The 60,948-nt window shown below is 37.3% G+C and overlaps 1 long non-coding RNA gene across 1 annotated transcript; it reads right to left on the bottom strand.

Annotated features, from left to right (window-relative positions):
* Window positions 1–38,164: 38,164 nt before the first annotated feature.
* On the bottom strand, window positions 38,165–44,022 carry LOC113840126 (uncharacterized). The gene is made up of 3 exons (XR_003492861.3): window positions 43,936–44,022; window positions 43,262–43,349; window positions 38,165–38,470 (listed from the first exon to the last, which is right to left on the bottom strand). It is a non-coding gene; the product is annotated as an uncharacterized lncRNA (long non-coding RNA).
* Window positions 44,023–60,948: the final 16,926 nt, after the last annotated feature.

Genomic DNA, 60,948 nt, shown 5'->3' on the forward strand with positions numbered 1-60,948 from the left:
TACCTTCATAAAGCCACTTTGATTTGTATTGACTAAAGTTTGCTGCTAATTCACATACATCATTGTTTACTTCACAGGGCTTTTAACATGGTATTTGATTTATAGAAATTGTGATTCAATTTCTACAAAGAAATGGTAGGAGAAGACCTCCCCCAGGTTCTTTCTTTAGCTCAGAAATGCTGAAAGTCAAAGGAAGCTTATCATTGCAATACAAAAAATGCTCAATAAATGTTCTTGTGCAGTACATATTTTACTTGCTTAGTAACGGGTAATAGCAATGTAGATCTGTCAGATAAGGGACAATCAATTATCTAAGCATGTCACTAATGTGACTGCAGAAAAACCATTGATTTATATCTCACCAGAAAGTGCCTCTGAAGTGCATTGCTCCTGCTCAACTCTGCACTTCTAATTACAGAACTTGTAAAATATATATATTTTTTTTAACTTTTTTTTTTTTTTTCATTAAGAAACTATAATCTGTGATCCTCTTCAGGAAACAGTTAAAGCACATTGGTAAACCCACATAAATAGCATACCAACCCCCGTACAAATAATTGCAGCATTTACATTTGGTATGAGTTTAGAATGTTTGTTTGATGCTGCACCAAATACAGGCTTAAAAATGCATTTCGTAGCTCATTAAGCAGCTACAAACTGATGGTTTTAAATAAAAGTTTATTCCAATATACTAAGAGGAAATACTCAATTACATTTTATGTCTTAACAAAATTTTCCTGAGTTGTACTCTTTCAGATTTTTCCTGGTTTGGAACCAGATCCAACTAATTATTATGCATATATATAATTAGGCAACAGAAATAGTTCTGTTGATTGAAACATGATCAAAAATATATAGTTTTATTCCCAGAAGTTTGAATGGCTTTGTTTTGGGTGATCACTTGAGCCTCACAAAGGGTGGCAATTTCTCCTCAGAATTGCCTCTGGTAGTCCACTATGCTGGTGGAACACTAGGAAGGGAGGAAGGAAGGACAGGAGGAAGGAAGGGAGAAAGGGAGGGAGGAAGGGAGGGAGAAGAGAGATTTGAGTCATGCTCCTGTCGGATCTGAGGACGTTTTGAGTACGGCACATATCTAGTGTATTATATATTATTATATATTATTATATATAATATTATATATTATTATATCTAGTACACTAGTGTATTCCCTATCCATCACTTTTAGTGAAGAAAGACCATTGGATATCAAAGCCATAGGGCAACCTTTTCCAGAATTTGCAAGAAGCATAAATTTTGCAGAGGGGAGATGAGATTAATTTGGGGCTGAGACTGAAGACATGGTTTATTGAAATGGTTCTGTCATGAAAGAACACAAACCTGAGGTTTAGAAAAGTAGCAGAGCAGTTACTTTGTAAGGATTATATTTTATGTATTAAGCTGTTGATAAACAGATTTTTATTTATTTTATTTTATTTTATTTTATTTTATTTTATTTTATTTTATTTTATTTTATTTTATTTTATTTTATTTTTTTTTTTTTTTTCAATTGTATGCCTACAAGATAATTCATATTTTCAGGGGAGATAAACTTAGAAGGCTTAGACACACTATAGGGCTCGTCAGTATCTCACAGTTAATTAAAGGAGTGAGTGGAAAGCATCAAGGCTTGTTCCCCTCTGCATGAATAATTCACAGCCTGTATCCATTATTAAAGCCAGTTACTTCACCACAATGATTTCCAGACTGTGATTCCTTGGTCTCAGAAATAAGAGACAAATTGCAACAAGGCCTGCAGCTATATTAATAAATTGAAATTAACATTTATTTGCTCATCTAATTAGAAGTGTAGTTTTTTCCAAATGGTGTAGTAATGCATTACCTTGACAGTCAATACCTGCTGCAAGATATAATTTACACTTTTTTTTTTTTTTTTCTTAATCTGTTTCACTGAAAGAAAGTTTTCCTCTTGATTTTATTCCCTTTTAAAGTATTCGCTTCTAACCATTCTAACCATTTTGCAGTCCAGGTCTATGGTAGATTTCAACTGCTAAAGCAGGTGAAATCTCTCTGTTAGCAGTGCCTGTAAATAGTCATAAACTTATAAACAAAGTATGTATGCATAAAACATTACTTTCACCAACTCCCTGTTATAGATGTAATTGCATGATATGCATTTTGAAGAGCATCTGAAGAATGTGACCATTGTTTCAAAGCCTCTGTTAATCTCATAACCCAATAAAGTATTTTAAAATGAATAATTTTCTGATTTTCAAAACAGACCAGTCTGATTAAGTCCATTATCTCTAGCTGCCTACCTCATCTTGAATTCACTAACTTTATTACTATTTATTTTCAAATATATTTACTTGAATTACAGTATAAAGAAATGCAGTCAAATAAAGTTTTCCTATCATGTGGCTTTGGCTGTGAAAGTAACAGAGGTATTATAATGTCTCCTCTGTAGATACACTTTGAATTAAAAAAAAAATAAAAATCTAGATACCAACATTTCAGCTTTCGCATTTTTCAGACTCTAATAAAATAAAAGCAACTCCACCATATCACCACATCTCTGTGTCAGGTTTGCAAATTTATGCTTGTCAGCCCCGTCTGTTGTTATTACTCTAGCCAACATACAAATGGAAACAGAAGTGAGAATGTGCAGGGGTTAGTTACCACTTTTTCTCCTTCCCTGGGTACTAGGGCATTGAATTTGGTCTTGAAAAAGTTGGGAGTTGAGCTAAAGTATTAGAAACTGACAAGGTGTGTTAATACATGTATGTACAGATTTGACACAGACATTGTTACAGATATCCCCATATATTTCCAGAGATACCTAGAGAGATTAGGAGGGAAAAAAAAAAAAAAAGTGTATTTGGTATGATGATACAAATCATATGATGATATGATACAAATGATACAAAGCCAAATTATTACTCAGACAGATACCACAGTGCAAAAAGATGCTCCAGAGCAGCATTGTATTCAACACAGTTTCACCAATGCTCAGTACCACTACTGTGTATACTTTTGTATACACAAAGTTTTAATACTGGAAACCTAGACAAGGAAGATTGTTGATCAAAGAAAGAATATTTCCAAAGAGAGTACTTTGTTGATTTATTTTCTCATGTTTTTTTACAAAATTCCTGTCTTTATCAATTAGTTGTGAAATATTTTCTAGAGGTTTTTTTTCAAGGTTTTGTTTACTGTTTTCCTTTACATTCACATACTATAAAAATTAACTTACATGATCTGAATTTTATTTAATTGTAATCATTAAATGGTTTTTAGGGAATGGTTAATCCACAGATATGGAATTAGACTGCATGTCTGAGTCTGAGCCTGCAATTGTTTTTGTTTGGGGATCCAGCTACATAAAGAGATTTGAATGTGCAGCCTGCTTCCTTCTGGTATGCATTCATCCAGCATGGGAACAGTGCTTAAAGAACCATGTCAAAACTGCTTTGTAAAGAAGGGGAAAAAAGCCATAGACCAAGTGACAGAACTAAGTTTAGTGTGCTAATCATATTCGTTCTTCTTGTAACCTAAGGAGTTCCAGTGTAGAATTTAAATGAAATGAATGGTGTTTCAGACATGTGGTTAGTGATTTTATATGGTCAGTGTCATTTTTCTTCTTCTGGGAATTCAATTTGTTCCTATTATGCCAAGGTCACAGATTGGGGAATCTTAGAGAACATTACTTCTCTGCCTTTGATGCAAAGGGTCAGTGGATTAGTACAAAGGAGAATTAATCCAGTGAGCTTGCTCACCAAATGATATTTAAGTCATTTTTAATGAATGACTAGAAGTTCCTATTAGTTTCCTTGAAGAAAACAGAAGCAAGCCTACAAACAACGGCTTCATAAATGAATATTCAAGGAAAAGTATGACTTCATTGTCGGCTCTAATTGCAAGTTTTACCTTATTAGTAGAAGCTTTCTGTAGCTGAGTTTGACATACATTTGTTTGCACACTGTTATTAGTCAAGACTCAGTGAAGTCTTGTAATTAACACCTCCACATTATCTCATGCAGTGAAAGCAGAGACTAAAACAGATGACTCACTTTGTTTCAGCTTTGCTCTTGTTTTCTGATACAGAAGTACTTAAGAAGAAGTGTGAGCTCATCAGACTGCCATATGGAGTCAACAGAAAGCATAAAAGGGTTTTCAGGAAGGAGAGCATCAAAGCTCAGTAAGGCCTCAGCAAGGAGGAGTGAAGGCACAGTTAAGGCAGTTTTAGCGGTATGGTTGCACCACATCGGTCTTCATGTATGATCCTCCTTACATCTTAAAAAGACAGCTCATCTGATCGTGTGGTTTGTGTAGGAAAATCATACATTCATACAGCCTTTGTCTGCTTTCCACAGCAGTGCCCACACCAAGGAAAAAGTACTTTTTAAGGGATCAATAGCTCAACATTTGCATGTTACAAAGTCACCATGCACTATGATGTGGAAAACCCAAAAGTGGATTTTCCATGCTTATCATTCACATTATTTGGGTTTAAAACACTATTTCATCATTGTCAGGTGTGAGCTCCTTACTGAAAGTCAAATATTCTTAAGTATTATTTTGTTAATGAGCCATAGGACAAAATCAGAAGCTTGTAGTAATAAACACTTTAAACCAAGATATGATTTTAATCTAAATGTCTGGTTTCAGGAAAGTCACTTTTGTTAAATGAGGTTTACCTCATAAGACATTAGTTTGCTGAAATTCAGTACACATATATTGTTGTGTATAAAGAACCAATCTCTCTCTGAAATAATACAGACCTCAAAAAGAAAAAAAAAAAGTCAAAAAATGAGACATTTGAAAGAATATTTTATTTCACTCCCTCAGCTAACAGCTATTCCCAAATCAGTGTGGAATCCAGACATTACATTGTTATTGTTGAGAACTTGGATGAGTTAAATACTTAGATAATAACAAAAACTGTTTATTGGATGGAATGTGGCCAAGAATATTTGAAGAATTAACATGTACATTAAATTCCCCAGTTCAACAATTATGAAATAACCATCAGAAAGGCAAATGACTGAAAGAGACTGAAATCCTCAGAGCTGCCATCTTAGGTTGTGAGTACTCACAGCTCTCCTAACAGAATTGTTTGCTACAGTTTGTGTCATTACCGTTACTATTGATCTAACCACCCCACGTGTTCCTTCTTTATTATTTTGCTACTCAAGAATAACTATCTTAAGTGATTAGGTCACAAATGTTATTGTATTACTGTGATTTGCAGAATTATTAAAGATGGGTCACTTCATTACAGAGATCCCAGAGGTGCTGTATATAGTAAAGATGCATTAGTTAAGTTCAGTGGAAGCTGGCAGGTGCTTAGGCACAGCTGAGGCTATCAGTACTTTACCTCAAGCCACTGCCACTAATGTGCTTGCAGGCATAAAACACTGTGTATGTTCAGCTAAACTAAAATGTTTTAGTAAAAACTATCACTTGTCCACTGAAGGTCCTTCTGCTTTGTTTGTAATAGGTCATTGCATGGTGGAGCCTGAACTCAAATAGGATCCTGCAATGTTTTGTAACCATCAGACAGAATTTCTAATAATAGCATTGCTTCTCACTTTGGGCACTTGCCCAATGACTATAGATATCCAGAGTGAAGCACATGCTGTACACTAACCTCAAAACATTTCTAAAGGCATAGGCAGCAATTTGGAACACATTCATATTTCAGAACCACTCCTGCGAGAAATAGTACTGTACTGGTTTTAGAGCAAGTACATCATCTGTTTTATTTTCCAAGACTAAAATGAAAAAAGTAGAAAACTCATCTAAAGAGAACATACACACAAGTATTTTGTTCTGTACTTTCTGCTTGCCTATACCAGTGCACACCAGGACACCACAGTGACAGAAGAACAAGGAGAGCAGCTGCCTCAGTGGAGGACTAAAGGACAGATGTATTGGTTTCTATTTGGTTGTGATGATATTGGCTTCACTAAGAATTTACCACTGGAGTGAACAGCAGTTTTGTTCCAGTTTCTTCCATGTTTGCACTGGTAGATAGACCATTTGCTGCTCCCTGTGGAAGTGAGGACTAACCTATCAGGGAGAACAAGTCTGTCTTCCATATCATAGGTAAGGGAAGGGGTGAATTCAACTCCTCATAACTACAAATATGAGTAAAGCAGTGGTTATGATACTGCCACCATATGTACGGTCAAGAGGAATGCTGCCTATGATACCTGAAGTCCTACCATGCACTTGTGACTCTCCCCATCTCTCTGTGCTTCTGTTAAGAAGAGGATTAATGGCAGCCTATGACCACATTTGGCCTAAGGGAAAAAAAATAAAAAAAAAAATATATATATATATATATATATATATATATATATATATATATATATATATATATAGTTTTCTATTTGCAGTATCATTCTATGTATGTTAGAAGTGGAGGCCCCTTCCTTTTGTAATTGGTGCTATTAATGCACAAGTTGCTACATTAAGAGCTTTTGTTTGGTGTTTAAAAAGTCTGAATATTAATATCAGTGACAGTGATTGTAATAAACAGCTAACAGCCTTTTGGTTGGTTAACCTGCAAAGGAAGATTAATGGCTTAAAATCTGGTCATTAAGTATGGTAACAAATGTTTTTCAGTGAGGTTATTGCTACCATAAACTTTAATCAATGGTTCATAGGCAGCAGCCTCTGGTTCAGTGTTCTGACTAATGACAAATTAACTATTTCTTAGCAGTTAATAAAGACTTTTCAGCAATCTGCATACAGAACATGATTTCCTCTGTTGGTAATTAACAGTGTCCCCTGGGTGCTAACTCCATATATCCATACCAAAATCCTCATTGGCAGAGATGAAAAGCAGCATATTTAATACTATTTCACTAGAGAATATTTTTTCTCTAAGCTGACTATTTTAAACAACCAAAACAAGTTTTAAAGAATAGGAAGGCTATTTAATGAGCTATTATTTGCTGCATGTTATCAGTTATAGTGTTGATCCTTTTCCTTTTCCTCTTTTTTTGAATGAAATTTTTTACACTCAGATCTAATAAGCAGGAGTCTGGAAGTAGTTAATGATCTACAAAAGGGAAAAGGGTAGGGATGAGGGTGGGAGTTATTTGATTTTTCTAAAGGCTAACTGCAGTTGGTGTGAAAAAAAAACACTGGAAAGCACTAATAAATGTATGCCTCATAATAGTAAAAGGAAAAAGGTACACCTAACCTTTCTAAATAGCCTAAGGGCAGGGTTTTTCTTTTCAATGAAAAGGTCATCTAGAATGAATTAAAGTCACTTTCCTGCTGAGGTCCAAGCATGTGGCTTCACTTTGAAGGCTAGAATGAAGCTGTTTTCACCCACATATCTTACAGATGTAGTTTTAGAGAATGCATTGTGAAAAGCTGTGATATGTTTTTGGTCTGTCCGGGGAGACAAAAGTTGCAACTATAAGTACATGGCTTCCCAGGATTTAATTTCTAATTGCTATTAAAGACAAAATACTTTGCCAGGTGGTTATTTATCCAGTTTGTGTTCTTGTAGTTATAGTCTTCTGTTATTTAATCCTTCTCATGTTTCAATATTGCTCATCCTCATTCTACATTAAATACTTTAATCAATATCCTGGCTTGACTGAAATCATCAAGAAAGAAAGAGAGAAAGAGAGAAAGAGAGAAAGAAACAGAGAAAGAGAGAAAGAGAGAAAGAAAGAGAGAAAGAGAGAAAGAGAGAGAGAAAGAGAGAAAGAGAGAAAGAAAGAGAGAAAGAAAGAGAGAGAGAAAGAGAGAAAGAGAGAAAGAAAGAGAGAAAGAGAGAAAGAGAGAAAGAGAGAAAGAGAGAGAAAGAGAGAAAGAAAGAGAGAAAGAAAGAGAGAAAGAAAGAGAGAAAGAAAGAGAGAAAGAGAGAAAGAGAGAAAGAGAGAAAGAGAGAAAGAGAGAAAGAGAGAAAGAGAGAAAGAGAGAAAGAGAGAAAGAGAGAAAGAGAGAAAGAGAGAAAGAGAGAAAGAGAGAAAGAGAGAAAGAGAGAAAGAAAGAAAGAAAGAAAGAAAGAAAGAAAGAAAGAAAGAAAGAAAGAAAGAAAGAAAGAAAGAAAGAAAGAAAGAAAGAAAGAAAGAAAGAAAGAAAGAAAGAAAGAAAGAAAGAAAGAAAGAAAGAAAGAAAGAAAGAAAGAAAGAAAGAAAAGAAAGAAAGAAGGAAGGAAAGAAGGAAAGAAAGGAAATAGATATTTTCTACTACGAGCATGACAAGGACAGACATTGGGTCAGCAAATGTGAGACAGAAGATTTCTATACAACAAAATGAAAAGCATGCAACCAGATCAAGGAATGCACAGTTTAGATGGTAAAGATTTGTTTTTGAAAAATACTTTCTCCAAAGATCTTATCTCAAAGATAATTTCTACAAAGATTCGTACCCAGAAAATCGAATCAACCTAATCTAAATAAAATATGAATCAGCATTACTTTGCCTTTCATGTTCAAAGATATATCTAAAGCTTTCCAAAGAGCTATTGGTGACATCAAGTATAATAAGAAATCTGCAGGAGTAAGCTATCCTCAAGATTCCACCAATTTTCATCCCTTTTTTACCTTTTTTTTTTTGGTGGCATTGACTGAAATGCTCACCAATAACCTGTTTGGCATTATTTGGAATGTTGTTGAGAAAAATATTGAAGTTTTGCTTTCTAAACCAGCTTTGAAGGACTGTGAGAGGTAGACACCCTTGGTCTGAGGCAGTATGCTCTCTGAAGTGCTCAAGAAAATAATGCCAATGGCTGAGTTCAAGTTTTGAAGTTTAAGGATGGCAGAAAGGTAATTCATCCTCTCCTAAAATTTCTTATGATGGGTTATTTTCATATGTAAATCTGGATTCCTAAAATCTCTCACAGGTAATGAGTGCACCAGGTAAGAGCACTGATGGAGCCCCCACATTCACTGTTCCACCAACTCTCTTCTCCTCTCCTCTCCTCTCCTCTCCTCTCCTCTCCTCTCCTCTCCTCTCCTCTCCTCTCCTCTCCTCTCCTCTCCTCTCCTCTCCTCTCCTCTCCTCTCCTCTCCTCTCCTCTCCTCTCCTCTCCTCTCCTCTCCTCTCCTCTCCTCTCCTCTCCTCTCCTCTCCTCTCCTCTCCTCTCCTCTCCTCTCCTCTCCTCTCCTCTCCTCTCCTCTCCTCTCCTCTCCTCTCCTCTCCTCTCCTCTCCTCTCCTCTCCTCTCCTCTCCTCTCCTCTCCTCTCCTCTTCTTTTCTCACTCTCATGAGTGTGAAAAGTACTTATCAAAATAAAGATTAAATTAATTGAATATTTGGATAAAATTAAAATGCCTATATCAAAGGTTTCTTTTTTCTCTCTTTTTCTTTTTTCCTTATCTTCTTTTTTTTTGTTTTGTTTTGTTTAATTTATTCTTTCATGAGATATGTGTGCGTGTTTTTATTCCAAAACATCTCTCTGTTGTGGTTAGGTTCCACAGGAGGGTTCCAGCTTGTAAAGGTTAACCGTGCAGAAATCAAGGCTTTGTGCATTTTTGCAAAGGTCACACTCATCAGTAGTTCCGGAAGGACTGCTGGGAAGGGCTATAGTAACTACCCAATGATTGAACTGTGGCTCCAGGTTTCATTTCCTTTAAGAATACTGTTACAGTCACTGGTTGTGTCACTAAGAGATAAAGAGGCTGCTCAGTCACTTGAAATTCAATTTGTACATTACTCAAATCTACCCCACCTCTTTCCTTCACGGTGCCTGGCAGCTGCTTGCTGGCACTCTGAATTTCAAATGCCTGAGCTGCAGCAAGTAGTTTAATAAATGGGATAGGTTTTGATTAATGTAACAGGCTGAAAATAGACAATGATGCAATGCATATCTCAGCAAGAACCACAGACTCAGATCAAATCTCTGTGTGCTGAGGAAGGCTGCTGTGTCAGAGAGTTCACCCAAAGATGTATATTTACATTTCAGTAACACCTTGAAGGTTCAAAAACTACCAATATATAAGATTTAGACCTGTAATCCAGTTATGTCTCTAAGCATCTACTACAGGTGACTGCACAGTCATGAAGTTCAAGTCTAGATTAAGTATGTGACATTGACTGAGTTCCAGCAAGGGCACTGTGCACCACAGAGCTCTGGTTTTATTTAGAAGGAAATACTCTGTTATGTATGTATGTATGTATGTATTTATTTATTTATTCTTTGTTTTTAGAAATGTAAACAATCACTTGCTGTGGAGAATACAAAACGATGAGATAAGCATGTCAAGTTCAATTAACAATTCACCAGCATACAAAGAGTTGCATGCCAAAGCTGCATGACATTGTTTCACATGAACACTGCATGGTGCTTGCATTCATTCACTGTGGGTCTATGGATTTAATACTAAGAAACCTATTGCTTGTGAGTTCCTGTTCCCTCGAGCCCCAGAAACTCAGAATTGGTATTATGTTGCAATTTCTTTTCAGAAACTTGCAGAATCACTGTTTTCCACAAAAGCTTTTCATCGAGGTAACGGTCTATTATGCCTTGCAAAAAGGAAATAGCTGAAGATGTCACTGAAGATTATCAGCACTTTCTTATTCCTAAGGAAAATATAACTTGTGTATACCTACTGGGAAGATCTATGTTATGAATACTTTACACTTTTTCCTTGAGGTCTGGCAATTAGAGATGGCAGGAGGTTGAACCTGGTAGCCTTCTTCCAAAGGCAATAAGTGGATGTCAGGTCTCAGTCTTTGGACAACACTCCCTTATTGGTAAATGTTTCTGATTAACCTTTCCTTGATTCCTTTTACAGAAAGAGAGCTAGTCAAAGAACGGTTCTGTATTTCTCTACTTTTTGTGAATAAATGCTTTATGATATGAGATAGAAAACCTTGGATTTGTTTTTGTTTACGTTTTCACAATTTTGACAACTAATTATGCTCTCAGTGCTGCCTAGCAAGATCATATACAGGTTAAATTTTTGTTTCATTAGCATGTCCAGAGAGAAAACTCTCATTTACATGAATAATTCTGTGAAATTACATGAAACACCAATGAAATACTAGAATTAAAAATTAATAGAGAATGGTATGGGATCATTGTGTTCCTGTATATACATGTAGATGGTGGATGTTCATCTCACTGGTATAAGTGACTTGCATTAATCATTTGTTGTAATTAATTGATTAATCACCGTTTCTCTAAAAAAAAAAAAAAAAAAAAAAAAAAAAAAAAGATTTTAGTATTTCAGTGAATAAGTGAATATAAGAAATTTGAAAATCTTTACTGGAAATAGCATTAACTGTATACTAGCTGAATGAGTAGTGCATTAAAAATCTTGTAATATATATATTATATTTTAAATATTTTTCTGTGTTTATTTACCATTTTCTTAAAGTCAGATCTAGTATGATCCTATATTTGATATGTTTACTTTTAAGTTTGGTTTATTTTTGTTACCCATGTTTCTTCTCCCCCTAACAACTCAAACCACAACCCATACAGTCCAGAGCCAACTGTGGTGTCTTTAAAATTTACAAACTATCAAAACAACTAAATCAATAAAGTGTTAACTCTCTTATCAGTCATCTGCAATGAATAACAAACACTTTCACTCAGCAGTTTTCAAACAAGCCATGGGCTAATATTTGTTTGTAAAAACTATTCAGCACAGATGAATAAAAGATATCAGGAATCAGGATTAGTTAAATGTTCCACATACAGAAAAAAAAAAAAAAAAAAAAGTCATCATTCACAATTAATAATTAAACCAGCTCTATTATGGATGTTGAGAAAATCGATGTGATATGTTTTCTGCAGGGCTTATTACATATTTATTTTCAACAAAACTAGCTCATCAGCCTATGTTGTTTTGAGGTGAATCAAGTGATACAGACAAAAAACAGAAAAGCAAAGCACTTCCAATGAAAATATTTAGACTTGAACTCTAGCTTCAGAGCTGACAAGGGTAAAACAAAAAGTGTAACTAGAAAGACTTTTACATTATTGAGATGACTGTCCACTTCCCTGCCTCCCTCCACAGTCAGTGACAACTGTTAGACTCCTTTGGAGGCTGTTCAGAGATAGAAGCCCCCTTTCTCCTTCTTTGAAACACTCTCTGGATTTCTGTGAATTGTGTAGTGAAAAAAACTATCTATTACTAGAGACAATCCTTCTGGAAACCTCAATAAAGTATGTAAAAATAGCAATTTTTAAAAAATCCTGTTTGTATTTTAGTTTCCATATTATATATTTCTCTCCAGGTATTTCTCAGGAAATTTTCAGCTGGAGGGGGTCTTGAGGTTTCCCTCTTGAGAGAAAGCAATAACAGATCTATTTTCATCTCATTTTGATGTATCTTTATTGTTAGTGTTACTCACATTTCTTAAAGAAGTAAACCATGTTTCCTATGTTTTTGGAGAAACATGCTTTATCTATGAGTCTGTATTGGGAAGGCAAGGGGGAAAAAAAAAAAAAAGACCGTTACTATAACACACTTCTCAGAGCTCAGGAAGTAGTTGCATTCTCTTGGTTTCTAAAGAAGAATAGTAGGCATAAATAAAAAGGAAGTTGGTGAGATTATGGGAGGTAGAATAAGAGAGTAATATTCTTGTTACTTTTGGAAGGACTTTGTATCTGAAAGTGTGGACAAGTCTATTGGACAAGGAGTAATGACTTCAAACTAAAAGTTGGTAGATAAGGAAGAAATTCTTTGCTCTAAGGGTGGTGAGGCACTCTACCAGGTTGCCCAGAAAAGCTGTGGTTTCCCCATCCCTATGTGTTCAAGGTTAGGTTGGACAGGGCTTTGGACAACTGGTATGAAGAGTCCCTGCGCACTATGGAGGTGTTGGAGTTAGATGATCCTTAAGGTCCTTTCCAATCCAAACCATTCTATATGTCTATGATTCTACGGGTCTATGATTCTATAATGTAAAAAAAGGATAAGGATCTCCCGTGTGGAGATATGTTAACACCCAGGCAGTTGAAACACAGAGCTATTTTTATTTTATTTTATTAAAATCTTTCATTCTGAGTGAAATGCAAGGAATGAGGACACATACATTCTCCTCTCTGGAAATGCAGTATTTACAGGGAAAGGTAGTGTAAATCTACATGTGAATATTGTTTATAGGAATAAACATAATGGATTTAAGAGATGTTGCAATGGGAAACCTAGCATGTTCTTGCAATGATGTCCATGACTATAAAGAAAAAGAAGAAACTGAAATCACAATTTAGAAGTTGAAAGGAAAGGGAAGAGAAGTAATTGGGTCACTACCAGCAATAGCCAAGGCAGGATAAAAAAGAGGGTGAGTTCTTTAATTTTGCCATGTAAAGATTAGTTCATGGTTTTCTTGTTATTTGAAGTCACAGCTGCAAGTTCAAGGATGTGAAGACGGAAGTGGAATCCAGTCCCAAGAAACGGGAGTGGATGTCAGGCCTAGGTTTGGGTGTTTTATGCTTCACTTGTTTGTTCACACATGTTGTTTAAAACAAGCTGTCAACATCAGCTTAGGCTATCTGTTACTGTACTATTTGAGAAGGTCTCATGGTGAATTTTGTGAGGTCAAATTTTGAATGACTACACACACAAAATTAAATCAGGGAGCATAAAAGGGACCATGAATTTAATTTAGTTGCTTTTAAGGATTTTTAAATTCATTTTTCACCTTGAAATTCATACATATTGTAACATTTTATGTTTTGTAGTATGTGCTTTGAATTCAGTGAGAGATATTATATTTGCACTTCATTGTGATAAAGTATCTCATTATGCAGTATCAAAATTTCTCAAATATTCACATTTAAAAATGAGTGTATTTAATCCAGTATAACAGGCAGATGAAAAGCTCAGCTATTAATTTTATATTGCTGCTAAATTAGTATTGAATGGTTTGCTACCAGTTGAGTTCTGCATGATGCTTTTAGTGATATAAAGCAGCTCTTCGCTTCAATATTTCAAAAAGCTTTGTTGTCTTTTGAAGAACGGTTGCTGGCATAGCACTGAATGTCCAGAGGAAACACTTCTTTTGAAGCTCTCCTATTGTTTTTGTTGTTGTTTGTTTGTTTGTTTTTCCACTATAATTCTACCAAGTATATGGTCATGATAAATAAATATAAAGAATAATATACATTAGTCTCTTAGATAACAATTTTCTGCAGCATGCCCTTTCTGTACTTCCCACAAAATTTTAGTTAATATTTCCTCCCTCTAAATTTTGAGCACTCAAGAAACAATAAAACCAGAGCTTTTTTTTTTTTCCTTTCAACCACTAGAGCTGCTGTCTGCTATTAGTATGCAGAATTCATTATCTTAATCTTGTTAATATTCTGAGGAACTACTTTATATAGCAGCAGCTAAATGTTGATCTGTGAGTGTTATGTCTTAATACAAATGCCACGTGGTTCAGCTACATATATTTGTACAATGGCAATACTGTGAAAAATCTTAACTCAGTGTCAGTACATTACATAACATCAGAGTACTACAGCAGGTCAGGGTTCTGTCTATTGTCACATACCAGCTACTGTTTATTACAGAATATATCAGTTCTCTTGCATTTTTCTGTACAAATTATTTAACTGAATTTCATTCCAGATGAAAGTATATAGATTTTAATTAAAGAAAAAAAAATGTTATAGCAGCATTAAGTGAATCATCTGCAATGACTTTTAAAATTCTTGATTTATTTTCTGCAGTTGGAAGGCTGTAAGTTATAAAAATATTTTTATGAACAAGAATGAAATACAGCTGTTATATAACTAAATACAACTATAACTCTCTAAAGAGTGTGTTTATATGTGCAGGCTTTTGTTATACATGCAATTATGAAGGTATCTATGTGTATGAATATCATCAAGAAACACTTCACCACATTTCCTTCTTTAAGAATAAATAAATAAATAAATTGACAAACCTATACAGACTAAAACAAAATTCATCATAACAGAAGAAAATATTTTCCTGGAGTGATTCATAGTCACACATACTTCTCTGAGACTTTCATATATTTGGTGACATTGTGAAATGTCATTGACGAAAAGGCATTTCTGTTTAGCCTTGAGCAAACATATACATAGTAGAAGAATTGTGAATATGCAAAGCCTTTTTCTTCTTCCAGAAGGGATCTTTTTTTTTGCTATATACATAACTGAAGCTAAGCTTAGGCTAGTGAGGTTCTGCATGATAAAAACTTGGTTAGCAAACACGATGAGCGATCGAATGACTTGAATAACAAAATTCCCAGCAGTGTGTTTCACAGCTAACTGCATTTGCACTCTGCAAGGAGATCAATGCTTCACCCTCATTGATTTTCTTCAGTTGCAGAACCAGGATTATGCACAATGTGAAACTGTATTCCCAGACATATTCAATCTGATTTCCTAGTCAGTGCTAAAAAGGCATAGTGTTGTACTGAAAACATAAGGTTAGAGAAGTGTAACATATCAAATTTGTACTTCTGGTAAGGCTGCATGTTAAACAGATGCATCATTATATATTCTGGATGTGATGTAATCTATTTTACAAAAACATCAGATTAGTGTTGAAGAGAGCTTCTTTATATGTATTGCCTCAAAAAAAAAAAAAAAAAAAAAAAAAAAAAAAAAAAAAAGGCAGAGATGCCAAAGAGAGAAGCTGAAATACATATATTTAAATCTCACATCACTTTAAAACATAGGATAGTGTGTCTCTGGCAGATTTGATCTCCAGTGTAAACACATAAAAAGAAATATTTTTTCCAAAAACTTCAGAGCAGGAATGTAGTACATCAGAACTTAAATAACCTTATAATTTACAACGTATGCCAGTTTTCAAAAAGTAATAATTACAGTAAAATATATCAGTGGGAAGTGACAGCTGACAGGAGCTTCATTCTGATCTGCAATTTCCCCTTGTTTGTAGCTTCACACACAAACCATGGGAATATCAAATACAGTTCAGCTGTAGTTCAGTTTGAATTACACACAGGAATGAACTAAATTAGCTCAGTTCAAGGTTTTCCTAAGTCATTTGTTGGCAGACATGAGCAAAAATCAGAGGTGGAGGGGAAAGAAAGAGCTGTGCCATCTTGACAAAGAAAATTTCTTGCCTTCAGCTTCTGCCTGAGCTTCTGCCTTCAGCTTCTGAGCAGATATTGGTCCTGGTAGTTGCAAGCTGTCTATGAAAATGTGCATCTCTCAGAGAGATATGCTTGTCATTTATAGCATTTATACAGATACTGAGCACTGTTTGCATTTCATAATTTAAGGTTGCAGTCATTACTTGCAGTTATGCTAGACTTATGAGCTACTGTCCTGTTCCACACATATGCACACCTACACCAGGTCTCACATCATGTGCATATAACAAGTGGGTAGTCAAAGGTTAATGTTAGTGAAGCCAAAATACAAGACTTGATGTATCACAAGATTTACATTTGTTTGCTGCTTGTTTTTTGTTTGTTTGTTTGTTTGTTTTCTAACTTTCAAATATTAACATACCAATTGGTTGAGTAGAACCAGTCCTGAAGTCATTACAAAAACCAACAACCAACCAACCAACCAATAAACCCTGAGCTCTGTGAAGAGAGTAAGGTGTGACATGCATTGCTTATGAACTAGAGAGTGACAGCCAGTACACTAATATTTCTATGACGTGTTAATGATCTGAATAGATCTGATGAAAGCAAACCAGCTTTGAAGCAAAATGTTCTCTTAAACTCAGGGGAAAACATATATATATGTTTTATTCTATCATTTCATTTGTTCTAGCATACATGTATTGAGCAACCTGGTCTATTGAAAGGACTCCCTGTCTATGCAGGAGGCTTGAAATTAGATGCACTTTAAAGTCCCTTCCAACCTAAACCATTCTATGATGTACAGCAGGCTATACAAATGGTGACATTTGTATTTGTGATACATAAAGCTTGATATTTTTGTCAACATTAAATATTTGATCAGACAATCATCTACAAGACTACTTAACCTTCATGAACCAAGAGTCGCTGGCCTATATACTTAAATGCTTTTTGTTGAAAAGGCACAGATGTACTCAAGAATTTAAGTACTTTTCAAAGATGAGACCTTAGTCTTGATCCAAAATCCACTGAAACCACTGAAACGCTTTACACAGTTCTCTGTTTATTAAGTTCAGTGTATCATTCCTGTAAAAACACTTTCAAAACCTCCTGTTTCTGAGGTGATTCCATTTCCGTGTTGAAGTTAGATACTAAATAAATTCACTAAAAATTTTCTTGTTGCTGAAAAAGTTACATTTTTAGGATTTGACATGCTTGATCTAAGTGATAGCCATCTAAATAAACATTGCAAAGTAATTTGATAAAAAGTTAGTAGGAGGATGCACACTGAAATCTAACACCACTGTTTAACCTCAAAACTATGCTAATAAGGAGGGTGATAGACATGAAACTCTAAATAATGGAGCTGTTATTCTAGCCCACCAGCTTGTCTCAGAGGACTCATAAGTGGATTTGCCACACCATGACTAAATGTAGCTCTGGTCCAGTGTTTTGCATAGCCTAAAGTATCTTGTTGTATAGCCCAGCACTTACAAATTAAATGATTTATACAAAATTATATTCTTCCAGTTAGAAAGGAGGTATATGTGGGTATTATTTTGATGGTATTTATCTGTGTGCATGCAAAATAGAAAAATCCTCCAGAAATAACCTGTTTGTAAAAAAAAAGATACTTAGCAGTACAAGAATTTCAGTGTGCCTGCTAAAAATAAAAAGTATTCTTTCAAAGAGGAAAAAATATACAGGAAAAAAGTTAAATATCGTGAAATCACAAATGTATGCATGCGCACATGCATTTATCTGACCTGAAATTGATTGTAATGCATAACATACTCCAAGATTTATCTGAACCCAGTTTAAGCTAGATACATCTACAATTACACTCAACAATGACGAGTCACTGTATTTCATTTCTCTTTACAACAACCACACTCTGCCAATAAAAAAATCAAATACTTTTGGTTCCTGGGTTGAATTTTTTAAAAGTACTTGATGTTCCCCTTGAATCTGCTCTCAGTTACAGCTCACTAAAGGGTCTGGTGCAACAGTGGTTCTATAAATACAAACATGAGTTGAAAAAGCTGCTTCTGAAGCAGAATGCACAAATCTGATGTTAAGTGATTTTCACTCCACTTTATCTTGTTTATGCAGCATCTAGTCCTGAAAGTGGGTTAAAATATAAAAAATAAAAAGGAAAAAAAATCTCTTTTGTATACTGTGTCCAATTTTCTGTTGGCCTTTTACAGCAGAGAAATGTACAATTACAGTGTACTTGAAAAACACTTGAATGAACTCATCCCAGCTTACCGTATGTACAAAGTGATGCATTTTTAGATAAATTACTTTAGAATGAAGACAGACAAGCAGGAGATTGCATTGTGGTTTTATTTCTGATTACTAGCAGTTAACCTTCAATCCACTTTTTTTTCCTTTTTATTTTTATTTTTTATTTTTATTTTTATTTTTTACACCTATCAAAAAAATGCAGAGGACAAAAAGTCCTAAAGAAACCACACACCTTATTGTATTAAAAAAAAAATAAAAATCTGATGTTCAGCTTTTATCATCCTCTCATACCTGTTATTACAATGTCATTTGTGTTGGGTAGAAACCTGATCTTCTAGTCATTCATAATCATTAAAATCTTTTTGGTTTCTCTATGAAAGTAGGGCTGCATGGTCCGTGCCTGGCATAATTCCAAGCTAAGCACAGTGAAAACCCTTGTCACAACCATGAGAGAGCTGACTCCTAGCTCAGCTGCTACAGCAGGTGTCTGCTTAGTGAAAGTTTCACTGTTCTTTTTCATTTATTTTCAGATTTTTTTTTCCTATTTAAATAACAGACTGTATATGAAAGCCTATTTAGTACTCAAAAGCCACTTAGGAGTGTGGTCCCATGACATGGTTGTTAGGAACAGCATTATTCTATCCTATCCTATGTCCTGGAGGAAAATTCCTTCCTCCTCTTTTTCCTCTGTGTTTGATTCCTTACCCTCTACGTTTACTCCCATGCTTCACTGTATTAATCCTTCCTGCTGTACCAAAGCTACTTGACCAGCTACATGGTCTCTACCCTCTGTATTTACCTTATTCCTTTACCTTTAACATTTCTTGGCCGTGTTCTCAGAGGCACCACTACTACTGCATGTCCTTAACAGCTCTACACCCTGAACTTTCCTGTCCATTCTCCACATTTCCTGCACCTCATCTTTGTACTTTATTTTAGAGTTCATCTCCATGTCCTCCCAACACTAATGTCCCAAGTGTATGCTTGGCTTTGCATCCCCTTCTCAACAAACTCTCTTCAGACTCTTCTGGAGGGTCCATCAGATGTAGCAGGTGGCCATCTCTTCTAAAAGCAGTCCAGTTCTGGTGATATGATGAAATACAGTGCACATTTTACAAGGACGTACAGTGATCTTGAAAGGGACAACTTTGTGGCTTCAGTTCCACTTACTGCAGGAGGGAACACTTCATCTGAGGGCAATTGTGCTATATAGCAGTAGATGAAAAGTGGTATATGCACACTCTGAATTGTTCAGTATCTTAAATCTCTCTTTGATATTAATTACTTTCATGGTTGGAACATATTTTCTATTTCACTATTAGAATAACATGAGTGCTGTATGACAGTGTTTGTTACAAATGGCTGAGTGGGTGTCTGCATTGCATGTGGTACACAGATCACTTAAAACAGGAAAGATTCTCGAGGCCAGATAATATGACACTCATTCAGGTCATGGCTCCCAGGTAGCCCTAAGGAATAGTTGAAGCATGGTTATATTTTCTCTGACTACCCCTACCCCACAATTTCTTTAAATGAAATGTTCTTCATCTTGCGTGCTAGGGCTGGAGGCCTGACATTAAAGAGAGAGAGTATTCATTAATGATCCAGAGATTAGCTCCAAACTCTTATGTATTGTTGTGCCACACAGTTTCATTTTTTTATCTGATCAAAGTAGATGATGGAAGGAGCAGTTCTGACAGACAGCTGGTGGTCTAGAGATTTAAAGATATAAAAACAAAATTTGTACTCAAAATATGAGCACACTTGCTTCAACTGCTCATTTCATTCATATATGCAACCACCTCAATTGTACTTGCACAGCAGGTACAATTCACATGTACAGGATAAGAAAATAGGGCTCTAACAACCAAAATAATATCAGTTACCTGTATCCTGCTCTTTACATACCACACTAATTAAGAGAAGCTTCCATCTACACAAAATGCCTTTGGCTGAATCCACTTTCTTCATTCTATCTTCATTCTGTCCTTTTAGCCGCCTTCTTTTTCATGGCACTGAAAGAAAATGCTATCAGATGGTGCCAAAAATTAATGTTCATGAATTACAATCCAATTTACAACTTAAATTTGCAATCAAGGATGTACTGCTGTTACAAATGCAGTTTGAAAAGACATAGGGAGTTCTACTGGTGACTTCCAGTCCTAGGATTTATATGAGGAAGGTCTAAAGCATATGGTTATCGTAAGGATCTTTGGCGGTAGTGCCATTTAAATCAAACAACATCCTCATTAACATCCAGGAAACAGAGCTGTTCTTTAATGTTTAACAATGCACCACATACTGAATGGAAAGTTATTATGTCCCACATGAAAATGGTTTCTTTCACTTATTTATTTAGCTCAGTATGCAGCTAAACATACTAGGGTGAATGAGAGAAGACTTTAAAATTCATGTAATAACCATACATATTAAATGACAGTAAAAACCTCAAGTTCTTTTATCCCACAATTTTCAGTAGCATTAATCATTATCTTATTTAGTGTTGCAGTGTATATATATCCCAATTCTAATGAATTTGGCCTTATACTTACACCATTCCAGAATGCACCGTAGAGCCTTCACAAGCCCAATATACACTAAGAAAAGCTGGAAGTGGTGATGTTGAATATATAAATTATATTGATTAGCTTATTGTTTTCTTTCTCTCTTTTTTTTTTTTTTTTTTTTTTTTCTTCTTCTTCTTTAAATCAATATTGGTTCCAGGTGGCAGCAAATATTTGCACGGTATTTGAGTCAGTGCAGTAAATTTAACTTACAGGAATCTGTCTGCATTTCTTTACAGATGCCTGCTTGCAACTTCAGTGGTCACAGAGTAAAGATTGGAACAAAACATGAAAACACCACGTAGCCCATAATTCAAATTCCTGTAAGTGGTGGACTTTCCAATAAAATCTAGACACTTGAGAGGTATGGAAACTGCTGTGGCTCAATAAAGTTGATTGAGTGCCCTCACCCCATTTATATAGCACTGGTCAGGGGCAGGGGAAGAGGAGGGAGGAGAAGATAGAGAGGAAACATAAAAGGAAAACAAAACAAAAAAAAAAGTAAAAAGTAAAGACTTAACTGTTAGGTATCCAGATTTAATGTTGTGGACTTTTCAAGAACTCTGCAAAGCTCATCATACTGCATACAAATAAAGGCACTACTAAAAGTAGTGAACAAATAATGTACTAGACCAAAATAGAGTGGTTGATTGATTTGATATGTGACTGAAGGCTCCTCTTTTCTGCAATCAATAACATAAACCTTTTCACTTTCTTGCCTCTCCTGCAGCTCCCTAATATTGCCTCTCTGCTGGGTGTTACACTGTTCTGGGAAAAGTTGCCCATTGTATTGTTTTGAGATGACTGTTCTCTGGAACCTTGACCCTTAGAATAATTGCTACCAATTTTAGTGCTAGACTGCATGCAATGACTCTTCACAGAAAACTCATTTCATTCAAACTATTATGATCTGACTTTTAATTTTCCTTTACATGACATCAGGAATTCTGCATCTCGTATTATGACAAACTTGTATAGCAGGAGTCTATGTTTTGTGCTATGCATTGAGAGAGATAAAAATCTTGAGGGAGTGTTGCCTGAAAGCAACATTAAAGGAAAATCTTCAGCTGTACTGAAAAAAAATCCTCAACCTGTGCAGTGATTTAAGATTTGCCATTTCAGTACAGTTATTTATCTGTCTGTTAACAGAACAATGAAATTGCTGGGGATTATAGAGGAATGGAAAGGAAAGGGGCCCTTCTGGATGCTGGAAACTGCTGAAAGGCAGAACGAACTTTGAGAATGTGAATTAAAACAGAGACTTGTGTGGGCCAAGTGAAGATTTATGGGAGAAGGCAATGCAACACTCTCCTGTGATGTTTGAGCTCTTCCCAGAAACACTGTTTCTTGGGTAACCACAAAAGAGGAGAAGAAGGTTAAAAAAGAAAAAAAAAAAAAAAAGAGAGAGAGAGAGAGAGAGACAAATAATTTGAGAAGCTGGAAAGTGTCAGAAAAGGTAGATTCAGTATATGATTTGTGGGGCTGCACAATTGGATGAGCTGAGCAGTCTCCAGATCAAATTACAGCTAAGAATTTGACATGGGGCTTTTTTGGTGTTGATATTAAGGAAGCAAAATAGTTATCAGTCATGTATACCTTCACCAAGGCTTGCTATCAGAAAACAAACAAACAAACACACAAACAAATATACCTACTTTATATTTTCAATGTTGTCATCCACACCACATGAAAAATACATTATCTTGTAATAACATTATCTTTTTCTGCATAATTATTCAGATATTTGACTGTAGTGAAATTAAACAAAAAACAAGATGTTTTGAAATCCTTGCTCTCAAGGTGAGCTGGAAGAAATAATTTTGTGGCTTTGGCAAAGCTGAAATTTTAAGCTGCTTTCAGGTAAAGTTAGAAAATGGAGTGTTCCCATTTATTGGAGCTCACCTCTCAACTTCAGAAAAAGGAACATGCTGTGACATAGTGAACATTTTGATCTCTGAGGACTTTCTTCAAATTTCAGAAAATAACAGTGACCTCTTTGGATCTTTAAACTACAGCCTGGATTGAATGAAATGAACATGGAGTTGAATTTAATTTCTGATCTTTGTCCAGTCAATCTCAACATTTTAACCTTATCTCTGTAGTTGAGACATCTGAGGAAAAGTGTCTAGGGAAAGCTCCTATGTGGTGACTCTGCACTGGCAATTTTTGTGCCCTTGCAGTCATCTGGGTCTCACAGCTCAGCTCATGGCAGAATATTATTTAGAGAAGAGTTTCAATGCAGTTTTCTACATTTGCTTCTTCCATTTCCTTCATGACATCTGCAAGCCTAGCATGTTTTCCTCTATGAACTCTCCTCAGCACCACTTACCTTGTTCTTCAAGGAAATAGCATCATTAAGCTAAGTTTCTAATTTCCACATGCAGTCTCTGAACATTCCTCAGTTTTCTTGGGTATTCTAAAAGGTATTGCTATACCTTTTAGTACATGTTTCCTCAGTGGTAAGTGCAGACATTATTTGTAGATTCTTCAGCATTTATTTCCACACCTGATTGCTTTCCTGGCTTTTCTGGTCGTTACTAATCAATAATACCTCTGAAATGAGAGATGGAAAAACTAGGTTAGCTACTTAGCTTCCGGCAGGAGCTTCTTTATCTGAAGAGAGGAAGTCTCCTTGGTGTGAATCCCACAAAAATGCTTAATTCATCCCTTATTTTCCAGGATAATGTTTTATGTACTGTGAACTGTCCTGAAATGTGTTTTAAAATGACATTCACTTAGATCTGTTTGCAGCAAGCATTGTTTTCTTCCTTCAACACAAAAGTCCTCTTCTGTTATTTCCACTTCTCTTTTGAATTGGCTGCTTTTACTCTCAGGGTCTGTTGGTAGGTTATGAGAGATTGCTTGCATTTGTGTTTTTAGTTTTGCATTTCATTGAAAGTTTGGGATATTTGTAATGAAAACCTGAAAATTAAACAGCTGTGGCTTGGCAACCCTACAAATGCTGCTCATTGAACTCCCTGGGCAATTCAGAAAACATCTCTGCCGAAAAATTAAACATGGTTTATGTGACTGTGTTACAACATTTGGAAGAAAGTACTAATAGTATGAATGGTTTATATTACTTTGCATAACTGACATCACAACCTTTGTTTAACATTCAAGTAAGATTAGGCAGATAAAGAAGGAAGGCAAGAGAGGAAAACTTAAGCAAGCTATGGTTAAGGCAGTCTAAAGGTCAAAATTGTAATATTAAATAAATCTTACATGGTTTTATAAACCTTAATTTATTGTCTATGTGCAACTGACATTTTAGCTCTTGGTTTAATACCAAGCACTTCAAAGTATTCTTGTAGAAGAATAGTCGATAACCCTCTTACACAGTATAATTGGAATTCTGCATGTTAGAACATTTGGTCTCTGAAAGATTTTTGTAAATGTTAATAGCTGTCTTTTAAAATGGTGTAAGTGTGAAATGCTATGAAAAGCAAAGGTTTAAATGTCACTGTGTCTATAATTTTCATATTGTAAAAACTAAATAAGTTTTCTGGAATGAAAAACCAAAAGACCTGCTGCAAGTTTGAAGATATAAGCTAGCTCATTATTACTTTTTTGAAACTGATAAGACAGACACATTTGGTAAAACTGTATGAGTTTTAGGCTAAAATGTATACATGAACATTTAGCTGTCTGGCAGTGTTATTGATGAAAGTCTTTCTGTTTGCTGGTACCCATTATATGAGTATGAATAATTCATAGCAATAAAAAGATTTACCTGGAGAACCTTCTAGAGTCCCATCAGAAGTATTCTCCTTTTAGGGACTAGCTTGCACTCCAACTGAAAAGCTACTCACATTCCTGTGGTGGAGCATTATGATTTCCATCTACTAACAGGGGGTTGTGGTACATAAGTGGGGAGACTTGTGTTGTTTTCTGAGAAGGGAGGTTGTGCCTAACTGGAACAGAAAACATGGATGTTTTAAGATAAATCATATAGAGCTTTTCCATTCATTTGGGTGAGGAGTGCAGCTATGAATTTTAGATTACTGAGATTTGAAAAAGCAGCTTTTCATAGCCTAACCCTCTGCATTCTTTATTAATAAAGTCAATAGCACAGTAACTACAATGCCAAAAAAAAAAAAAAAAAAAAAAAAAAAGGAAAAAGAGAGAGAGAGAGAAAGAGAAATAGTTATTTATGACTTCTTTATCCTGCCCTACCTAAATATATTTCAAGAATTAAGAAGTAGCTCAAGACAGCCACAGTGTCAGCACTTTTTTGAGCTTTACCAAGGATATCAGCTTACCATTCATCCTGCCTAAATCAAAAAGACAAAAGCACTTAGGAGAGGGGAAAAAAATAATGATAAGGAGCGGGTAACATAAACAAAAAACATGCCAAGAATGCCTTATCCTCATATGTTTTTTAGGAAGCCAAAACAGTCTTTCCCTCATGTACTGTAATAGTAAGGATTTACTTCAAGCAAAACAAGATAAGATAATCTTTGTGAGCTAACGGAAAGTGTTCTTTAAAGTCTCATTGCAAAGTCTGTGATCCCTCATTCCCTAAGCTGATTTCGTTAAGCAGTAAATTTATTTACAAGGCTGTTATTAAAACAGTGTGTCAAAAATTTCCACAATTATAGCATTTATTTCCATCCAGGAAAAAATAACAGAGGCAGAGAGCACATCCTACGGCAATCAGCTACAGAATAAGGGCTAGGAACCCACCTACAGAAGGCACTCTTGCAATCTGTAGTTTATCTAGCTATTGTAGCAGCAAAACTCCAGCGGCTAGAGTTGCTGGTATTCACTAAGAGCCACTGCACCAGAGAAGAGGATGTGAAGCACTGCAATGACTTTGATCATACTGTGTGGTACTCAGGTCTGAAAAGTCTAGTGTCATGTCAGGAAAGAGTGAGAGTGCAAGAGAGCAGATAAAAAGGAAAAGAAGGATAATGTAAGTAGAGATCAGCAACACCATGAAGGGTTGGACAAAGAAGTGTGTTCCAAAACACTGGTACTAAGGGAGCATCATAAAACCTACAACTTAGATAGGAAAAATGGATGTATTGACAGTCTTGTTTGTGGTTGCTCATTGCCATGTTACAGAATCACAGAATTTCTGTTTTGGAAGAGACCTCAAGATCATCGAGTCCAACCTCTGACCTAACTCTAACAGTCCCCACTAAACCATATCCCTAAGCTCTACATCTAAACGTCTTTTAAAGACCTCCAGGGATGGTGACTCCACCACTTCCCTGGGCAGCCTGCTCCAATGTCTAACAACCCTTTTGGTAAAGAAGTTCCTCCTAACATCCAACCTAAAACTCCCCTGGCGCAACTTAAGCCCATTCCCCCTCGTCCTGTCACCAGGCACGTGGGAGAACAGACCAACCCCCACCTCGCTACATCCTCCTTTAAGGTACCTGTAGAGAACTATAAGGTCGCCCCTGAGCCTCCTTTTCTCCAGGCTGAACAAGCCCAGCTCCCTCAGCCGCTCCTCGTAGGACTTGTTCTCCAGACCCCTCACCAGCTTCGTTGCCCTTCTCTGGACTCACTCGAGCACTTCGATGTCCTTCTTGTAGTGAGGGGCCCAAAACTGAACACAGTACTCGAGGTGCGGCCTCACCAGAGCCGAGTACAGGGGGACGATCACTTCCCTAGCTCTGTTGGCCATACTGCTTCTTATGCAAGCCAGGATGCCGTTGGCCTTCTTGGCCACCTGAGCACACTGCTGGCTCATATTCAGCTGACTGTCAACCAATACTCCCAGGTCCTTCTCCGCCAGGCAGCTTTCCAACCATTCCTCTCCAAGCCTGTAGCTCTGCTTGGGGTTATGGCACCCCAGGTGCAGGACCCGGCACTTGGCCTTGTTGAACTTCATGCAGTTGACCTCAGTCCATCGGTCCAGCCTTTCCAGATCCTCCTGAAGAGCCTTCCTTCCCTTGAGCAGATCGACACACGCACCTAACTTACTGAGGGTGCCCTCAATGCCCTCATCCAGATCATCAATGAAGATATTAAAGAGGACCGGCCCCAGCACCGAGCCCTGGGGAATGCCACTAGTAACCAGACTCCAACTGGATTTGACTCCATTTACCACGACTCTTTGGGCCCGGCTATCCAGCCAGTTTCTAACCCAACGAAGCGTATGCCAGTCCAAGCCAAGAGCAGTCAGTTTCTTGAGGAGAATGTTGTGGGAAACAGTGTCAAAAGCCTTGCTGAAGTCAAGGTAGACCACATCCACAGCCTTTCCTTCATCCACCAAGTGCATCACTTTGTCATAGAAGGAGATCAGGTTCGTCAAGCAGGACCTGCCTTTAATAAACCCATGCTGACTGGGCCTGATCACCTGCTTGCCCTGCAAGTGCTGTGTGATGACTCTCAAGATAATCTGCTCCATGAGCTTCCCTGGTACTGAGGTCAAACTGACAGGACTGTAGTTTCCCGGGTCTGCCCTCCGGCCCTTCTTGTAGATGGGCGTCACGTTTGCTAGCCACCAGTCACCTGGGACCTCCCCCGATAGCCAGGACTGTTGATAAATGATGGTAAGCAGCTTGGCCAGCTCCTCTGCCAGTTCTCTCAGTACCCTTGGGTGGATCCCATCCGGCCCCATCGACTTGCACACATTCAAGTGCTGTAGCAGGTCACCAACCAGTTCTTCGTGGATAGTGAGGGCCACATCCTGCTCCCCATCCCCTTCCACCAGTTCAGGGTACTGGGTATCCAGAGAACAACCGGTATTGCCACTAAAGACTGAGGCAAAGAAGGCATTAAGCACCTCCGCCTTTTCCTCATCCTTTGTAACAAGGTTTCCCCCGGCATCCAGTAAAGGATGGAGATTCTCCTTAGTCCTCCATTTTGCACTGATGTATTTGTAAAAAGATTTTTTGTTGTCTTTAAGGGCAGTAGCCAGATTGAGCTCCAGATGAGCTTTAGCCTTTCTAATCTTGTCCCTGCACAGACTCATTACCTCCTTATAGTCCTCCTTAGTGGCCCACCCTTTTTTCCAAAGATTATAAACCCTCTTTTTTCTCCTAAGCTCAAGCTGCAACTCTCTGTTGAGCCAGGCCGGTCTTCTTCCATGCCGGCTCGTCTTTGGGCACGTGGGGACAGACCTCTCCTGCGCCATTAAGATTTCCCTCTTGAAGAGTGCCCAGCCTTCCTGGACTCCTCTGCCCTTCAGAACCTCCTCCCAAGGGACTTAACCAACCAGTGTCCTCGGCAGCACAAAGTCAGCCCTCCGGAAGTCCAATACAGCGGTTTTACTGGTCCCCTTCCTGGCCTTGCCAAGAATAGAGAACTCCACCATTTCGAACTCCACCATTTCGTGGTCACTCTGCCCAAGACAGGTTCCAACAACCACATCCTCCACCAGTCCTCCTCTGTTTGTGAAGAGAAGGTCTAGTGGGGCGCCACCCCTGGTAATGTTGCCTCTATGTAACACTAGAATCTAGATATTTATTTTTTTTCCAGATGATTCTCTGTTCTTCTCATTGCTCTAGAAGTTATATATATGCATCAAACAACAGAAGGAGGAAAGATGTTATACTTTTGCAATTAGAAGAGTGAAACTTAGTCAAACAAACTGAAGCATGGATATATTAGTCTACATTTAATGAAAGCTTTTGTTAGGTCAATAACAGAAAATCTGAGGGTTTTGTTTTTCCATCAAAAAACAAAGAGACAAAGAGATCTTGACAAATTGTGGCGGTGGGCAATCCCCAGCAGCACAAAGTGTAATAAGAGCAAGTGCTGGATTCGGCACCAGGGATGGTTCAGCCCTGGCTCCACATACAGACTGGGAGACAAGAGTCTGGTGAGTAGCCGCAGGAAAAGGCATCTGGGGGTTCTGGTTGACAGCAAGTTGACCATGAGCCATCAACATGCCCTGGCAGCCAAAAGGGCTAACTATACTCTGGGATGCATCAGTCCCAACACTGTCAGCTGGTCGGGAGAAGGGGCTGTCCCGCTTTGCTCTGTGTCGCACCTCGAGCACTATGTGCATGTTTGGACACAACATTAAAACAAACAAAAAACAAACAAACAAACAAAAAAGATATAAAGCTGTTAGAGAATGTTCAAAGGAGGGCTATGAAGCTGGTGAAGGGTCTAGAGAGGAAGACATAAAAGAAGTGGCTGAGGTCCCTTGGTTTGCTCAGCCCCGAGCAGAGCAGACTGAGGGGAGGCCTCATGGCGGCCTGCAGCTCCCTCACGAGGGAAGCACAGAGGCAGGTGCTGAGCTCTGCTCTCTGGGGACAGCGACAGGACCCGAGGGAACGGCATGGAGCTGGGACAGGGGAGGGTCAGGCTGGGGGTTAGGGAAAGGTTCTGCACCCAGAGGTGGTCTGGCACTGGGACAGGCTACCCAGGGCAGTAGTCACAACATTGAGGCTGCTGGAGTTCAAGAAGCATTTGAACAATGCTCTTAGACACAAGGTCTGGGTTTTGAGTGGTTCTTTGTGGAGCCAGGAGTTGGACTTGATGATCCTTGATGATCCTTGATGATCCTGTTGGTATCCCTTCCAATTCAGGATTTTCTGTGATTCTGTGATTCTGTGACTTTCTGTTATTATCTGTTTTGTTTGTTTGTTAGTTTGTGTTAATGGTTAAAGTGACTTAAGGAATATTTATTTCTGATTTACAGGAAAAACGGGTTAAGTACTCCTACTCTGTGCTAATATGATCATCCTAGGAATCTGCAGCATTTGAAAATATTTTGCCACACATCTTGAAAACCAAGTCACTTAACTTACGATGGTCCATTTTCTCTTTAAGAATTAATACATATATGTATGTATATATATATAATATCAGCAACATAAAAGACAGCTGCTTATGCCAATATCCTTATTTACAATAACTATGGAAATCATAATCACCTGTGCAGGCTAATGTGAACACACTGTAAATTGTAGCTGAAGTATATCATGTTACAAAACATTTGTTCATTTCACATCCCAAATGATGCATGATTTTATGATGATATTTATCAATCTTCGTATTTTATGTGTTCTTTTTGTTTGTTTGTTTTCCAATTTCCATTTTTTCAGCCAAAGGAAATCATCAAGTGACCTTGAAATCTGCACTGGCATTTTCCTAGCAGAGAAAGGAGATCTCTTTTCTCATTTGCAAAAATGAATAACAATTTGATCATTCTTAAAAACTTCTAAAAGGTTAATTATGCTCTCTCCATGAGCTCTGAATAAAAACCTGCTTTATCTCTGCCCAAATGAAACCCACAGGGCTCCCATTCCCTCTAACTCTGCCTGGAGACCAAATCCTGCAAGCTGTCAATTAACTCCTATCAGCTCATAGATCTGTGCGAGCTGCAGATGATTTTCTCATCCGAAAACTATGACAGCTCTCTCATTTGCCAGGGCTGTTGGGTGACTTTAAAACATTCGCAGCAGGAAAGTGTTATCTGGCTTTGGGCTTCGTGGAGAGAAAAGAAAGAGTGAGAAAGCGAGAGGCAGAAAGGTCCTGGGTTAGATAGAGTTCATTTTGAGCTCTAAGATTTCTGTCTGGTTGCAAAACCCCACTTGAACTTGAGTTGCATGTTTCAAACAATAATAGAAACTGAACATGGTTATGTACTACAGAGACATTTCCTTGTGTGGATTCTTTTTTAACATTACCGAATAATAACAGACAGCCAAAGAAGAGATTATACTGGCAAACTACAGAACTGGGAAAACAGTAACAACAACATAAAATATTTAGTCTATTGGTATTAGTTCGTGGTTGAAAAAAAAATAGCTTTTTAATTTGTAAATCAGAATAGTAATCTGAAAGGGAATGATTGAGAGCTCACAAAAAAGTATTATTTCACATAACTTGTGAGATAAATAATGATGTTTCCAAATGAGATAAGTGGAAGTAAAAAATTGCACTGAGCACCTAGTGATCCCTGCCCATTTTATTTTTATAGTTCAAGGTCAGCTCTTGAGAAGTCAGATACAATAACTTGTACCAAAGCCACGGGATGGCTCTGAATGTCTTAGAAGCTGAAGCTAAAGTAATTAATTTTAGGACTATTATAAATTGATGGTGTTACAGTTTACATATACATGAGACTCAGAAATCTGGGTTCAGCTCATGGCTATGCTTTGACCTTCGGAAAACTGCTCATTCTCCTTGTGTGCTGTTTCTCTGTCAGCTGTAAATCTTGAAGCCTGCTTTTCCACCCAGCCAAAGTAACATCTTAGGCTCATGACAGTATTCACTCCTAGAAAGACATGTCATTCAATTTTCAATAGGGAAAAAAAAAAAAAAAAAAAAAAAAAAAGAGAGAGAGAGAGAGAAGAAGAAGAAATTTACAGAACGCTATTGAAAATAAAAGATTGATTAATCTATTACATTCTACTGTTACATAAATTTTAGGTGCAAGCTTTGTAGGACAGGAACAATGAGACTTTATCTGGTTGGAAGTATTTACATGCCAACCAAAAAGAAAACTATTACACTTATTACTCTTTGCTTAAGAAAATAAAATTTGTCTGTTAACTTTAAAAGTTCTTTATGTAGCTCTACATTTAAGTACTCCACATGTGAGTATATTCTTCCTTCTTTCTTTCTTGTGCTTCTAGATTTGCCAAAGCTGTCACCAGGTAAATTGTTCTCAGCATTACAGTCAGTTGACTAAGCTCAGCATGGGGCAGGATGGGTTTTCTGCAGTAAGTCTGTGAGTTGTATTAGACTTTTGCTCTGAAAGTAATGGGAAAGCCCTACTGTTTTCCAGTGAGCCAGGATTTCATGTCACAGTTATTAACATTGATAAATGACAGATTCTTGGACAACTTACAACTTCAGAAAATCAGACTCAACTGAGTAGTGGAGAAGGTCAAATAATGTTTAAATAAAGGTGAACTAAAAGTTAACAACACTCAGAATAACTTTTGCAAGCACACGTACCCACAGAGCGATCTGATTATGTGGTACCTGACTTTTGGCAAGTTACATGATTCCATTTTAGCTTTATAGCTCATCGTATAACCATTCTGATTTTTTCAGCTGTAATATAATTTGAAATGTGGAATAAAATTACTTTTTTTTTTTTTTAAGACAGAAACAGGCAGAAATGTTATGTTCTAAGGCATCTCTATGAGGCTTTATTTCCTTTTCATTAAGCAATAGAACAAAACAGTTATCATGGAGTATATATTGTTTATATAGTAATACTCTGCCGCTTCTTTAAAGAGATCTAATGAAAGCTGAAAAATTGCTATGATTTAATTAAATTTTAAATATACCAAGAAGCTTTAATGAAAAGTTTTAAACATCTTAATTATGCTATCAAGATAACCTAACACAGAGAGAAATAGAAAACCTACCAGGCAGTAAGTAATCTGAATGGCTAAAATACATTTGAAATATTCAAGCATTATCTGATTTAATTGCTAAAAAGTAACTTGAGGAATAATAATCTTAAGATTGCCCTTATAAACATCTATTTGTAAATTTTCAGAAAAATAAGCACACAGCCAGAGAGCTAGGTACCTATGCATCCAGAAACTGGAGTCTAAGACTTAAAAGATTTGAGCATTTAGTAAATCCTCAGGCTTTTTATTTTTCCTCCTGTTAGTCTGTGTATCAGATCGTTTCTGGTCTTGCTTCTCCTCAGGTACTTTCCTGAAGGCCTTGTGTTTCCTTTTTCAGTATTTGGTCATCTGTCTTTCTGTCAGGGTTTCTCCAGCCACAATATATTTTCTCTTGGTTACTTTCTTTGGGGTAAAAATTGTTTATTTTTTATTCACAGTAATGAAACTTCAGAAGGATCAATGACATAATGGCTAGTTTTGTAATTAATACACTAGAATAGTGACAGGAAAAAATGGAAGAATGTGTGAAAAACATCAAATACTTCAATAAGGTTAAGTGATTGCAAAGTTTAATCTGCCAGAAGCAGATGGGTCATTGCTGTAGGTGCAGCTAATCCATCAGTGATGTGTCTAGAAACTCATATTTCTTGCTGACTTCTGCATCTAAGAATTCCCCCAATTACAAATGGACTGGTGATGCCCTGGAGCTCCTAATGTGCTGCTTTTGGGCAGGAAGGCATCAACAGCCCATGTCTGGGCAGGGCAGCCTGTGTCTCCCACACCTTCCACTCAGCGATGAGTCTTGCTGGTGGGTTGAGCTGGCATTTCTAGGTACTCTGAGGACATTTCTCCTGTTTTAAATGCAGTTGAAGTGCTTTGGCAAAGAAGTTTTGAAAAGGTTTGCCAGCCAAAAGTGATGTCAACCTACTACATTCCTTAACTTATGAAATCAGCATTTTCGTCTGCATTTACCCTGGAAGGTGGGGCAGAATTTGGAAATAAGATCTTCTATTCAAAGTTTGCTGTAACAGGAGATATAGCACATCTGCAAAGCTCTGTGCTTTACACACCCACCAGGTGCAAACAAGCACTTGTACGAGCACGTTTCAAATGTTTACCAATATTTGCCGGTTCGGTGCTCTTAACTCTGTGCCAATGCAAAACCACCCTTAATTCTGAAATTAAAAATGTTGGAGCATATTTAATGCTTTATTTTTCATTTGCATGCCATTTTTTTGAATGCAAAGTAGGAACAGAAAAACCCCTTTCAACATTTTTGCAGGTGTTCATATAACAGAATACTAGTAAGTTCACTCAACTCTTCTGCCAATGGCAAATTATTTTCACACATTTCTGTTTCTTCCTTTTTTAATGTTTATTTATTTATTTATTTGTTTTCCCTTTGGTCCAAAGGCACTCTGATTTCCAGGTGGTATTTTATGTAGTAGTCCATGTTTCTAATAAATAGCTAGATTTGTGGAACCTATTAAGGATGTAATCAGCTTGGTATTCGGATTACATTTCTATCCAGCTCCCATTATAATCAGGATAAAGATTCCCTCTGATTTCAATGAGAGTTGGATCAAACCAGGAGCACTTTTTATTTTAAAGCAGTGTTAAGTGCTGCTGTTCAATGACATTGTTTCCCAGACACCAGCAATTGTTCACTGACCCAGATGTGAACTTGTGTTTTTTCTGTCTCTGTTTATAGACATCCTTTCTCTGTCATGCTTATCTACCCTACTTACAGAGACCTATTTGACTTGCTGAGAAGTTACAGTGGTCAAAATTAGAAAGCCTGAAGAAAACTGTTTATAGCAGAGTCTGTCAAAAATACCATGAAATAGACACAAAAATAATATTTACATAGATCAGGGGCCCCTATTTTGCCATTCTTCCTTCTGTGCCGTTACTCAGCTGTAGGAAAGGAGATTAGTACTTGGAAGAGGAGCAAAAAAAAATAAAATAGCAGCTCACTTAGTAATCCCTAGACACTGGAATGGAAAGAAGCCATTCTTATAGCCGTATTTCCACCTGACAAGGCAAGGTGGTAAGTTTCACAAAATGCAGGGTCTTTAACCAAATGCCTGCCTATATTTGTGAGCAAGGCTCAATCCTGCAAGACTCAAAGTCCATTTCACCTAACAAAGGAATCCAAAGGTTTTGTTTGGTTGGTTTGGTTTTGTTTTATTATTGCTTGGTGGTAGTGTTTTTGTTTTGTTTTGTTTTGTTTTGGTTTGGTTTGGTTTGGTTTGGTTTGGTTGTTTGTTTGTTTGCCAGGCAGACAAACAAAGACTATGAAAACCAGAAAGAAAAAGCCAAAAAGAAGAAAGAGGTATATTCTTATACACAGTCCACTTCAGATGTAATGGTCATGAATATAATTAATGTTGACCTTTGTCAGCACAAAGGTCACAGAATTTCTGGAGACATGTGGGTTCTACATGAAATTGCTGTTATTCGTGTAAACATTGCTAATGTGTCACAGCAAAGCTGTGTGATGTTTCAAACTTTCAGTGTTAGTTGTGTTTGCAGCTGGGTGCTAGACCTGTAAAAAATATGATGTATACAGAGATCTTAAAGTAAAGACTTCAGTAAAATTACCTTGCATGTGCAAATGAGTGTAAGATTTCTCTTCTCTGTTACTCATGGCATGTATGCTCAAAATAGTTAGGGACAAATATCCTAAAGCTCTCCATTTTTTTTTAGTTCAGAGAAAACAACACTTTCCATTTCTTTTTTTAATGGTACAACTATTTTTAAATAATCTATGAGCTTTCTAACTAAATGAAAACTGTAAAATAAATAAATAAATAAGACAGAGCTCACTACCAAATAAGTTGTTTTCAGTCTAAGCTTGGCACAGGATGTACATTTTATAAATAATTAAATAAGAGACAATTTAAAAACAAACAAACAAACAAACACCTCACCAGTAACAAACGAAATGTTATCAACTTCAAGACCTGTCTTATTTTCAAAAGACTAGAAAAACTTACTATCATTGTGGTTCAAAGCAGAGATATGCCTTGCATTTTTGAGGTGTTTTGTGTTCAGTTGGGACTAACATTCTGTGATGCAAGATCTTCTATATCCTCCATCACTTTGTCTAGAATGACAGTGTGAATCAATCTGGGAAACAGCTTCACAAAATAAATGTGGGTGAACATTTAGAGCTTAGAGATTTTGTCAATTTTTAAACCAGACCAGTACACCTACCACTGTTATGCTTCTTGAAATGTATTGAGGAACATTTTTTGTTATTGTGTTCTATGATGATTCTATAAAACGACCAGATTTAACCAAAATGTATTTATTGAAGAGATAAATTTTAAAACGTGGCTGAGCAAACAATTAAAGTGGTGCATCTGGATATTAATCTTCAGTACAACAAGAACCTGAGTAGAGGTGTAGACAAAGATATGACACTCATACATCTGATCTGCCTTTACATTACAGCTTTTTTACAAATGTTAAATCACACTTGTATTAGTAGCTTATGTATGTGACCAACTTGCAAATATAAAAATTGCAAAATGTAAATATAAACCTGGTTATTGTCCTAGTGCTCTCACTGAGGCAGAAACCTGTGCATTAAGAAACTACAAGCTTGGAGGTAGATGAGAGCTTTTGTGTCCCACACGCATTCCATTTTCTGTATACTAGGATTAAAATATGTAAATATGAAGATAAAGGACTTCAAGAAAACATTTGAAGGGAAACACCCTTCATCCCTTGCCCTCCTCCTCCTTCTCCTCTCCCTCTTCCCCCCCCCCCCCAAAAAAAAAAAAAAAAAAAAAAGTAATTTTTTTCCCCAAAGTACAGCAGAATTATGACTTTTCAACAACCGTGTTGGTGGATTCTTTGCTGAAGCACTCAATGCTTGATAAGTAGTTACTTCACCAGTTGGCTTGGTAATGGCTGTAGATTAATATCTGACTGTTTTGGCCTGTTTTAGTGCTGAATTGATTTTACTTTTTGTGATGCTTGAACAGCTCTACTGGCTGATCAGTACAGGAGTATCCAGCTCCCATTTCTGTACAAAATGTGGGGAGATAGACAACTTAGAAAGCTATAGTGCTCTATTTTCATGCTCAGTAAAGTCTACTGCAGAGTGAGCCCTCACAAATTCATATCACAACCATTACAGCTGCAATGATCTTTCCCTTTTTATATATAGTGTAAAGCATTTGAATACATTAGAGTTGCATTTCTCTTGTTCACTGGTATGGTATTCTGTTTGTTGAAACATCGGTCACTGACCACAGAAAGTACCTTTCCCTTCTGCTGGAAAATATCTAGATAATTTTACTGCAAAACATTCCCCTTGCCCATCAGATATGTATTAACACACTTGTAAGCAGCTACAGCATGAAATGCAAAGTTTGATATGACACAGAGCTGTCTGGAAGGTTTTTAGCCTGAAAATGTAATCATAGATTTCCATAGCAACTTTCCTGCACTAAAGCTCTACCATATATGAAAATATTGTCTTTAAAGAACAGGCAGGTATATATTATTTTTAGACTAGGACAACGATGAGAATGCTGGAGATGCAACATGGGCTCTTGGAAATTTTTCTGTGTAGGCAAGAATAAAATGTTACACGGTATTGCGCAACTGGACATAGGTTGTATTTTGTGCTCTGAAGAAAATTGATTGCAGTCTTTTGAGTACATTTACAATAACATGTGCTGGCAAAACCATTAATTTGATTGCCCTTACTGAATATTGTGCAAACAATCTGTGTTTGCAATGTCTGCGAACAACACATATCTCAGTAAATTACTGTGTTGTAAGTAATACCGTTAAAAGCAAATTTTAATGGTTATTTTTTAGCAGCTCTAAGGGAACATTGGCAGTCATATTGCTTCTTCACTTCATTGCTAGATGGTTTGAATGAAACACTCAGAGAGACTTTGCAGCTGTGGAGGACAGGCTATTGAATTTAAATGATCCAGCACAATCATTAGAATTCCTGAAAATGTCCAGAAGTCATTGCACACAGATATTTTCAGATTACCCACTGAATATAGGAGGATTGGCAATGAAGAAAGAGATGGATATGAAAAGCCTGCCAGACAGCCTTTCTCTGTGACAATAACTCGACCAATTCTGGAGTTGCTAACTGCTTTTTACTGCTATTTGGCAGTTACGGCTTCAAGAGAAATGAACGGCATGTACTAAGGAAGGCAAACCATTGTTGTATTCATGACCTTACAGCGAACATCCTTCATACTCAAAGACAACTGACTGGCATGCAGATTTGTTTCATAAACAAAAAGTAGTGTTTTCTCTCTAAACAATTCATTGTGAGCAATTTGTCATTGCAAACAGCTTCTGGCAGTTGACCAATTCCTTTCACAGAATCCTTCTTTAAACCAACTGGTCATTAAAATCTTTTTTTTTTTTTTTTTTTTTTTCTTTCCCAACAATGGTGCTGATTCATTCTTAATGAATAATTTGCTTAGATTACTACATTTGCTGGATGAGATGGTATAACACTTACGTGCCATAAATAAAATTGTTAACACTAGGTTGTCATTTCATTGTCTTTCTCCTCAACTAATTATTTCTGGATCATTTTTAATTTTTTATCCTTCATGGGCAACATCTGAAACCATACCACTTTTTAAGGCCAGAGGAAATTATTTGACTAAAGTTATTGATTCGACCTAACATATGCATGCATGTTCTAGGCCATTATTTTTCTTTCCTTGTGTAGGGGGGAAAAATAGGAAGAAAAATAAAAACAAACTAACAAAACAAACAAACAAACAAAGTCTACTATAGAGAAGAATAATTAAGATTTAAATCTACTGTAAATATAGAGAAACAAAATGCCAGAATCACAATAAATATAAGATAACATATGTTTGAAAACAGGTAAATAGAGATTAACAGTCTATTCAAATCATATTTGAGCAATATGACATTTATTAACTTCTAGCTGGAACATTAAACAAGATAAAAATATTCTTAAATATGTTAAAATGAATTTTGTATCACTTTCACTACTTTTTCTTTTTTTTTTTCTTTTTCAATCAACAGATTTTTTTTCTTTATTGATCTAAAATGTTATTAATAGCTAATATGTATGTTGAGTCAAATCAATTTACATTGGCTATGTGTGTCATCTACCTCTGAGAAAGAGTGTTAAGTTGAAGGCATTGAATTGAAAAAAATAAATAATGAAATTCAACTCATATTGTCATAGGGATCGATTTCTGTTCAGCTTCTTTTATCCTTTATGATCTGGAAGAAGCCATTTCTGCAGGCTGGGACTCCATTTTGTCATCTGAAAAATGAAGACACTTATCTTTCTGGTCTCCCAGGTGCTGTCTGATGCTAACCTCATTGGTGTCTATGAAGACTGCAGGTAATTTCGTGATGAGAGCAACAGAAAGGTCTGTAAATAAGATAAAATATAATATGTGAAGGAGAAATTGATTTTAACCAGAGCTGATAATATTTCTTGTCAATACTGACATATTAGTTTCATTTTCCATTGTTTCTAGGTGTTTTATTTCAACTAGAAAAGCATAGCCTCTCAAACAGTGTTTAAGTAGTATTATTTATCTATCTATGTCTAGGTTCCAGTGTCTATGCAGAGGGCAAGAAAAGTTTGCCAATTTTCAAAATACTATTATTTGAACCAAAAATGGCCTATATTTATAAGGGACACCCATAGTTTTATTTTGGAGTAGTGTTGACATGGTTTCTCCTACCATTCTTGTTCAATGGGAATTAGACCGATTATGGATGCTGCAGGCTCCCTGACTGGGTCCCTGACAAGATGGGTCTCATTCTGTTTCAGTCTTTTGGCTGAAACAAGAGCACAAACTAGCAGATGACAGTAGAGAGGGTGGATGAATTGGTTAAGGAGTTAAAAAGGACAGCAAACAGCACATTATTTTGCTAATGGGTGACCCCATTGTTCCCATATGACCTCGTCCAGCTTTTGATGTCTCAAAATTTCACCTTTGTGAGTGAGTGTGAACAAGTACTTCACAAAACCTACTTTCCTTCAGTGTTAGGTGATGACAGCTCATGTTGTTTGAAAATCCATTTATTAATGAGGATGAGTCTTACATGTCATAAGCAGTTCAAACAACAGCTAAAACTAAGATCAGTAACCTCATAAATAAATAATTATATGAACTGATCAACTCAGAGACTGCATGCAATACAGATCAGTTCACTTCGGCTTGGCCCAGTAGCTAGGCTGCCCTTTCCTAACATCCACGGACCATATATAATAATGCATAATATACCCCACTGTGTCCTGAAGTAAATCACAAGATGCAGCACACACATCCACATATATATATAATCTGTTGAACGTGGGGATGTGATACCATATTCCTGCCACAAAATACGCTCCTCTTCCACTCCACAGGACTTACAATTGTGCTAATACTTTTGTCTAGCAACTGCTCTCACCAGTACAAGTAAAATTTCAATGTCCTAGATCACTTCCTGGTATTCCAAAAGTAAATGGAATCAGTTTGGAAGCAACATCCACCTACCAGTGCTAGACAGAGGAATGATACTGACTGAGCTGTTTTCTCAATACTAGTACTTAAATTGACATACGTACAGGACCTGGCTGGGAGGGAGTTAACTTTATTCATAGCAGCATCTATGGTGCTGCATTTTGGATTTGTGACCAAAACAGTGCTGACAGCATAGCCAAGTTTAGGCTATTGCCAAGCGGTGCCTGCACATTCTCAAGGATTGCTCTGCCTCACCAGCAAATAGATGGGCAAGAGGCTGGGAGGAGACACAGCTCAGGAGACATAGCTGACCCCAGATGACTGAAGGGACATTACTGACCATGTAAAACCATGCTCAGCTATGAAATCCAGAGTAGGAGGGGTATCTCAAAGTAACCATTCCTCAGAGGGTGGCTGGGCATCAGTCTGCTTGTGGGAGATTGTGAGTGATTGCCTTTGCTTTGCTTTATGTTTTGTTTTGTTTGTTTGTTTTTCTTTTCTTTCTTTTGATTAATCAAGTGTCTTTATGTTGATCCTTGAGTTCTTCACACCTTTGCCCTTGTGACTCTCTCCTATCTAGCTGTGAAGGAAGTAAGTGATAAATGGTGTGTGAGCTAACCAAACAGCAAGGGTCAGCTCAGAAATATGCAGCAGCCAAGTGTACAAGGTCAGTGAAACGAGAGAGGACAATTCACACTGTCACGTACAAACCATAGTTGTGCAAAAGACCACAAGTGTGGTCCTTTCACAAGTGTGCAAAAACATGGCTGTTCCAGATTCACCCATAAGAAGTGTTGTGCAGATGTTATTTACTGTCTATCTCTATGAAATTACACTGTGAATTACTCAATTGCTTAGGAAGATCTCTTGTTTGCCATTCAATTAATCTTGTTATTCTGGGAACATTAAACATTCTTGGATCAGACCAGGAGGAGTTTGATGTCTTATGTGTCATCAGTTATACTTTCCTTATACCCTTTTCACTTATTAATGGAGCAGTGGCTTGAAAATATTATGATTTTTTCCTCTTTTATTCCAGAATAAAGAATTCCAGTCTTCCAGAACTTCACTGTACTGATAGCAGGCTTTTTAAGTCCATCATGAACATATTTGTGAACAGCATATGGTCACAAATAGCCCTGTGCATTTGCTTGCATGCCCTTTAGAAAGAAAGTTTATCTTATCTGCAATCAGTCATCCAGAATATATAGTATTCCCACCATGGGACCAAATCCAGCTTGGGTGCAGCTGCAGTATTCATTCCTAGAACTGAAATCACCTAGCAAGGGATGTGGCCACCAGGAGCAGATGTCATTAAACATGTACTCACTGAGTGAGGTCAGATCAGTGAATTGACAGCATCACCCTGCTGGATCTGAACTCCTGCTTTTGTGTATCTTTCATGGAATATTTTCTAGGTTTGTGGAGGATTTTTGTAAAAACTTGGTCAGACTGCCAGTGAGTCTGTTCAGAATAGGATGGTAGAGACAGCAGGAGCACAGCCAAGGTGGGCCATAAAACACCTGCTTCATGCTGCTCTAAATCTTCTTCTGCATGGGTCTGCTGAGGTACCCTGGCACTCTACTCAACCATAGTTCATCATGGCAAATATTAATAATTATCAATCTTGCATAGTTTGAAGAAGCAGTGATCTTCCCTTGTGGAGAAACCCATATATCTCACTGGCTGTCCATTCCTTTGTCTGTGTTTTATAACAACAGAAGTAAACTTTATGGCTTTGCTTATTTACTTCTAAAGAAACAATTCTATGCATGAAGGCTAAAGTGTCTGAAATAATTTAGGTTAATGTAATTTTGGGGGTTTTCTTTTATTAAAAGTGAACATCGGTCAACAATACCCTGGAAGGCTAGTGGGTGGAGATAAGGTTAAGCACAATATTAATATAGCACATATTTGCTCTTGTTGCCTCTTTTTTTTTTAAACTCTTAATATGACGTGGGCCAAAGTACCTGAAAATTATTGCTGTCAAATTGTATTGTCAAATGCTATAAGAGTAATGACCAAGATAATAGATAATATAGAAAAATATTAAAAATTAGTCTTTCATCTCCTAGATGCTCACTGGTAAATTATTCCATGTCCATAGCAGATGTGCATAAAGGGTTGACTACTTAAGACAAGCAAATAGGCACCCATTTAATGTCCTGACATTTAGGCAATAGGCTTTTAAATCTGAGTTACCATGGTGTTCAGATCTGAAGAGCTCTTACGGTATTTCAGCTGGCCAAAACTCTCCTTTTGTCCTTCTCTGTCTGTTCAGGACATTTGTCTGAGAGGTCAGGCTTTCTCTGTGTGCATGATGAGTGCCTCGTTATGTCTGCCTTCATAGGATTTGTTTATTTCTTTGTTTGTTGTCTGCCTGTCTGTCTGTCTATCTATCCATGAGGTAGTCATCGGCCATCTACCTCACAGGTCTGGTGTGTACTATTATGCTAGGCTGGCTGTGAATACCCTCGAAATTATATGTGTATTCTTTCCTGCTTGCAGGCTTTGTGCATGATCTCCCACATCACTTGCTGCAGTCCTGTTTGTCTCAGTCCCATTTCTGTCTCCTGGTTTGGGCTGTAGCTACATTTGCTTTGGAACCATATTTAACTGTCTTGCAACACCACATAGTTTGTAAACTATAGGTTGGTCACCTCTGCCATCCTTTGTGACATGACAGATACATTATTATTTTCATCTGCTCTGTAGGATATGGATCCCTGACTTGGCTGAAAATGTAAATTAAATAAAGCTAGTATTATTGCATGTACCTTTCATTTTACAGACTTGATCCTTGATATATCAGTGTACCTGTATTACAGGTACTATATTTTTCCTTATGTCCATAATCCTTTCTAGCAAATCCACAAGATATCTGTAATAGGACTGCCAATCAAAACTGAGCAAGAAGAAAACACTGTCTCAAAGTACAAGGTGGCCCTGGCACAATTGCAGCAGTGCTAATTCTCAGACCAAATGACACCTGCAAAGCTGCCAAAACAGCTGGCAACAGGGCTCACCAGGAAGTCAGCTGCCATCACTAATAACATGTTATCTACAGTCTGATAGTGAGGTCCTGAGAAAAATAGAAGAGCTACAAATTCACAGATAAAGTAGCACTAAGGTTTGAAGGGTCCTGTTTAAATTTCAGGTGCAAACATAATCTTTACATAATTTAGAACGTGTGTGTAAAATTATATCTTTATACTTAACAGGTCTCAAATTCATTTTCACTAAAGTACATAAAATCTGCTTCATGACCTAACCATTAGAGAGCATTTTGATCACAGAACAGTCACACAGAAATTTCACCTGAATGAATGCATTCAAAGACATACATAGCATCAATACATTTGTCCTACCTTTTCATTATGATATGCTCCTAAAATTAAATAAATATGAAGTGTGGACATGGATACAGATGCAAAAATGCTTGTCACAGATATGTGATTGCATGCACACATACGCATCATTTGTGTGCATATATAGATATGTATGTTCTTTCTGTTATCCAGTTAGGTAACCTGTATGTAGCAGAAGACCCTCAGAAAGGAACTACAAGGATCAGTTCTCTGAAAGAGTATATGTAGTATTCAATATTCATTATTTCTTCATTAAGTCAGTAATCACTTCTTCATTTTTTTCTTTAGAGTAGGAACTGCATGAGTTTGTATAAGATATAGAGCTTTCAGTCTTACCTACTTTTTCTGCTAATGTCATTTCAAGGACAGAAAATGTGCTCTTTTATTCAGATTTATGCAATGATCATTGAAGCTAATGTTTTACCTGGAAATTAAGGAGAGCAGAAAACACGTTTGAGGACAAATGCTTTCAGTATACAATACATTTAAAACTTATATCCAAGTACAGTGAACTAGCACTTCACAAGCAATTAGTAATAAATGCCAATTATTGTACGGTCTGTATCATGTCTCTGAATGTTTTGAATCTCCTAACTTCCTTTAGTGAGATCAGTCTTTGGGGCTAATCTCTCCCACATGAGCAATACCAGAAGATTGTCTTCACTACAGAGCAAAAGAGAAATTGTTTAAGTAAAGGCAGAGACTGCATAAATCATAAACCACTTTCTCAGACAAAGGCCATTAAGTAAGTCTGTGTACAAATTTGACACTTTGTTTCCTTGCCTTTGACAGCCCTGTGGAAAGGTTTAAATGTACAAGATCTGACTAAACCTTTCAAAAACTCATCACTGAATATTTGTTAACCTTGTACTCTGATAGCTGTAGAACAAAGATAATACTCTTCAAATGGAGATAAATTACAGTCTTTCAAAAGATTATCACCAGTCTTAATCACATTTGCTCCTACAGCTGAACAGTCAGTGACCTTGTTACTCACACAACAAACGTACCTGCAGCTTCACATCCACGCAGGTACATTAGTCTAACCAGCCTGCTGAGAACAGCCAGATTTCTACAGACAAGCTAGGGAATTCAGTTGGCTGGCTGATAACCTTTTCAAGATTGAAATCATCTTTGTTGGCAGCATGGAAAGTGGGATCAGGTGCAACCTCAGCAAATTGGCCAATGACACCAAGCTGAGTGCAGTCGACACACTGGAGGGAAGGGATGTTATCCAGAGGGACTTGGTGAAGTGGGACCATGTGAGCATCATGAAGTTCAACAAGGCCAAGCAGGATGAGGGAGATGATATCCTCCCTGTACTCTGCTCTTGTGATACCCCAGCTGGAGCACTGCATTAAGTTCTGGGGCCCCCGGCGTAAGAAAGATATGGACGTATCAGAACAAGTCCAGAGGAGGGCCACAAAGATGACCAGAGGGTTGGAGCACCTCCACTTTGAAGACAGACTGAAGGAATTGGGGTTGTTCATCCTGGAGAAGAGAAATATCTGAGGAGACCTTATAGTGGCCTTCCAGTACCTAAAGAAGGCCTACAGGAAAACCGGGGAATGGCGTCTGTGTCAGGGGATGTGGTGATAGGACAAGGGGTAATGGCTTTAAACTAAAAGATGGTAGATATGGATTAGATATTAGGAAGAAATTATTTACTCTGAAGGTGGTGAAGCCCTGGCACAGGTTGCCCAGAGAAGCTGTGGATGCCCCATCCCTGGAGGTGCTCAAGGCCAGGCTGGATGGGGCTTTGGGTAACCTGGTCTAGCGGGAGGTGTCCCTGCCCATGGCACAGGAGGATGGGACTGGATGGTCTAGAAGGTCCCTTCCAACCCAAATCATTCTATGATTCCATGATTCTATGAAATCCTACAATTTGTGGAACTTGGCAAATTTCCAGTGGAGCTGATATGTGTTGATCAGCAGTTCAAAAGACATCCTGAGTCCTCAGTAGGTGTAGTCCAGGGTGACACCGGAAGTTTCCGGGATGTTATTCTTCCAACCACGAGGCTGCCAGGCAGCTAGCTGGCCTTCTCTTCAGCAGAAATAGAGCTCTGAACAAACACTGGATATTCCCTTGTGTCTATGTACATTTTCAAAGGCAGCTTCTTCTTTTTATTTTTATTTTTTTTTCATTTTCTTTCATTTCAGCCAAGAGTGCTCCTACACCTTATTTGACATTAACATTTCAGCACCCACATTTCATATTAAAACATGTTGGCTTGGCTGGAACTGTGCTGCAGGGAGTTGATGTGCAAGCATTTCTTTGTTCTGGCTCTAGTTTCTTGCAGAGGTGTTGGGGTGGAGATTAGCCTGTTATTAATTATCTCCTAATGGCATTAAAACCCACGCTTTATGGATTTGGGGACTTCCCGTGCCAGCCCAAGTTTAGCAGAATCAGATTTAACATCACAGGTTTAATACGCAATTTTTGCAGAGGGAAAGCCTTTATTTGCTTAATTTATTTATTTTCTGCCTCTTTCTTTACCCCATTAATAACATGACCTTTATTGGTTGGAATTGTCACCTCTTGATGTTGCACAGTGGCACAGCATAGTAAGACATGAAGCCGGGTTTAAGGAATGGGTCCTTCTTCTGTGAAGCAGCCTGTGAACTTGTGGGCAGAGGTGTTTGAGCACTGTGCAAAGTCAGTCTAAGGTACAGTGGCTGGCATTGCAGCAGATCTATGTCTTGTAGCTATGAGATTTTCTCTACTCTTTCATCTTCTGACTTTTAGTTTAATAGTTATTGGGTTTGATGACTCTTTTATTCCTATTTTGGGGGGGGGAAATAATAATAATAATAATAATAAATAATAATAATAATAATAATAATAATAAAAAAAAAAAGCCATCCATTGATCCATTGTGAGTGTTGATGAGTGCTCTGTTGCCTCAATGTGAGCAGAGGTCCCCCAGCACCACACAGAATCAAGCCATTAGCAACAACATGCTTAGAAGTGGATAAAAAATAAATAAAAATAAAAACATCTTTACAACATTTTTCTCAAAACTGCAGTCAGGGAAATAGTAACACTTTACTCTCACCATGGAATCTGGAAAAAGTTTCAAAGCCAATAATAATAAATAACTGCTGTCACATACCCTGAAGACAAATCTTTGTAGGAAACTGCCAAATGATATTTTATGTTTGATGTTCCTCTGCCTTCTTTCATGTGCAATCAGTCTCCCCATTCTCTTGGCTTCTCCTGTTTTAGTGGCTGCTGAAAAACTCCTGCAACTCTTCCTTATACAATTCTACAGCAGGCTTCAGATACAAGAAATAAAAAATCTTTTGCAGCTTTTCATTCATTTACTTACCCCAACACTGTGTGAGTTGATTATCCCAGGAAATGGTTAATGGTTCTAAGTGTTTTCACATACTATAGCAAAACCCAGGATTTGACTCTTGCTTTTGTAAGTGAGCTCATGTGATTTTATTTTTTTAGGGGAGAGGAAAGAGACCATTTTAATCACATGGCTGTGAACTGAGTTTTGAGCTTCATTTTCTAACAAAAGAGCACAAGCCTTCCTTCACAAAAGCAACAGTAAAATCTTAAATATAGGTTTTCTTTTTTTTTCTTTTTGCTTTTGACTATGACAATTATTTTGCATAGCCTCAAAGTAATGTTTACAAAGCACAAACATGACAAAACAATCTTCCAGTCTTGATTTATTTTTATTTTTATTTCATTTTTATTTTTTGTTTTTATTTTTATTTTATTTTTATTTATTTTATTTGATTTTTATTTATTACTTTTTTATTTTTTTTTCGCTGTGCCATAGGGTCAGCTGAACTCTGCTTTATGGAGACATAGTTGTGAGTTGTCTCTGCATCCCCCTCTGCTCAGTCTGTAAAACAACTTGGGGTCTTTGGCAGGACTGCTGTACTTAACAGAGGTCACAGCTGCTTGGTTTCTGCCAGACAGTAATGACAAGCAAACCTCACCAAGCTCTCTGGGCCCAGGGATTAGGGTACACTGACTGGCACACAGGCTGTCACAAAGGCTTTCTGAGTGAGATGGAGTCACAACCCTCGTTCAACATCCTTCCAGAGCCCTCGGCCATATTCTCCAGAACAGGAGCCACACACCTGCCAAACTCTGCATCACAAACCTCAGTGGAGATAAAGACCCAAGATCTCCATGGTTATACTCTGTTTTACCCAACCTCGCAGGCAAGCATTGATGCACTTCACGAGCATTGCAAAACCATCTTAACATTGAGCTCTTCTAGCTCATTCTTTTTGTGGGGTTGGACTCACAGATGTAGGCTGGTGAGTCAGGTTAACACTCACACATGCATGTGCAAACAGGAACTGGCAGACCAGCAAGTTAGGTTTACAAATGCAGATTTTACATGTATCTGCAGGTGTGTACATGCATTTGGCATGGATCCATATCAGCTGTTCTGCCTCTTCCTTCAATTTCACACACAAAAGTTTTGCGGAATTAACACAATTGTTTTACAAAATAAAACAGCTGAGCTTTTCTGGTTTTTAATTAAAACACTCAGCAGAAGCCATGGAGAACCTTTTTGGATAGAGAACCTAAATTAACAAGGAATTGCAAGGGAACATTTTTTTTTTCTTTGCAGAGATCACCTTACAAATGTCATCAGAATACATCTGTACATCATGGCTGCATGCTACTAAATACTATCAGAAAGCTATCACAGGGATCCAAATGAAATTGGGAAATCTTCTTATATAGTGCTGGAGTTTTTATTACATGGCATGTTTATTGCTTGTAACACCTGAGCATCTGCAGATTTCCAGCCAATTCTTTCTCTAAATCAGTAATAAAAACTGTCCTACTGCTCTGCATTCCTGTATAAGAAATCCCTCAAAATGATGGAAAGGTGGTTATTAGAGGTGCCCTTGATATCTCTTGCTCTTTGCCTTCAATTCATTGTCCCTTTTTTGTTTTGTATGAAAAACTTCCCATCACAAAAGATGTTTGGCATCTGGTCACATACATAAAGAGGTGAGATTGGGTGCTCTGCCACTGCCTGTAGTCACAGGAAACCAGGCAATGTCCCAAATTTTATGTTCCTGCTGCTTTTTATACAAGAATCTCAATCATCAAACTCAATCTGAGCACTCTGAGTATTTAAAACAGTCAGAAATACACTGGATGTATAAGTAGTACATGTGTTCAGTTAAAAAGATAATGTTTGCAGGTGGGAAATTATGCAACTATCTGGAGACAACTGCATGTACTGATTCACTCCCAGCTACAGCAACTGAGGAACAGATTAGGCAAGTTACTGCGTGCAAGATTTTTCAACAGGACTGCACATTTGACCTTTCAAATTCAAGCATCAATGATCACCATTTCTGTTTATTATACAACTCTGGCAGTGTAACTGTTTTTACTACTACTCTTTGTTTTTTATTATTACTCTGTGGTTAACCCCAGGACTCTAGAGGAACTGTTGCTTGCTGTATCACACATGTTAATTTTGCCTATCAAGCACATTTTTCCTTTTGCATGACTCAGAAAATAAGGCACAGTGAATCTGTTGCAAGTAGCCACAGTTATGAAAGAGCTTGTGGCTCCACAGAGTTGTTTGTTCACAGGACAGACGAGACAAAAATGGATTGCAGTGCTTTTTTTTTCGGTATGTCTTCAGAAGTATTCTTGAACCCAGACTGTAATCTTTCTCATGAAGAGTGCTTTGTTTTCTTGGTGCAGTGGTTGGTTTTGGGATTCTTTCTTTGCACCTCTCTCCGTTTGTTCTTCTCTGTTCCCTACCATGTTTCTCCAACTATCTGTGTAGAAAACATCACATCTTCTTGTTTTCCCTATTGATCCTTTCACGCCAGGACATCTGGACAATGGGTCATTTTTGTTTAGCATTCACATGATTGGATTAATAATGGGACTTGTGAAAAGCTATGTAGAATTCCTATAGACAGGCACCTGAACTAGGCCAATATTTATTACAGATGTCTGTTGCCGTAAGCTATTTTAGGCCTTTCATGGTCCTTCCAAAAAACTGCATAGCAAAACATAATTCTTTTATTAAATTTGTGGTATTTTTCCCACAAAATTCTTTTTGAAGATTTCACCCACAACGCATCAAAAATAGAAAATTATTGTATCATTATCCTTGAGGACTGATCCTCACCAGCTATAAACATACCTAGATAGACACAATTTTATGTGAAAACACACCATCTACATCCATTACATGCTTGTAATGTCCAGGAATAGGTTAATTGGTGTTTTCATGTAAAGCCTACATATGCTGAATGCAATTACCTAATAATGGTAGTTCTTGGAAAATTATTAACATTAGGGATTTCTTTTTTCCACTACTGTCAACAGCATTCACCTACATCTGCATATGCTTATAGGCAAATGTATGAAAAGTTGTAGAAGACGTACTTCTAACACCCGAGAAAACTTGTCTTCTACCTCTGCACTGTTTTAGGAACAGTTGTTTTAGAAAAGTAATATACTCACTAGATGAAACATTCTTTATCAGAGCTCTAACTACTACACTCAGATCAACAGGTCAAATATTTTGTTAGCAAAGTTCCACAGGAACATCTTTGAATTCTCAGCCAGGGACTATTCCCTGCATGTCATCCTATGTGTCTACCAAGTGCTAAAGTTATCTAGTTAGACTGCAGTGGGTGAGTCAACCTGTCTAAGTACCTGCTTCCTCAGGCAGAACCTATTTTTCTTTGCTAATTTGATAAGGAAAATAGAGAAAATAGCCTTCCAAAGGTAAGTGCTTTAATTCATGTGGTTTTCCAAATTTTAGTGTAAAATATCCATTCCCTTTACTAAGGGCCAGATTTCCCAAATAGTTCTAGTGCAGCAGACAGCTTTAAGCTACCTGAGGTCTTTGGGAAGGGTCCTCAGCCGGGGTGCATGGTATGCTGTTGGAGGGCTCAATGCAAGATAGGCATGTCCCAGCAGGACAGCCAGCACACTGAGCATGGAGTGCTGCCATGCTGGCAGGCCAATGGGCACTGCAGACTTGTTCTGAACCTTCAGGCTGAAAGCTCTTCCTCCAGACAGTTATCTGAAATCTTTCCCTTGAGGATCATCTATCTTTCTTTTAATTATGTCTAGAAAGAATAAAACTCTCATAGAAAGTCATCGTATCAGTTGCCTTTCCAGACAGAGAGAAATAAAACCATCATCCCCGTTCTCCTTTTCTGCAACAAAAACAGAAACAAAACAAAACAAAGCAAGAAGAAGAAGAAGAAGAAGAAGAAGAAGAAGAAGAAGAAGAAGAAGAAGAAGAAGAAGAAGAAGAAGAAGAAGAAGAAGAAGAAGAAGAAGAAACAAACAAACAAACACCAAATGAAATGGCATTCTGGGTGTGAGGCACTCTTAAGTCTTTTTGTTGAAGCTATTTTACTACAAAGAAAACAACCCAGGATTAGCAGAATCACAGAATGGGAGTGACAGTCTCTAAACTTCATCCAGATTCCAGCTTCAGGTGGTGTTTATACAGGCATGAAAAAGGCAGAAGATAAACATGATGCATCTTGTTAATCTGACAATTCTTGTACTACTTTTAATAAAGGCAGAGTTAGCAGATAGTGGGAATAGGCAAGTACATGAAATACTAACTTCACAAAGGAGAAACATAAGCAGGCAAAGTTAACTCCAAACTGATGAGAATGCCATGGAGAATCAGAAGACATTCATTTAGAAAGAAAGGATGTGGGGAGAAAAGTTTAAAATTAATTGGGATACAGAAAGGCAGAACTGCAGAAGGACCAAAAATTGAAAACATAAGAAAGCAGATAAAGGGAAGAGAAGAGCAGTAAAGAGATTTATGAAAAATGGTGGAGCCATTTAGCAGTGGTGATTCCACTGTTAAAGCAGGACTGACTTTGTCTGGCAAAGTGAGGCTTACACCCATTTGCAAAAGAGCAAATGTGGATCACAAGCAGAATTACACCACCCACTCTGTGGATAATGATTCAATATTCTCAAAAGTTACAAGAAAACTGTTGAAGGAAACTGAACAAATACCTTTCCAGATAGTGACTGGTAAAACTCACCTAAAGGAATTATCCTGAAGTTTCTTTACATGTCTTAATGTCCCTTAAAGGGAGGAAAATTGGAACTGTGGATCCTTAAATTGAATAGTATCTATCACAGACTTGGCACACCAGACTATCAATGAAGCCAGTAGGAGAAGACATCATGCCACTCTCTTGAATTTCTAAAAGAGCAGGCTGAGCTTCACCGCACATTGCTGGGTATGCTTTCAATTCCACCACTGCTTGCGAGCCAAGAAGGGGAAATTCAAAGATGGCAGATAAACTCAGCCATTAATCGTTGTATGCTTCAAAAGCAGTGCTGTAAACAGTAACAAGGAACAGAAACTCAACTCTGGATGCTTTATTGCAAGAAAAATAAACAAAGAAATAAACCAAACACTACAGCACTATTATTCATCTTCAAAGATCCATTGAGACTCTCTCCAGATGATTTTTCCAGCAGCAAAAAGAAAAATAAATAAATAAATATGTTTCATTGTTTATCTATATTTAAAATAAAAATACAATAAAGTAATAATGAAAATAATAAATAAGTATTAAATATACAATCAGTAGAATAAGAAAAACAATTAAGCATTGTTATTTATAACAATTATATCCCTGAATTATTAATCAGCTAGGGGTAAAATAACTACCCACTGCACCTGAAAAAATCTCCTCACATTCTAGGAAGCTCAAGGTCTGAAGGCCAGCAGGACTCTGGCATCTGAGTCATAGTTTTATGGAGCCACTTTGAAGGCATGCCTGGCTCTTGTACATAAAAAATGTACTGAAATATTATTCCTGGACTTCACAAAATCTTCAGAGGGCTTTAACAGAGGACTTTAATTTGAGGGTGAAGCGTACCAGCTGAAAGAGGCTAGGACAAAGAAGCTGGGAACAAAAAACCAAACCAAACCAAAACAAAAAAGCTTCATCAAACATATAAGGAGTCAAAGGAGTCACTGAGAAGATTTTATCATCATTGCTTACTCTAAAGCATTTTTACACATAGATTTATAAAAAATACAAATAACGTCTGCTTTTTGCATACACTGTGTTCAGCAGGATACACTCTTCTCTCACTGAATTCTTATTTTTTCCCAAGACTTTGCTGATTCGCTTCTCTTTTTAATAACTTAACATCCTCTGTCCTGTAATATGGATGAGTTAAGTGCACTTTTGCTAGGCTATCAATTATTTCTGTGGACTTCCTCACATCTTTAATAGCTCCTGCAGCCTTCGTAACAATGTTGGATGCTATTCTTTGGAGAAAACAACAGTATATGGAAATCCATTTTTAAAAAGCCATAACTGTTTATTAAATTGGACAACAACACTAGATGAAATTAATTGTAACTTTTCTTGATGCTTCACCTATGTATTAATGCAATACTATTTCAATTTTAACTTTTGTGAAACAGCCTTTAATTAACACAAACTTTATGGGCTCTGCTGGGACACGATGTGAACTTTTTTACCTCTACACAGTCACACTTGGCACTTTTTCTTATCAGTTCTTCTCAGAGTTCCTTGTCCTGGAGTTCAGTGACTTCCACTACAACAAGGAAGCTGAAGACAAATTTTCTGGATACGTATGGGAGATATATTCTACACAGTAAAGACCAACACACACACACATTTATATATTAATATGTCATCTCATGCTCTATGGAAGAGTATTGCCCTCCAGATTGCTGAACCACTCTTCCTGGAGGGGCACCAACCCTTGGCACTCAGGTAGAAATAAGCAGCCAAGCATGGGTGAAGCAAAAAAATTCTGAAGCTTTTTTTCACAGGCAAAGAAAACACGCAATGTAATTACACACTAGTACAGACCGTTTACTGTGTCTTTTACTTTCATTAAAGAGCACACAAGATGATGCCAAGACTTGACTTGAAGCACCAAAAGAAATGCTCTGACACACAGCAAGAGGGAAAATGGTCTGACCATTTTCCACAGATGCATATTCTGAGCAGCTTGTTTCTATTTCAATCTGCATGGTGTTGATGACAGTTTGGCCACTGACAATATGCGTGAGAGATGATGGAGGCAGATCAGTGTAAGTGTTTGCTGTTTATTTTGGTGCTTCCTGAGGTGTGCTCCTAGGAACTGCAGTTTCTTCTAAGTGATCATAAGGTAGTGAATCTCTTTGAATGACAACAGTGAGGACCAGCACTGGTGACAGGCTGTGTTAAAAAAGATCTTGTTGCCAATTTATGGAGATTGAGAGGCTGTTGGAAAGACATCACTGGAGATTTACAGATTGCTGAACAGGAGATTTTAGGCATGTCTGTGAAGTCATTCTCAAGAGGGATTTTGCATGGTAGTTGTTCTGCAGGTTGTCATGGTCAGATTATGATCAACCCCTAAGGGATTCAGTTTGGCTTTAGGAGTAGTTTCTGATGATAAAAGACTTGATTTTGGAATAGTTTGGTCAACTTGTTTCTACTTTGTCATACATTAATTGCCCTTCAGCATATATTACAAGGTCCTTGTTATCTTTCTAGGTATTTAAGGAGTTTGCACATTTGTAAGAGGAGGAGCTGAAGACTGTGGGTGACTTAGCTGATTTTTTTTCATGGTTTATATGAGAATCTACTAACAGGAAAATGCATACATGGCAATGTAATGAATAAAGATCTATTACTGGGAAATGTTACATTTTCTGATTGCATATTAAATTTTAGGTGGTTCCAAGAAGTCTGAATGGGTACCAGAAAAAAAAAAAAAAAAAAGTAAAATGCAATGAAAGAAATAATTCCAATCAATAAGAGCTGAAGTTACAAAAGGAAGTAAAGTCTGGATTGAAATGTTTAGTGTTATTTAAAGAACTTCATCACTAACTCTTCCTTGACAGGCTTATTCCTTTAGCAAATATTTTTTTGAAATATTTCCTTCCATGTGGCATTACCATATGTTTCATATTGCATAGATTTCCATAAACAGAGCACATGCACACATTTTATAGACTATTGGTCTTTTTCCTGTTCTGAACAATGTTGATGAGAGTTTTTCCCCTAACTTTTATAGGACTTTTTTTCGTTTTTTTTAACAGATTGAAGTATATAGTGTGCTATAGAGGAGGTTTGTGCTTTCCTAAAACATTCCCGATGGTGAATAGACAGAGATAAGGGAGAAAACTAACACAGTGCTTGTCCGAAGGAGCATCTCCACCAATCCACCATCTCAGATGCCTGTCCTGATAAATGAGCTCCACCCTGATGAGCGCTGTTGCAATGTCTGTGTGCAGTCAGCCACATGCCTCACCTCTCCTGGATGCTCCATGCACAGGTCTAGTTTCTCATCTCCTCATGCGCTGGGGCAACTGCTCTGAATACTGATGGAATTTTACCATGAGATGCACCAACAGTGCAATTTTCTGAAAATTACAGCTCTCAAGATATGCAGTTAAGTGACCTGAACCACTTTCACTCCTTAACTAACTAACTAACTAAATAAATGTACTCAGGCTTAAATACATCTCTGAGCAGTTATAATGCCCTTGCCAGGCACACTTAGCTAATTAGTAGTCATATTTTATTTACAACATTGTTAGTTTCCACTATATGGGAAAGAGTCCAGGGAAGGGATCACAGAAGTATGCTGGTGCGTTGAAGCCATAGGTTGGGTGCATCCATGCCATCCCTGCTGCCACTTTGCTGCCATCCACTCCTCTCCAGGCTGGTGGCCCCACACAGCCTGAGCCAGCAGAAGTGCTGGTGTGCTTGTTTCATGATTTGGGAACAGGAAAGTGACACCGCTGAAAGGCAGCCCCACACAGACCATTCCCATGCCTTTTGGGTGCATGGGTTCCCTCAGCCAGTCTTCATCGCTTCCTCGCAAAGGCTGCTGCGGGTGTGCTGCATGTTGGCACAGCTGGGGAAATCAGCAGCATCTGCTGGTGTGGGGATGGATGTGATTTTGGCAGCAGTACTAGCTTAGCATACCTAAACCTGCAGCATAAGAATTTTAGTACATGACAATGCTTTCCTTCATCACACAAGGTTTCCATGAATTCATTCATTTTATAAATCAGAGATGACTAAAAACACTGTATACTTCTGGTACAGAGCTTATATCTAAACTAGCAATGGAAACATAGAGGTAATGCAGACTTAGCAATAACTTACCATTGCATTTTATCCTTTCCATATCACATCTGTCTCTGTACATACATTTAGATCATTCCGTTAAATCCCTCGTTAATAAAGTGTTCTCTTGATAGTTCTACAAGATGGTATTGTCTTATCACCTGCTTTAATGAGGGCAACAGTACAGTATCAAGATCACTTAGTGATGCAGCTTCTCTTTTGTTAAGGTTATTCCAGGTAACACAGAGGTGAGCAATCAATACCTCTGCTTGATAGAGCAATTTTTCAAGTTGTATTATGTATATTTCTAATTATTCAAAAATATCATCACGGCATAGAAACATCTTCACAAAAGGAAAACCAATGAATTGTTTCATATTCTGAAAGGATTGTGTGTAGTTTTTTAGAAAGTTAACGTATATTTTTTTGTTGTTCCTCTTTCTCCATGCAGACTATCTCACTGATTATTATTGCAGGATTATTCCCCATGGAACATTTTTACAAACGCTTTCTTTCCTGTGACCTGTCCACATTCCAGTAAAGTTCACATCTACTTAAGGAAAAGGGAAATGAGCAGAATTTTCCATTATAATACCATCCCAAACCATCCTTTTAAGGCCATATCTTTCCTAATGATATACACCACAGAACTCCCACGTCAGACTTATACTTCTAGCATGTGTTAGCCATTGAAAAAGCACACATGGATAGAAAAGGTTTTTGACTATGTGAATGCATTTCTCTCCAGAAGATATCACTAAAAGGGAAGGGAAAATGGTTCTAACTCTCACAGCTGAACCTTAGCCACTGTCCCCAAGGGGTTGAATGTTGACTTGGATGGAGAGATATCAGGTCTGGCAGAGTTGCAGCGATACAGTCTACTAGGATGTGAACAGCTTCAGCCATCTAATTAAATCTCAATTTGGTGTTGATTCAGCTGTCCCTGAATCCTCAATTTGTTTTGTCTTGGTGAGGTCTTAAGTTTTAGGATCTAGCCTAAAGCAGTGCTCTGTTTACATGTGATTTTTAAGTGTTGGCTACTAATTGCATTGTACTTGCAGCCCTCTGAACATGAGCCCTCTGAAAAGATCTTGAGGTAAATCTCCCTCTTGTCACAAGCCCATAATGTTACAAAGAAAAGAAAAAAAGCCCTGTTCCTTGTCATGGTTGATAAAATAAATATGTTTTTCAATCCGCTAGTGATATAGTGCTTTCAACAGAGGAGTGAATAATACCAGGTGTTCCGTGGGATAGAGACATTGTGCTCACATTTCGTTTCGTAGGAAACCATGGAATAAAGCCATGTTTGCATTCTATAGCTGGAAACAAAGAAGTGAATATTCTTGAAGTGTCTGCCTTCAGTGTGAAATGTGGAATGAGGGAGGTTTTGTTTACTGTGAGGAATGTCACTACCAAGTTTCTTAATCCTTTGTCAACACTGAGCTAATTCAGCTTTCATAAAGACAGGGTAGGGCAATGAGTAAATGGATCAGTTACATTCTTCTATTATCACAGTATATTAACATTAGAGTTAGCAGGTTGCTCCACTTAAAGGGCTGTCTCTGATTTATGCTTCATGGGGATTTTTTTTTTTTTTCGTATAAATCTTTGGCAGACTATGTTTAAGAAATTGAGAAAGCAGCAGAAGATGTCTGCGAAACAAACATGACACATTTTGCAATGATCTCAGCTATGCAGTAATAGCAATTAAAAGCTACAATACCACAATGGTCACTACAATTAATACCATTGAAGTAATTAGGCCCAGCAGCTGTAGGGTCAAATAAAGACAGCTTTGTAATGACAATATGCCAGAAGAAAATTACTGACATTTCCATCTAAATTATATTCCCTAAATTATTATCTTAATACTAAATAAATAAAGTTATGATAATTCAGAGACTGATTGCAGATGAAATTAGCACAGCTACTTGCTCTGCAGTTGGCTAGGGTTAACATTTTTAATGTAATTAATAGCCTTTACTCACTGTATCTGGTTATACATGGTGTTTCTCATTTACATTCCTTTGCAATATGCTGACAGCACTAAACGTCTGAGAAGAAGGATCTCATCCACTGGAGGAAAATGGTTCTTCGTGTTAAAACGCTTATAATGGACATCGCTGCTGCCCTGTTTTAATAATAATGGCCAGAAAAGGAATGTGTGCAAGAGAGGCTCTGCGCTGTTTTCTTTTCAGCGTTGTGTTCCAAGCCTTTCCTGGAGTCAATGTGAAATGTAATTGCTCTTTTGACCTCTATCTTCTCTCTCCCCAGGTCTGAGGAAGAGCTACACTGGTTGATTATTGCAGGAATGAAAGGCACTCTGACCTTGTCGACCGAACGCCTTGCTGCTTTCAATGTTGCCCATTATGCTGGAGGCAGGCAGCTCCTGGAGAGAGGCTGAAATCTACAGGAGAGCTGCTGGCTGGGCAACCTGCCAGCCAGGACTCCGGCAGCCGCGCAGCCGACACCGCCAGGCAGCGACGGAAACCAGCTGGAGGGAGCGGGGGGCTGTGCCAGAACATTGTTAGCACCGGCCATGAAGAGCTTGCTGAGGCTGGTCACAGGTTGCTTCTTCATTAGCGAGGTTTGGCATCACCCACCTGGAAGGAAAAGTAGCGGGGAAGCAGAGCAGAAAGAAGAGCACAGTGATGATTTTCTCACAGTGGAATGTGGTGGTCATTAAATTAAAAAAAAAAAAAAGAGAGAGACAGAAAGAAAGAAAGAAAAGAAAGAAAGAAAGAAAGAAAGAAAGAAAGAAAGAAAGAAAGAAAGAAAGAAAGAAAGAAAGAAAGAAAGAAAGAAAGAAAGAAAGAAAGAAAGAAAGAAAGAAAGAAAGAAAGAAAGAAAGAAAGAAAGAAAGAAAGAAAGAAAGAAAGAAAGAAAGAAAGAAAGAAAGAAAGAAAGAAAGAAAGAAAGAAAGAAAGAAAGAAAGAAAGAAAGAAAGAAAGAAAGAAAGAAAGAAAGAAAGAAAGAAAGAAAGAAAGAAAGAAAGAAAGAAAGAAAGAAAGAAAGAAAGAAAGAAAGAAAGAAAGAAAGAAAGAAAGAAAGAAAGAAAGAAAGAAAGAAAGAAAGAAAGAAAGAAAGAAAGAAAGAAAGAAAGAAAGAAAGAAAGAAAGAAAGAAAGAAAGAAAGAAAGAAAGAAAGAAAGAAAGAAAGAAAGAAAGAAAGAAAGAAAGAAAGAAAACCACTACCCCAAAACCACATTTTTCTCACAAGAATAGAGAGATTGTTGCTGTATAAGGATCCATTCAAACTACTCCTCCAAGGAAAACAGGTCAAATATTCAGCTGCTATAATTGTGCTAAGTCGGAAAACATTCACCATAAAAATTTCTTAGAGTATTTTTGGAACAGTAAGAGGCTGGAAAGCATACCACCTGGCAAACATTCTCTCTCCTTTCATGCATATGTGTGTTTTTGTATATATTTCAGAAAACCAAACCCTCAGAACTCATGGTCATAAGAAGATGTTATTTGAAATGATTTCCTATTACCTTGGCTGTAACTTTCTTTGCTCTGAGCCAGCCGTGATGACTTGCTGAACAAGGTTTCTGATTTGACCTGAGGAATATTTGGAGACTTAGGCGAAGCTGCTGAAAGGCATTTATAATGAGAATCCCCTCCATTTTAAAGTAAGCTATCAAAAAAGAGATTCAAATAACAAGGGCATATAATTTAGAAACAGCTAGGTCACTGGTGTTTCGATGACTTGATGACTTGGAGGCTGTGTAGTGATTCATACAAAATGAATCAGTGCTCTTTGTTTTTTTGTTTTTTTCTCTGTTACATTTATCACAAAATACTAAAATAAAATAAAATAAAATATAAAATAAAATAAAATAAAATAAAATAAAATAAAATAAAATAAAATAAAATAAATAAAATAAAATAAAATAAAAATAAAACACTGCTAGAACATGGACAAAGAAACACTCATGTAGTTTCCCCAAGCTGAAAGGAGCTGAAGGATGATTACTAGATTACTTCCTCATTCACAGAAGCAAATGAGGGAGGAAAAAGGGGCTAGGTGTCAAGTACCATGTGTCACGCAAACTGACAGATCCCTATACATCCTGCTGGCAGTGCACAAGGGTGAGGCAACACCTGTATGGCTGCCCCATGCTTCTTCTTGCCTTCCTCTTTCTCGGGTCTAGCAGCAGAGGTTAGTAGTATTCATCAGAGGCGCTTTCTGCTTTGAGAAGGTGGCCATACCAGGTCACTGCTGCTCGGAAAGAAAAACCTGCCCCACATATATGCTGTGCTGCTGCCCAAGAAGCCCAGAGAAAACGTAGCTGAGGAAAGTGGTTGCAGGTCATGTCCACACTGGGTAGATATTCCCCTTTCATGCAGTCACAATAACTTCAATAGTTTTTCCATGGAACAAACATGGCTTATAAGTATGAATTGTTGTATCTATATTTTAGATCATAGTGAAAAGACACTCGTATTTAATACTATTTTTAAAATTACTTATATCTTTATATCTCAAGAAATAGCTACCAGGATTACTGCTGGAAAAGGGGGCACAGTATGCAGGCAGAGTTGGCATAGTAGCAAGAATGAAGCCAGGTGAGCAGGAGTCTTACACACAGACAAGAGAGTAAACATTTTTTCCACCACACTGCAGGAGTTAAGTAGCTTTTTTCCCCATTCTTTTCAGAGTTCAGATCTCTGGCAAACAGCTTGCTGCAGCTCAAGTTATTTTGTTTGGAGAAACCTAAAAAGGTTAAGCCAACTAACACCATGAAACAAATGGATCAGAGGTATTTGAGCTCTGGAAAGTCAAAGTATTAAATAAATTGTAAGTTCATACTGTGCACGTTCTTAGTTTTCAATGCTTTAACCTGAAGGATAAAGTAAAATAAAACTGTGTCAGATAAAAACAAGACAAAATAAAAAATGTAACATGACATAACACATATAAAAAAGAAAATTACTGTTTTCTCTCAACCAGCTCATATAGAAACTCAGCTAATTGGGGTATTTTTCCTGAAAGCAGTTCAAAGAACATGAGTTTCCATTTGTGCCATGTTTTTCTCTTCTCTTCGTCCTTGTCTTCCACACTTGCTTGCTAAAAGCTTTACATTATAGATTCAAAACAGGAGTTTCAATTGTGAACCTGACAATGTATCAAGGGTTTTTTTGGCAATCTCTATGGGTGCAGTTCTCTGCAGTACCCACTTAATACAAAAGCGATATGAACATACACGGCTGCATGCACTTTCCAAACTAAATATTCCTGAATGTTGAATGCACTTTATGTGCTTTGGCTTGAGGCATAGACATTGCTTTGCCCATGAATCAGGCCTGATAGGTCTTCAAAGGGCACAGAAATGCATACTTCATTATATATCCTCTTGTTCACCCAGACCTTCACTCTATTTAAAGGTATTAATAAAAGTTATTTTTCTAAACTACAGTATATTAACTAATAGATAAAACAAAATGTTTAGAAATGATCCACTATAAAACAACTTTCTGAGGACTTCAGGTTGGTCCAAAAATGAAAACTGAAAATTGAAAAAATAACAAAATTGAAAAGATACAAGTAGTTTTCCAATATGTATATTTTGGTGTATGGTCTCTTTGGAGCCATCTTTAATCCTTTTTTGTTTGTTTGTTTGTTTGCTTGTTTGTTTGCTTTGATTGACATTCTTCTCACACAGGTGACACTTTCTGTTCCTAAAGATTTTGTTTTGTGAATCTAAAAAAAAGATGATCAGAATGGGAATTCTAAAATAATATGTTAAAATGTTCATTCTTTTTCTACTTGCCCATGCCCAAAATATGCTGGAGCTTTATTATTGCTGTTGAACAGACCTCAGAGAGATGATAAAACTCTGGAAGAATCATGTACCCCTGAGGATTTCTATGCCCAAACTTTTCTGTGTCCAATGACTAGGC

Source organism: Anas platyrhynchos, chromosome Z (assembly GCF_047663525.1).
Source record: "Anas platyrhynchos isolate ZD024472 breed Pekin duck chromosome Z, IASCAAS_PekinDuck_T2T, whole genome shotgun sequence".
NCBI lineage: Eukaryota > Metazoa > Chordata > Aves > Anseriformes > Anatidae > Anas > Anas platyrhynchos.